Source organism: Lissotriton vulgaris, chromosome 4_1 (assembly GCF_964263255.1).
Source record: "Lissotriton vulgaris chromosome 4_1, aLisVul1.2, whole genome shotgun sequence".
Taxonomy (NCBI): domain Eukaryota; kingdom Metazoa; phylum Chordata; class Amphibia; order Caudata; family Salamandridae; genus Lissotriton; species Lissotriton vulgaris.
Genome location: NC_141691.1, coordinates 1,985,006,119 through 1,985,078,207, shown reverse-complemented (window position 1 = coordinate 1,985,078,207; position 72,089 = coordinate 1,985,006,119). Strand labels below are relative to the sequence as shown.

Sequence of the window (72,089 nt, the reverse complement as noted above, 5' to 3'; positions counted from 1 at the left end):
CTCATCCACCTCGCAACTGAGAACGAAGATGTGGAGGATGATGAGGATGAGGATCCCTCTGGGGATGAGGCAGATAAGGGACAGGTAGAAGTCGTTAGACTAAGCAGGTCCAACTTAAGCAAACATGATAGTGGTACTGGGGGACCCCCGGCGCTACTGTCAGGTCCGCTTAACATTGGGAATGGACGAGCCCGATCTCTGTCAAGAGACTCTGGCAGATCCCTTCAAACCAATGGCTCTCACAACTCTTCTCAAAGAGGGATGACGTCCCCTCAGAGGAGAGTGTACGAAGCTGAGGAAAGGGCAGCTAATCTGAGGATCGAAAGGGAAGAACTTGCCCTGGCCAAAGAAAGGCTTGCCTTTGCTAGAGAGCAACAGTTAAGTGGGGTAGTCCCCACTGGTGGCAGCAATGTACCTAGCAATAGGGAAAGGAGTTTTGATACGAAACACCTTGGTAAGATAGTGCCCCCCTTTAGACAAGGGGACGACATCCACAAATGGATTACTGCTTTGGAGAGGGCCTGCACTGTGCAGGGTGTTCCCCAGAGTCAGTGGGCAGCTATCTTGTGGCTCTCCTTTGAAGGAAAAGGAAGAGACAAGCTCCTCACCACAAGGGTGGAGGACGCTAACAATTACCAAGTCTTGAAGAATACACTCGTTGAAGGGTTCGGCCTAACCACTGAGCAGTACAGGGTGCTGTTCAGGGATACCCAGAAAACGCAGTCTCAAGATTGGTCTGACTTTGTCGATTGTGCCACTAAGGCTTTTGAGGGCTGGTTGCTGGGCAGTAAGGTTACTGATTACAAAGGATTGTATAATTTGATGATGAGAGAACAAATTTTAAACAATTGTCAGAACCAGTTGTTGCATCAGCATCTTGTCGACTCGGATCTGACCTCTCCCCAAGAATTGGGAAAGAAAGCAGACAGATGGGTTCGTACGAGAGTTAAACAGAACCAGGGCCAGAATCAAGGTGGTCAGAAGAAAGCAGACCAGAAGGGTAAAGATTCTAAGGGGGAACAAAATGACCAGAAGTCTTCGACAGGTCCCCAACAACCCAAAGAGGGTGGGGGTCAGGCTCCCCAAAAGAAGAAAGAAGGCCAATCCAAAAGATGGTGCCAGTACTGCAAAAGTAAATCTCACTGGTTTAGTGAGTGCACCAAGAAAGGAGGAGGGCAGACTCCTGCCACTGCAGCCCCTAAGGCACCTGTGCCCCCTAGTACAGTCAGCAGTGGTAGTGCGCCTCCCAAGGGTTTAGTAGGGTTAACCCTGGGTTCTGAGGGGCGTGACAACTTAGTTGGCACACTCACTCAGGCTGTCCTTGTCAGTACAGGAGACGCGGACGTGTCCCCTGACATAAGTCCCAATACTTTGGGCAAATACAGACAGACGCCTTTCATAAATGGAAAGATGGCTCAGGCCTATAGGGACACTTGTGCCAGCGTCACCATGGTGACGCCTAACTTTGTGGACCCTGGACAGATCATGCCAGGTACAGAATTCCTGGTGACCAATGCAAGCAATGTCACTACCAATCACAGTATGGCAATTGTAGCTTTCTCCTGGGGAGGGGTAACTGGCCAAAAGAAGGTTGTAGTTAGTTCAGACCTCCCAGTGGATTGTTTGTTGGGCAATGATTTGGAGTCATCACAATGGTCAGAAGTGGAGCACCGGACTCACATGGAAATGTTAGGTTTGCCAGCACATGTGTTCGCTGTGACTAGGTCACAGGTCAGGAAATGCCCCACTGAACAGGTGCTGGATCCTGGAACAACGGACCAGACACCTCCCAAGAAAAAGAGCAGTAGGGTTAAGGCTGCGCCTTCCCCCTTGCCCCAGGTCGAGGATCAAGTCTCGGAGGAGGCTGACCTACAGGAATTGAGGGAAACTGAGCCTAGGGAGTTCGAACTTGATCAAGTTGAATTCTTGGGTTCAGGGGGACCCTCAAGGGAAGACCTGGGGAAGGACCAGTTAGACTGCCCTTCTCTTGAACCCCTCAGACAGCAGGCTGCTGCTGAGGCTGCTGGGAACGCCACAGGTACCCACAAGGTATACTGGGAAGATGGACTCCTGTACACTGAGTCAAGAGACCCCAAGCCTGGCATGACCAGGAGGCTGGTTGTACCCTTGTCTCAGCGTGGTTTCCTACTTACCTTGGCCCACCAGATTCCCTTAGCAGGTCACTTGGGCCAGACGAAAACGTGGGACAGGCTTGTCTCACACTTTCACTGGCCTCACATGAACGAAGATACCAAGGAGTTTTGCCGCTCCTGTGTCACTTGCCAAGCCAGTGGTAAGTCAGGTGGCACGACAAAGGCCCCCCTTATACCAATGCCTGTGGTGGGGGTGCCCTTTGAACGGGTGGGGATCGACATCGTCGGTCCCATGGGACCACCAACAGCATCAGGGCACAGGTTTATACTGGTGGTAGTGGATCATGCCACCAGGTATCCTGAAGCTATTCCCCTTAGGACCACTACAGCACCTGTTGTGGCAAGAGCCCTAGTTGGAGTGTTCTCCAGAGTAGGCTTCCCTAAGGAGGTCGTCTCCGACGGAGGTGCAAACTTTATGTCGAGCTACTTAACTGCTATGTGGAAGGAATGTGGTGTCAACTACAAGTTCACTACACCCTATCATCCACAATGCAATGGGCTTGTTGAGAGATTCAACAGGACCCTAAAAGGGATGATTCATGGACTACCAGAAAAGCTTCGGCGTAGATGGGACGTCCTGATCCCCTGCCTTTTGTTCGCGTACAGAGAGGTCCCACAGAAGGGGGTTGGCTACAGCCCTTTTGAACTTTTGTACGGGCATCCTGTAAGAGGACCCCTGTGTTTGGTGAAGGAAGGATGGGAGAGACCTCTCAAAAAGCCTGCAGCCAACATAGTGGACTATGTGCTTGGCCTCCGCTCGCGGATGGCTGAATACATGGAAAAGGCATCTGAAAACCTTAAGGCCAGCCAAGAACTCCAAAAAGCTTGGCATGACCAAAAGGCTGTCTTGACTGTTTACCAGCCCGGACAGAAGGTGTGGGTGTTGGAGCCAGTGGCCCCAGCAGCACTCAAGGACAAATGGTCCGGGCCCTACACCATCCTGGAGAAAAAGGGAGAGGTCACCTACCTGGTCGACCTGGGAACTCCCCGGAGCCCCCACAGGGTGCTTCATGTCAACAGGCTAAAAGCATATGTCGACAGGAAGGACATGAGTTTGCTCATGGCCCTAGATGAGGGACAGGAAGAGGAGAGTGACCCTCTCCCCGACCTGCTCACTCAGAATCCTGACGATGGGTCGGTCGATGGTGTTGTCTTTTGTGGCAGCCTCTCCGAACATCAGCAGAGCGACTGTAAACAGGTTCTTCAGTCGTTCCGACATATGTTTTCTCTAACACCCAGTCAGACCGATTGGTGCACCCATGAGGTTGACACTGGTGACAGCTTGCCCGTCAAGAGTAAAATCTACAGGCAGCCTAATCACGTTAGAGACTGCATCAAGAGTGAAGTGCAGAAAATGTTGGAGCTGGGAGTCATTGAACCCTCGGATAGCCCTTGGGCTAGTCCCGTAGTTCTAGTGCCGAAACCTCACACCCAGGGTGGTAAGAGAGAGATGAGGTTTTGCGTAGACTACAGGGGTCTCAATGCAGTCACTAAGACTGACGCCCACCCAATACCCAGGGCAGACGAGCTTATCGATAGATTGGCTTCAGCCAACTACTTAAGTACGTTTGACCTGACAGCTGGGTATTGGCAAATCAGGTTAGCTGAGGACGCCAAGCCTAAAACCGCATTTTCAACCCCTGGTGGGCATTATCAGTTCGTGGTGATGCCCTTTGGTCTGAAAAATGCACCTGCCACCTTCCAACGGTTGGTGAATCAAGTCCTTACTGGGCTGGATGACTTCTGTGCGGCGTATCTTGACGATATTGCTGTCTTTAGCTCCACCTGGGAGGATCACCTGGTCCACCTGCGGAAAGTGTTAGAGGCGCTGCAAGCAGCAGGCCTCACTATCAAGGCCACCAAGTGCCAGATAGGGCAGACACAGGTTGTATACCTGGGCCACCTTGTAGGTGGAGGCCAGGTTCAGCCACTGGAGAGCAAGATACAGTCAATCAGGGACTGGGCTCCTCCAACCACCCAGACTCAGGTTCGAGCTTTCTTGGGCCTGACTGGTTACTATAGGAAGTTTGTCAGGAACTATGGTTCGATTGTGACACCATTAAATGAACTGACAAGTAAGAAAATGCCAAAAAAGGTTCAGTGGACAGCGAGCTGTCAAAAAGCATTCGATGACCTAAAGCAGGCCATGTGCACGGCGCCTATCCTCAAGAGTCCGGACTACTCCAAACCATTCATTGTCCAAACAGATGCTTCTGAGTTGGGTGTGGGAGCTGTTCTTTCTCAACTGAATTTTGATGGTCAAGACCAGCCCATTGCTTTTATAAGCAGAAGGCTGACCCCTAGAGAGAAGAATTGGTCAGCTATTGAGAGGGAGGCCTTTGCTGTGGTTTGGGCCCTGAAGAAGCTGAGGCCATACTTGTTTGGCACTCACTTCAAGATTCAGACCGACCATAAGCCCCTCTTGTGGCTAAATCAGATGAAGGGTGAAAACCCCAAACTGCTTAGGTGGTCCATTTCCCTACAGGGGATGGACTTTACAGTGGAACATAGACCTGGTACTGATCATGGCAATGCCGATGGGCTCTCCAGATATTTCCACTTAGAACAAGAAGACTCACCTGGTCAAGGTTAGCTTATTGTTCCGACGTTTGGGGGGGGGTCATGTAGGAGAGTAGGGTCTGCAATCCTATGATCACCCAGATTTTTTGCTTTTGTTTCACTGGTTTACGACTTTCTCTGGCTGTGGGCCTGCTAATCAGACCCACAGCCTGGCTGTTCTCTTTCTAAATTACGACATGTACCCTAGGTGCATTTACCAATTGGTACTGGGCCACCTTATCAGACCCTGTAACTCAGGGCATAGGTGTACCCAGGGCCGCCAGGGGCTGCAGCATGTATTATGCCACCCCTGGCTGGCCTCCTAAATTTGACACAACTGGCTGCACGACAGCTGGGGCGAAGTCGTGTAATCACCCTTCGCTTTAGGTATAGTAGCTCTATATCTAACCATACAATGGACACCCGAGTTCCTATCAGTCACTCCTATGGCAGGCCTTAACAATCCTGAAGGCAGAGTGCGTGGGCTCGTGTGAGCTAGGTTCAGGCCCGAGCCGAGCCCGGTTGCAGCTTGCGGAATCAAGACCCAATGGCTGTTCCATGATAACGCGTACCACATCGGTAACTTCGGTGTCGCGTTATCAAGGCATGTCGAGTAAGGTGTCATACGAATCGGGGTGCTGCCCTCTCACCAATTCTGGCGACGAGGTTAGCATTCCACCCTTCTAGAGGGACACGACATGTACGTAACTGTGAACCCCGGTTAAAGTTAACTAAAGCCTCAGCTCCACAAAATGGATGCTGCCACCACAGACACAAGTCTGACCTCCTGCTGCTGGGAGTCCTTCCAGCGAGGAGCGCTCGGACAAAGGGTTTCCTGTCGAGGGCGGTGTTCGCACCGTCCCAGACAGGGTTTGTGTATTCTGGGTAGGTAGGGCTTTTGCGGGAAGGTGACTGCGGAGTGGCACCCCGGTGCTCACTACGCATCTGCCGGTTAGAACCAGTTCCAGGGGCGACAGCCCTGGCCTGGGGAAAGTCCGGCAGGGGAGAGGGGTGTAACTACCCCCCTTCCTGGTCCCACCCTTAGGGCAGGACCTAGTTATGTACCCACCCCTTTCTTTAGGATAAAGGCCGGAGCGGGGACCCTTCCAAATTAGATCATCTTTGAATCAAGAATACTTTCTACGAAAGGACTTCAAGACTCTTCTCAAGATTTCTCCCTTGTGACTAAGGAGTAGTCACCCTGCATCAGCGGGCACCATCTAAGAACTCTGCGGTTTGCTGTAAGTCCTTCCTCAAGGAATCCGACGGCCCAGCTCGACGAGAACCGGCTTCCCTGGCACCTCTGACCTCTACCCACGTCATCAGCTCAGCTGTGATCTGTGGGTGCGACGAGACCTCGAGGGACCGGCCATCATCAGAACCTGCACGCTCTTAACCAGCACGACCATCGAGGTAACTCTCTGGTGAGTGCTCTGGGGTCCGAGAAGCCCCGACCCTGAGCCGCTCCAGCACCAAAGTGCAGTCTCCCAGCATCTCCACGATCTGCGTGGGGCCCTTCTGCTCGCTGCTCAGCACGTTGTCTGGTCACTAGCCGCTGGCTTGTGCCCTTCCTTGACGACGACCGACGAACAACTCTGCTGGTCTGGTTGCTCCAGACTGGCCCTTGCTTCCATCTTTCGAGAAGCACCCCGGACCCTCCTGGTCCACTCAAGACGCCATCTTAGGCCCACCACGTGGCCCTGAGATTTGCCAAGGCTTGTTGCCCCATCCTGGGCCCAGCGACGCCGACAGCATCATCCTTCGTGGGACAGCTCGCACCTCCACCGTGGTCGCCGACAACGCCTCCTGGTCCGTGAGACTGCAGAGCCTAGCGTCGCCCACTCACCTAGTCGAGGTGACGGCCAACCGGTGCCCTCCTGGTACCCTCTGACTACTGGCTAGTAGTACGAACTTGGTCCCCTCTGCTTTCAGGTATCATCGATCTCTGATCCAGGCTTGGATCCCTACGAACTATTCATCACTGGTCGCCGGCCAGCAACTCCTTTTCTTCCGGCTCCTGGCTCGTCAGTGAAGACCCCGACGCCTGTAAGACTTGTGCAGCCGCAGCCCTCGTGGCTAGGTAACTCGGCATTTCGGTGCCTGCATAGCCTCTTTACTCTAGGGTCCCGAGTCCCTCGCTTCCGACTTGCCTTATCGGGTCCGCCCGAGACCTTTAACTTTCCGTGTCCTCGGACACTTGTGTTAATTGTGCACTTGAAGTATTTGCTAAAGAGATTTGGTTTGTGCTTAGTACCCTGTCCTCATAAAGAGTACAGGGCTGTTGTGATTCTTAATAAATATACTGTTTATTTTCATAACACTTGTGTGGTGTGCTTTCACTGGGTGTTCAAGGGGTACATGTGTGGTAAACAGCTGGCTTAACGCGCCCTCTCGAGTCTTTAGCCTTAGACTGCTCGTATCCACGCTACTAGGATAGCTGGTCTATAGGTTGACTTACAACCAAACACCATAAGGGTTGTTGGAACGATACATAGCGGTCGCTAGAATAGCGAACGTTACATATCGGGCCAACTTCTCACAATAGGGACAGACCATATGGCACTGAAATATGCACAGCTGTTTTCTAATACAGCTCTAATAGTGGCAAGAAGAGAAACTGTGGTACTTAGGGGAAGTAGGGCACCTCTCCCTAATTGAACAATTGTTCTTGAATATTGTTGGACTTGGCCGTCTCTGCATGGCCACCCCTAAATGTTTTGCCTTCACACTTCTATTTACTTAATTTTGTGTTCATTGACATTAGGACTCTACACTTTAACACTGCTGACTTTGCTAACATGTGCTGTCGCCCTAAAACATGATACCATTGGCTTACACCTGATTGGCATATTAAATTAACTTATATGCAGGGCCACTAGATTCTGCGATTTTTGCATAGTTATAGATTTGCTGCATTTGCCCCAAAATCAATCATCTGCTGCATTATCTGCAGATTCCCCCCCCCCCCAACCCCAAGTTGTTTCTTGCTCAAACAGTTCACAGGTAGTAAAAGAGCAGTGACATGTGTTGCCACTCTGTAGAAATGCCTTTGCAAATGTTGGCTGATCAACTTTGTTTAGCTTATTGCTATATTTGAGTGTTAAACTGGTATTAATGAACTACAACAAATGCTCAGACAGTGTTAACTAGTTTAAAAATGACTAAATAATGAAGTGATATTATCACAATATGTGCCGCATAATGCCACTTAATTTGCCTTTTTTGCTGCCTAACTTACTGAACCCTGCTGTGCAATATGACTTTCCCCTGATGCCTAATTCCAGTGGCCCTGGTTATTTGTGCATAGTATATCGTACCACATGCACCCAGGGTGCATAAATTAAATGCAGGACTCATTGTGGCACCCAATTAAGTAGCATTTTAAAACACTTTAAAATTAATTGCCAATCAGACCTGGCAAACTAAACCTTTTGCTAGGTCTGACCCGTCTTTTTTTAAAGCACCCCTAAGATAGGCCCTAAACAGCTCACAGGGCATGGTGCATTGTTTTTAAAAGGTGGAACATGTGCTTTTAAGTTTTACATGTCTTGGTAGTGAAAAACTCGTACATTAGGTTTTTACAACTGGGCGGCCTATCTTTTCCATTTCATGTCATTAGGTACCATGTTACATTTAATATGCGCTAACATTTGATTTGGAATAGATAGGAAAGTCAAGTTTGGACACAAATTAATTGTAATTCATCCTCCTCTTTAGTGGCGAGGTCAAATTTTAAGTCACAATTCTGAAAATGGCAATCCTAGAAAGTTGGCATTTTCTTGTCCTAACCATTTGATGTCTGGTGCCTGTGTTCTGGGTCATATGACTGTGAATAGCTTGGCAGTTGCAGTAGCGGCTGACGTAAGATGAATGTGGTGGGGCAGGGTGGGCAGCGTAGAGAGGGTGACCACGGGGGAAGAGGCACGAGGGAGGCGGCAGCGCGAGGGGCTAAAATAATTTTGAAAAAATAAAACTTACCTGCCGGTCTTCCGCTCGACATGCTACTACACTGGCTTCTCCTTTTGGCACAGGCTTAAGCTCCTAGCTTCAACCTCGGCCAATCCAGACGCCATGAGAGCAGCCTAGGGATTGGCTGGTTTTGCGCTCCATCGGGAGCCTAGAGCTTTGCCTGCTGATCTCTCCACCCAGCAATACAGTTGGGTTGGAGAGATGTCAGTGCGTATGAGGGTTTGGCTGGCCTGAGAGGGCTGGCTAAACTCTCATGCGCACTGACAGCAGGGCCCACCACTCCTCCTCGTCTGCTGCAATGCTGTGGCCCCACCCCCCAAGACTCAGCCGCAGGACGAAAAATAAAATTATCTGCATTAAGATCATTTTATTTTTCGTTTGACTCTGCGGGCAGTGGAGCGACGCTCCTCCGACATAGCGGAAGAGCCGCCCCATGGCCGTTGGGCTTTGTGTATTCCTTCCAGAGAGTGAGACAAAGGGGGACAAGGTGTTGGCAGGATATGTGGGGTGGAGCTGCTTCCTGTCCCATTTACAGTTCAGAGGGCAGCCTCCAGTAGTCACACAAATGCACCGGTAGCCAGTGTTTTGTCACCAAAGACTACTTGGAGTCTTGACAAGGGAAAGGAAGAACTTTACAGAATCAGATGTGGGCTTAGCCAGGATGTTCCCCCACTTCAGATGCTGGCACCAGGTATAAATATTGGACCCTCTTGGGCCACTCTTGACTACATTCCTGGACCTGTGGACTATAGAGGAAGGACTGTTGTGTTCCCCAGAGGACTGTCCTGCTGCTTAAGGCCTGCCTTGTTCCTCAAAATCCTGCCCTACTGCTAACAAAGGACTGACCTGCTGCTTGAGGCCTTCCTTTTTCTTCGGAGGACTGCCCTGCTGCTTGAGCCTTGCCCTGCTCCTTGAAAAGGAAAACTGGGCCTGCTCCCTTCTTCACAGACTATCTGAGTGACTCCAATGGTCAGTTGGCTGACCTCCAGTTCTGAGCTACAGGGAAACAAAAGGCTGCAGAGGCTTACCTGCAACTGCCCAACTGACCTGTTTCAACTGGACCTGCCTGAGCCCTGCTGGTCTCCCCAGATACTGAGCTATTGATTTGTAACAAAATGTACTCTTCTGGAAGAAATGGAGAAATCCTGAGGTTTTAGCCCTTCGTGACTACAAACGGGCCCGTATGCGCTGAGTTCTGCCACCCATGACAACTACCAATACGAACCTCCGGTGAGCTCAACTCTTCGTGTTACAACGACCGCCAGCGATGCGAGATCTCCACTTTGCTTTACAGCAATGACTGCCCATGGTAACTGCCAACGCAAAGCTTAGCAATGCCCTCCTGCAACACCCGACTGGATCATTATCATTTTCTTCTTAGCCAATGTCTTTTTTTTGCCCAGAGGCTTCCCGAACAATAACATTTTGTAAAATGTAATAAGCAGGACAAAACAAAACAAAAATTGCAAAAAGACTAGCGGTCAACAACAGACCTATTGCCTTTACTAATGCTTGTTTAAATTGGCAAAAAGAAAGCTGGATACATTGAAGAAATTACATAATCCTTCGAATAGATATTAAAGGTCTCCTTCGTCATTATGCAGTTTTTGTGTATTACTGGAGGGTGATTAATAAGTTGGCAGATGGAGGTTTGGCAGTCAGGGTGAGGGAGTATTTTACTACATTGCCTTGACTGAACCTCTGCTTTCCAAATTATGAAATAACTGGTAGTCATTTCTTAAAGCATTGCCAGGAACCGCCGTCACAGCGATTCCTGTCAATGCTTTTTGCAGCCGGATGCACGGCTCCATCAAGCATGACAGAGCCGTGTGGCAAACAGTTTTTTTTATTTCCATTCGTATAAATTGGATGGGTGGAATTAGCGGCCAATCTCTGACGGCCTTTACTCCGTCGAGCCGTGGAGAGGCTTAAACACGGCAGAAGTGGAGTCGTCTTCGCCATGATTAAACCAATGTTTTACCCACATTTAAGTGACTAAAATATCAAAAGGTAATGTACGCGCACAACTATGTTCAAAACGAAGTGTTCAATGAAAGTTCTTGTGTGATTAAACGTTTTTTGATGTGCTCCCGGGGGATCACTCTCGGTCAAGAGCGTGAGAGAACAAACACAACGAACATGCACACTCACAATAGGGTGAGTCCCCCTGGGCACAATCCAAACCTGCACAGGGTTTGGATTGTGCCGCGGGGATTCACCCTTGTGGGTGTACTATTCATTTTGTTCACCCACATTAAAGTCAGGCAGGCGGACCACAGTTTTGGCGGTATGGATACACCGTCGCCATTGTGCTTGAGTATCCTTACTGCCAAGACGTAAATCGGGCCTTAAGTGTGGAAAAATCAGAATGTAATCTAACCACTGGGCTTTGGTTAGAAGGAGGGTGACTCTGATTATTCAAAGGACAGCGGAAGAGTGTGAATGTGGGGAAAGAATCGACATCATGGGATAAGGTTCAGCCACAGATGTCAAGTCACATGCACTCAGTCATATGGTATGTAAAACCTACTGGGCATGGACAATACTGTCAAATACCCTCTCGATTGGCCACATGTCATGAGGGCCAGTTACATAGCTTCAGCCAACAGGACTTACGATGCTGAGGCTTGTAATTTCTCTTTTCGCATTCTAGGTATGTACATACAAGTCCCAACATCCTCAACGCAGTGATGGAAAGTCAAGACAGGCTCAATGTCACTCTCATAGCCTAGGGCCAGTTGACAGCTATTCTTGAGGTACAGTTATATGCATCTTGGTTTTCAGGTGCAATGGCGTGAGGTGCTAATGTAGTCTGTATCTGAAGGCCTGTGTGATGCTTGCTCTCTGTGTAAAGGGATCTTGCATCACAACTTTCTGCATTGTGGCTCGTCTTAGCCTCAATGAGAGGCTTACAGCCCAGCTACCTGTTGCAGGATGTGTCTGTGTGGAAGAGAAGATTGCAAGTGTTATGACTGGGTCTCTTGGTGTGTTGAACCTGTTCCTTGTGTGTGAGAGAAGCTTGCACTCCAGCTGACTGTGCTCCTCACTGTGTGTTAGGGACACTGCACTGCACCTTAGCTGTGTGTAAGGAACGCTCACACTGCAGCTACATATGTTGTACCAGTTCTATGGAAGAGATTCTTGCTCTGCAGATGTCTGTGCAGACTCTGTACTTTGTGTGTAAAGGGATCTTGCATTGCCAGTGCCTGAGTTGTTGCTGTTCCCTGTGTGATGGGAAACGTGCACTGCAGCTGTCGGATTTGTACCTCTTCTCTGTGGGTAAGGTGTACTTATGCTACAGCAGACTTTGTTGTACCTATTCTCAATGTGTAAGAGAAGCTTGCAATGCATGTTCCTATGCTGTGCCTGTTACCTGTGTGTAGTGGAAGTTTCCCTGCAGCTGCCTGTTCTCTCTGTATAGGAGACTCTGCAGCGGCATATAAGGTGCCTGATCTTTTTGTGTACAAGCTGCTTGCATTGCAGTTGTATGGATTGTTGCTGTTCTTGGTGTGGTAGTGACGGCATCTACCTATGCTGTGCCTGTTACCTGTGTTTTATGGTAAAGCTGCTGCTGTAGCTCACTGTGTTGTACTCTATGTGAAAGGGAAGCTTGCACTGCAGTCGTGCAGTTGACTGTGCTGGTCCTGGTCGCTTTCTTTCAAGGGGCACGGCAGCTTTCTATGTTGTGCCTATTACCTATGTAAGGGAAGCTTGCACTGCCGCTGCCTGTGTTGTGCTTGTTCCCTGAGTGTAAGTTAGGCTTCCATTCAACCTGCCTTTTCTGTTGTGTTCCTTCTGTGTGTGTGTGAAGTCTGCACCGCTGCTGTTCATTTGGTACCTGTTCTGTGGGCCTTTGTTCAGCGGAGGCAGGCACACAATTCTTATAGAAAAAGAAAAGCTGTTGACGTTGTCAATGCTTGTTCCTAGGGTACTGTCAAGGCGTGTTTTTGTTTACTGTCTTTTCCCTCTTAATACATGGGCACTTGGATGACCTTATGTATCATTGCCACATGCTCAATCAGCTTTCAGTGTCTGAAGTTCAGAACCAGAGAAGAATGGAAGGGGCGCGTTTAATAACAGATTAGGCCTCACCCTGCAAAGAACGGGCGGTGTCACTAGAAGCTCTGGTGCCTGGAGGGGAAGCTTCCCCGTGCAATCCAATGTTCCACGTTGTTAGCGACGTCCACTGTATCCAAGCGAAAGGAATCCAAACACCGCAGGGGTATATAAGGCCCAGGGCCGGCCAGGCAGCACTTCTGGAAGCTAACAGGATCCTCTCAGCATGAAGGTGCTTCTCGTCTCCCTGCTGGCTGCAGCCCTCTGCGCGGGGATAGGTATGAGGTGTGTGTGAGAAGGGGTGAGAGGTCTGGTATGAGATGGTGGTGTGGGGTGTATGTGACTGGAAGGGGGAGAGGTGATATGAGGTGTGTGAGAGGAAGGGTGAGAGGTGGTGTGAGGTGTGTGAGAGGAAGGGTGAGAGGTGGTGTGAGGTGTAGGAAAGGTGAGAGGTGGTATGAGATGGTGGTATGGGGTGTGTGACTGGAAGGGTGAGAGGTGATATGAGGTGTGTGTGAGAGGAAGGGTGAGAGGTGATATGAGATGTGTGTGAGAGGAAGGGTGAGAGGTGGTATGAGGTGTGTAAGAGGAAGGGTGAGAGAGGTGTGAAGGTTTTTTCGTCTCCCTGCTGGCTGCAGCCCTTTGCGCGGGGATAGGTATGAGGTGTGTGTGAGAAGGGGTGAGAGGTCTGGTATGAGATGGTGGTATGGGGTGTGTGTGACTGGAAGGGTGAGAGGTGTGGTAGGAGATGTGTATGGGGTGTTTGCAAGAGATGGGGTGAGAGGTGTGAAGGTGGTTCCCGGCTCCCTGCTGACTGCAGCCCTCCGCACGGGGATAGGTATGAGGTGTGTGTGAGAAGGGGTGAGAGGTGTGGAATGAGATGGTGGTGTGGGGTGTATGTGAGAGGAAGTGTGAGAGAGGTGTGGTAGGAGATGGTGTATGTGAGAGGTGGTATGAGGTGTGTGAGAGGAAGGGGGAGAGTTGGTATGAGGTGTATGTGAAAGGAAGAGTGAGAGGTGGTATGAGGTGTATGTGAGAGGAAGGGTGAGAGGTGGTATGAGGTGTGTGAGAGGTGTGTTAGAAGAATGGTCATATAGGGTGTTTGTGAGAGAGAGAGGTGTGGTGGTATTGGGTGTATGCAAAAGGATGGGTGAGTGGTGTGGTACGAGATGGTGGTATTGGTTCGAGAAGTAAAGTTGCGTGTCTGTTTAGATACATTTTTTTCTTTCTAGTGCATTCCTTGCAGTGCTACACATGCGAGGGTCAGAATAGCAACAGCAACTGCATGACGACCGTCACCACCTGCCCGTCAGGTGCCAACGCCTGTCAAACGACTGTTTGGAAGTATGTAGGTAAGTACCGGCTCCTACTGAGATGTGTAACCAGACAGATTCCCTTTGAATGACAGCATGTTAAGTGCACCACCACAGCCTTGGTTCTACACCATGCAGGTGCTATTTCAAATACGGAAATAACAGCGTCTTTCCGGTTTCGAAGCGATCCAATTTTGGAAGACATTGGGATTTGGTGCTTTTTAGGTCGAGTCTGGGCAGTGCATGCGCTGCTCTGCGAGGCATGCTGTATAAGATTAAGGACTTGAAGCCCCGCCCACTCTCCTCCCTTATTTGTCATTGGCTTGTTTCATTGTCCTTCGTAAATGCTGGCTTCTGATTCGTTGATAGGCTTGTTAGTCCCTCCTTAGTACCGCTTTGTCTTTATTTGTTACCTCCTATGAGGACTAGCCCTTTTACTTCGGTTGTTACACAGTACGTCTTATTTAATCTGTAAGCATTACTTCCTTGAATGAGTTTCTACTACTGCAGGCACCACATGCTTTCCTGCTACATTCAGTGTGCCATGCGTGCTTTAACTTTCCAAGCAATAGGTCTCACATTTACAAGTGTTTGAGCTTTTGGCATTGTAATGCATGTGTTAATTACACAACAGAGAAATGAAAGTTATTGTCATTTACAATACCAATAGTTTAAACACTCGCAAATGCAAGACCTATTGCATTCCAAATGCTTGAGTTTTCAAAAGCATTCGCGTGAGGCTCCCTCTGCTGCAGACAGCTGTCCAGCATGCTTTTAAAAGTCACTTAACAAAATCCTTCTGCCTTTGAAGCTGGCTTGGAATAACAAAGTCTGAGTAAACAGCTCTATCACCTCTGTCACTGACAGGTCACCACGAGGGCCTCTTTCAGCACAAAGGGTATGTGGCCTCATGGCCAGAGCTGCCAATTCTGAAGCTGGGTAACCAGGTTTGAGTCTTGGTGTCGGCCCCACATCCTGTGATTCTGGGTAAAACACGTAATCAACCCGTGCCTAAAGACATGAATCTGACCTTCTGTAATGTAACCTAGTGCTTGTGTAAAGCACTCTAATGCCGGCCGGTTAAGCTCTATATTACAAAACGTGGCAGCAGAGAAGTTAAGGGATCTAGGGTTGTCTTATGCAAATGCACCCCTTAAAGCATAAATATTACTTTAGCCACCCCCACAGGCTGCTTGCAGTCATTGTGCACTAACAGGATGCTAAGTCAAGACATTTTACAAATTGTATGTGACACTTTTCTTAGAGTGCCCCTAACATATGTTTTAAGTTTATTTTATCCATAGCTTCTTTAAAAGCCTTTAGCAGCTAAAAACATTCAAATCACTTCTTAACACAGAAATAAAAGCATTTATTTATTCATAAAATACATAAAAATGTGAAACAAGAGGTAACATCGCAGGAGAGATTCTGTGTGATATAAAAGAGTTAGTGCTTGCTTTCTACCTGCGTAAAGAGTTGGCATAGATATCTGTTTTGTGTTACTCGGACAGCAGGGGCCACAAAAACATACATGTTAAAGAGCTTGTCATCCTGACAGACAGAAGTCCCATTTACAATTCGGCAGAGCGTTGTTTTGCCATCGTCCTGAAGTACCTTGCACATGTAAGCCAACATTGCGTAGTTTTATTTGAAAAACAAAAAACAATAAGCAATTACAATGCAATAGGTCTTGCATTACTGAAAGTTTGAGCGATTGCCTTTGCATTGTTATTTTCAATGTCAGTAGCTCAAACTTTCAGTAATGTGAGACCTATTGCATTGCAAATGCTTGTTTAATAATTTGCTCAGGATAACAGCGTTTGGTTTAGGTGGAGGATGAGATTGGAAAGTGTGTATTCTTTTAATGTTTTACGCCATGTCACTGGACCTGTAACTTTCTACTTCTCAAGTGTTAAAGATAATTCTTTTTCATTACATTTTCAAGGAAGAAAGAATAACTTCAAGCGGGCGATCAGTTTTACTCTTTCCCATTCTGCCTCCCACCCCTGACTTATCTCCTCTCCTGGTATCACCTCCCCTCTGGTGTCCCAACCTCTGCTTTTTGTTTCCACCCTCCCAGAGCCTGGCTCAATGTTCCCAAACCCCTAAGTAGTACTACCATAATGCACGTCTATAAAGGTTCAGTGCTGGAACTGGAAAAAAATTCTACTGAAACCTAAAAATTGGGGGTCAAGGTGTAATAGAATAAACGGGGAGTAATCACATGGGGTGGAGTTTAAAAATCAGAGTCTGACAGTCAACTTATGCATTTATTTAAAAAAATCTGCTGCAAGGAAATTGCAACAAGGACATATGTTAAAGTATTTCCATTCTAGGGGCCAGATCTACGAAGCTTTTACCGGTTTGCAACTGGTAGAATGTTTTTTGTCATGTACCAACCCAATTTTGCATGTCGTAACCTATTAACGACTTGCAAAATAAGAATTTGCGTGTCGCTATTAGTAAGGAGCGTGTTAAGGGCATCCCTTCTTAATGGTGAGTCAAATGGCATGAAGGAATGTTTTGCGACCAGGAATGTGGTGGCAAAACATTTGCAGTTACCACCAACTTCAAGTTGGTGGTAACCCATTCGCAAATGGAAAGGGGTCCACAAGGGACCAAAAGTAGCACAAATGGTAATGTGCTTGCTGCAACGAACATCTTGTAATAAGAAAATAATAGATCTGTTTTTTTATGTAGTTAGGTAAGCGGGCTACTGCTATGACAAAGAGATCATTTTGTTACTTCCAGTTCATAAGTTGCAAGTCTCTAATATAGCAAAGTGCTCTATTTACCAGCATCAAGGAATTGCATGCAAACTGCAAGTCGTGGGTTTAGATCCTTATTGCTTTTTTCTCAATCTGTTTTTATTGAAAGATGTTTTCCTTTGGGAAGTAATAAAGTCTTATTAGTACAGTTACCACAATCTCTGCGTTAGGGTTAAATCCTGACTTTGTTTCTCTTGCCCATTCACTCTTAACGTATAATATCTACAGGTATAGATTATATGTGATTCCTACTCCTTATAAGTTGTAACCTTTCTCAGCTTATGGAATGCTTCCTGTGCACTGATGAACACACATATGATTTATTGTGCATGATGTAAAGCACTCTGACAAATCAAATTTCAAATCAAATTTATTTATTATGTTTTGGCTCTCAAAAGAGGGCCACATAAACATGAACATACAAAACAATACAATCATCAAAAATACAAGAGTTATAAAAACATGCTATTCGAACTGTGATAGGGAGCACTCTGACACTCTACACTAGGATGAGATAAAATAATTTTATTTAAAAAATAGTAGGTGCCGTTTACGTCCATATTTGTGTAATTACTCATATATACTGATAAATCTTACATTCTTACAGTGGAAGCACATTTCTTAGATAGGGAGTTGAACAGGTTTCTCCTAAGCACTTGAAAAGTGATAACCTGCTGTGCACCTCTGTCTTCTTTGGGTTTTGGTATAATCTACGATTAAGTCACCACTTAGAATATCTGGGATTCTTCCCGTAGTGTAAGTCACTGATTTCCTCATACATTCTACGCTCACAAACTTTTTATGGAACCACAAATATAAGCACTTACAATCTAAAACTATATGAACTACGTAGCCGAGATATGTTTTTGCAAAAAATATTTTCTTTAATTTAAAATTTCAAGAAACAAAATATTACACATTCATATAATATAAAACACAGTGATCTATATCTCATTTGGTGTGGACTTCATATGTATATCAACACGTTGTTATTTGTTTCTATGCACATTATTTTCAAATCCTCAAAAGAGATATCAGTTCATCTTACATTTATAATTACATTCAGGTACAATAAAATCAAATAAACCAAGTCGACGCGTTTCGGTGGATCTTTGCTGTGCGCACCACCTTCTTCAGGACAGTTTAAAAACAATTCTGTAAAAACAATAAACCACAATCATTGATTTGACCTCGGCATACGTTTACAAGATATAAAAGCTTTAAGAGCTGCAGTGCATTGTCAATTTAGTCGTCATGAAGATATTACTCATCAAGACAATAATTACATTCTTTAAATACCTCGTATAGAGCTATTATACTTAATAGTAAGTCCTCTATGGGTCACTCATTATGCTCTTCTACCCATTCCCTGTGCTGATTTTGTGTTCCAAACTAAAGACAACCATTCTCTCCCTTGTTTACTGCTCTTTTAATCTGACCAGTCTACTGATCGCCCAATTATGCTATTCTCCACACTCATACGACCACAATCCAGTGCCCTGATGTGTTGGCGTACCTTTGGTCTTTTAACCATACAGCCTCGTTGATTATTCACGAAGCGGATTCCGGACTCTTATTATTCGAAGTCCTATATTAAAGGAGACATGATGTTTATTTACTACTACTCCTTCTGTGTCGGACTTAAGTATTCGTGCCTTATACTTACTGGTTATCCTTGTGTAGGATCTTCGTTATTATGCCAATTACTTTATTTTAATTTTTCAGGGTTTTTCCACGATTTGAATATTCCTTTTTGCTATCAAGAAAACATCCTGGCACCTAGTCATAAGAAACAGTTCATATGTATTTTTTCTATATAAAGACGCCACAGGTTCTTATCAAATCTTAGTATGCATCCTACTAGTTTTGCTTACCAGTATAAGGATATTTAAATATAATCCAGTGTAGTATTCCTTTTGGTCAAGGGTTTGCTTTTCTTTCTCCCTTTTCCTTTCTACTTCGCATGGGGAATTTTCATGAATTATCCCACTCGTAGTGTACTGCCAAAAGACAAGATTTTAAAGAACCTTTCAGAACTATCCAATATGTAGTACTTTCTTATAGGGGCAACGATGTTAACTTTTCGGGTAGTAATAATTACATTTGTAGTCCCTCATTATAATTTCCTTACAGTGATTTAGTCTAAGCTTTTCTTTTAATGTCCCCCGCTGTTTTATAGCAGTTTCTTTAATATTTACTCTCTTTTATTCACAAACGGGTATTTGTACCTCTTTTACTCTAGTTCCTCATGCCTGATTATATAGAGATCTTTCACCTGCGTAAAATTATCGCCCCTCTTTAATTTCTTAAAGGTAGCGTTAGTTCAATTTATAGTCGGTTCCCGTAGTTTAACCGGAGTTTTTATGATTTCCCGGGACCCATGACCTTGTTCATAGGAGTAGAGCATGTTTTTTGCTGATATTTTAATACACGCTCACTCGTTATGCCTATATGATCACAATTTAATTACGCTCACATTTATCTCAAAGGTGCACTTTTAACCCTCGAAAACAATTATTTGCCCGTATATTAACTAGGAGGGCCTTGCCCTTTCCTCGCCATTACCGATTACCCATTTTAAGTGGTTCATTCGGTCACGTGATTACGCAGCTTTACCGCCATCCTAATACTGCATACAACAAGTGACCGAAGGTAGTGGAGGAGTTAAAATCAACATATATATGAATATAACCTAGACTTCACTCTAAAATGGTAACGATTAATAGGAGTTTAAAATTACCCCTGTACCTAAAAAGATCGAATGACACCATATACATGTAGGAAAACAAGGAGTGTAGTGCAATATAACTAGTGTTGGCGGTAATAATATCATTTTCCACATAAGCTGGCATTAAAGCGAGGGTGTTTGTCTTAGTAAAATACGAAGTAAAGATCGCCCCACTCCAATATGTCCGCCAAAAATGGATTACGTGATTTAGACACGTGACCAAATGAACCACTTAAAATGGGGACTGTAAACCTATCGGGTTACCCGACACTAACTGCGTAAGGAGTAAGAACAGGCACCAGGTGAGAAGGGAACACGGGCTTAATTTATCGGTAATGGCGAGGAAAGGGCAAGGCCCTCCTAGTTAATATACGGGCAAATAATTGTTTTCGAGGGTTAAAAGTGCACCTTTGAGATAAATGTGAGAGTAATTAAATTGTGATTATATAGACGTAAAGAGTGAGCGTGTATTAAAATATCAGCAAAAAACATGCTCTACTCCTATGAACAAGGTCATGGGTCCCGGGAAATCATAAAAACTCCAGTTAAACTACGGGAACCGACTTTACATTGAACTAATGCTACCTTTAAGAAATTAAAGAGGGGCGATAATTTTACGGAGGTGAAAGATCTCTATATAATCAGGCATGAGGAACTAGAGAAAAAGAGGTACAAATACCCGTTTGTAAATAAAAGAGAGTAAAAATTACAGAAACTGCTATAAAACAGCGGGGGACATTAAAAGAAAAGCTTAGACTAAATCACTGTAAGGAAATTATAATGAGGGACTACAAATGTAATTATTACTACCCGAAAAGTTAACATCGTTGCCCCTATAAGAAAGTACTACATATTGGATAGTTCTGAAAGGTTCTTTAAAATCTTGTCTTTTGGCAGTACACTACAAGTGGGATAATTCATGAAAATTCCCCATGCGAAGTAGAAAGGAAAAGGGAGAAAAAAAAGCAAACCCTTGACCAAAAGGAATACTACACTGGATTATATTTAATTATCCTTATACTGGTAAGCAAAACTAGTAGGATGCATACTAAGATTTGATAAGAACCTGTGGCGTCTTTATATAGAAAAAACACATATGAACTGTTTCTTAAGACTAGGTGCCAGGATGTTTTCTTGATAGCAAAAAGGAATATTCAAATCGTGGAAAAACCCTGAAAAATTAAAATAAAGTAACTGGCATAATAACGAAGATCCCACACAAGGATAACCAGTAAGTATAAGGCACAAATACTAAAGTCCGACACAGAAGGAGTAGTAGTAAATAAACATCATGTCTCCTTTAATATAGGACTTCGAATAATAAGAGTCCGGAATCCGCTTCGTGAATAATCAACGAGGCTGTATGGTTAAAAGACCAAAGGTACGCCAACACATCAGGGCACTGGATTGTGGTCGTATGAGTGTGGAGAATAGCATAATTGCGCGATCAGTAGACTGGTCAGATTAAAAGAGCAGTAAACAAGGGAGAGAATGGTTGTCTTTAGTTTGGAACACAAAATCAGCACAGGGAATGGGTAGAAGAGCACAATGAGTGACCCATAGAAGACTTACTAATAAGTATAATAGCTCTATACGAGGTATTTAAAAAATGTAATTATTGTCTTAATGAGTAATATCTTCATGACGACTAAATTGACAATGCACTGCAGCTCTTAAAGCTTTTATATCTTGTAAACGTATGCCGAGGTCAAATCAATGATTGTGGTTTATTGTTTTTACAGAATTGTTTTTAAACTGTCCTGAAGAAGGTGGTGCGCACAGCAAAGATCCACCGAAACTTGTCGACGTGGTTTATTTGATTTTATTGTACTTGAATGTAATTATAAATGTAAGATGAACTGATATCTCTTTTGAGGATTTGAAAATAACGTGCATAGAAACAAATAACAACGTGTTGATATACATATGAAGTCCACACCAAATGAGATATAGATCACTGTGTTTTATATAATATGAATGTGTAATATTTTGTTTCTTGAAATTTTAAATTAAAAAAAATATTTTTTGCAAAAACATATCTTGGCTACGTAGTTCATATAGTTTTAGATTGTAAGTGCTTATATTTGTGGTTCCATAAAAAGTTTGTGAGCGTAGAATGTATGAGGAAATCAGTGACTTACACTACGGGAAGAACCCAGATATTCTAAGTGGTGACTTAATCGTAGATTATAACTAAACCCAAGGGAAACACCTGCAATTTTTGTTCATTACTTACCCTATTCCCTTGGTAGAGAAGGGTTACTCTCCTTTGACTTATACCACCTCTGTCTTCTTCCATTGCTTTGACCTCTAGATTTTAGGCTCCAGATAGCTCCCATCCAGTATCACACTCAGGGCCGTAGCAGGCATCGGGCATTTACCCGGGAGATTGGAAGGGTGGGAGCCAGTTTTGGAGTGCTGGGGGCACGTTTTGTTAAGCAGCAGTGCTTCACACTTTCTGCCCCCTCCCCCCCACCCAGCAGGGCTGCTTTGGGTTCCCAGTCTGACCCTGATTACATTCAGACAAAATGAGGGCTGATAGCCCTTTAAATTAGGCTTTTCTTTTGGGGCCCGCCGGATGTGTAAATAAGAAAGCCCCCTTGCTGTCTGCATGTTTCTGCTCCGAACGGCATGCAGACAGTGTGCAGGTGCTGCTGAATTATGTCCTGGTGTCGGAAAATGACACCAGCACAAATTCAGCATGGTTCGCGTCATCAGGTGGACTCCAGATTCAGTCAGAAATAGCTACTGAAACCAGGATTCAACACAATCCCTCTACTTTTCTGCAGTGGGTAGGTTGTGTCTCACTGTGGGACTGTAAATGACTGGCCCTGATCATCCTCCCATTCAGTTAGTAACTTCTCCTGCTTTGAGTATCATTGCGTGAGAGCAGCGTGTATATTCTGGGAATGGTATGGGCCTTGCAGGACTGATGAGCTTCTCGACTCGAACTGAGTTGGTGACCACCTCCAAGATTTGTTGGGTCATGACCAATGGAGTAGCCAGAAAATTACAATAGCCCCCACTTTGAACTAAAACACTGATGCCACCAAGTAAGCGAAGCAAGTGAGCTAAACTCTCCCTAGAACAGCTTCCTTGTCTTTTCCATCCATGCATCGATTCATTCATTGTTTTATACTTCTGTCCACCTTTCATTTATCTTTACATTCTGCCATTCATTCCTTCTTTCATCCTTCATTCAATCTTTCCGCATCATCATCCATCCATCCATCTATTCACCCATCCACTCTGCGATCCCTCCATCTAGCCACTCTGCTATTCATTCTGCCATCCATTAATCCAGCTATCTATCCATTCCGCTAGCATCTACTCAAATCTGCCATTCATCCATCAGTCCTTCAACTCTGACATCCATTCATCCACTCTGCAATTTATCAATCCACTCTTCCATTCATCCATCCGTCCATCTATCCACTCTGCCAACTCTCCATCCATTCACCTACTCTGACATCCATATATCCACTCTGCCATCCATCCATCCATTCTGCCAGCCACACATCCATCCATCCAACCTTCTTCTGTCCACTTTGCTATCCATCCTTCCATCAACTCTTCCATCCATCCCATTCTACACTCCATCCACCCATCCACTCTGCCATTCAGCCACCCATTCATCCACTCTGCCTTCCATCAATCTACTTTGCCACTTTGCCATCCATTCATCCACTCTGCAATCCATCCATTTACTCTCCCATCCACTCATCCATTTAACCACCCATCTACTCTGCCACCCATTCATTTTGTACTCCATCCATCCACTCTACCATTCATCCCTACACTGTGCCATTCATCCATCTACTCTGCGATCCATCCACTCATTCACCATGCCATCCAGCCACACACCCACTCACTCTGATATTCATTCATCAATCCATCCACTCTGCCATGCATCAATCTACCATTCTGCCATCCATTCGTCAATTCTGCCTATATCAATCCACTCATTCACCCTGCCATCCAGCCACCCATCCATTCACTCTGCCATTCATTCATCAATCCATCCAATCTGCCATCCATCCAGCCATCCACTCTGCCATTCACCAATCTACCATTCTGTCATCCATCCATCCATTAATTTGTCAACTCTGCCTATATCCATCCACTCTGCCATCCAGACATCCATCCATCCACCCACCCATCCATCACCTGTTCACCGACCTATACATTCACTCATTCATCCATTAGTTTACTCTGCCATCCTTTCACCTGTCCATGCACTCATCCATCCACCCATCCCTTTACTTTGCCATCCTTCAACCTCTTCCTCCACCTATCATTCACACACTCGTTCAGCCACATTCTCATTCATCCACCTACTCATTCATCCATACTTTCTTCTTTTCACCCTTACTTCCAATATTCAATCTTTCTTTCCCTGTTGTATTTACCCCACTGTAGTTTTTCCGAGCTCCTTCTGCTCTTCTATTGGCGCTGTATTCCAGCGTTAAAGATGAGCATTTGTTTCAGACCAAAGAGGTCTCTAAAGAACCCCACCCACACTGCAGCTGCTAAAGCGGGGGCTCCATGAACCCCAGTGTTGCATCTGTGTGTAGTGAGCCCTTTCTGACTCCTATAGGCCAAATTCATCTTTCAAACTCTAAAAAGACTTTATTTCCCCTTTGTCGAAGAGACTGCCCATCTTTTTACATCTAGCCTCCTGCCAAATCTGGAATTTTTCCTTATCTAATTGTGACCCAAGGTTAGGGTTTCCAAAGAAAAGCATATGAGGAGAGGGGATACTGGTCAGACCCAATCTTGTGCCAGACTCCAAGAAGGGCCCGCACTGTTGCATACCTGGACATATTGCTTGGTCTCTCGTTGGAAGGCAACAAGGGACTTCCCAAGGGCGTCTTCCCACCAATGTATGGTCCAGGAAGCACCAATGCCTTTCATGTTTCTGTCTTGAACCATGTGAGTAGCTAGTGGAGATGTGCCACCTGCTAATATAGTACCAAGTTAGTGTGCTCAAGGCTCCTCTATCCCTCTCCCAGACTTCTCACCTTCAGTACTTCCTCGAAAAAACGTGTGTTTTTGTGCTCCAGTTGATTTATATACTTGTGTTCAATCCATTTGGGTATTGTTTGGAATTGGAAGAGCATTCGGGGAAGTAGCTTTCCTCCCTAATCGGGAAAGGGACTAATTGCACCAGTGTTGTAAGTCGTTTCTGATCGATTAGGCTATCTGGAGGAACTGAGCAAAACATATGCTAGATATGGATGGGGTTCCCCGAATTCCCCAGTATCTTATGGATGAAGTGCTAGACTTAAAGGTAGAGGGATGAGTGAGTCATCCTATTCAATCACCGATATGTTCAGACTTGGGGCCTCTTACTTACGCTTGTTCAGCTTAAAGTGAGGCACCGCACATAATCGGTCTAGAAGAGGCTGGGGCTAGTTCACTGGGTCCCCTAGCACTTTGGCGATATAATCTGCAAATAGTGTTACTTTGAACTAATCTATCCGCAATTTCACTCCTTGATGGGTGTATTTATGCAGATCATTGAGCAAAGGGACCCACATATAACATGAACATTAAAGGTGGTCTGGTTCCAAGTCTGGTAGGAGTCTTTTCTGTTTCCCTGCTACTTACGCTTTCCCTGGCCGAAGGGAAGGCGTAGCTGACTATGGTCATGCTTATGAAACTCCAACTTAGTCCTCTCTCATGTTAGCCAAATTAACTTATCAAATGCCTTTTCATCATCTAAGGATAGTAGCAACACCTCCTTATTTTTAGGTTTTGCCTGCACAGTACTTGCGATTTCCTTGTGAAATCTTTAGTTTTTTTATATAAACTAAAAAGGGGCTTACATCCCACTCCCTCACTTTCCTGGCTTTTCATTGGTTCCTGTGCATGTCACTTACTTTTCCTCCATTTATATTGGCAGTAGCATATTTTCCTGTATTTACCCATGCTTGTTCCTCGTCTGCTTCTCTTATCCAGTTCTTGTAGCCGAAATACTGTTAACATCTGCTTTGGTGGAACTATTTTTTCATAAAGATTTCCCTCTTTTTACTTTTTAGGTCTCGCTTGAGCCAGCGCATGCGCTGTCTGGTGAGACATTTAGTAGCTGCTTCAAAAAGCGCTACCTTGCTGGCCACCAACTTGCTAGAACGTGCACAAGCGCGTGCGACGTGCACAGCACTTTTTCTGGTAGCGCGTGCGCACAACTTGCGTCACCACTCGTGTTTTTTTTTATTTCTCCACGGCCAATGCTTATTTTTTATTCCACCTAGTACTCTCACAGGCAAGCACACTCCTTCCTGTACTCTCTCGAAAGGAAGTTGGTCTTGAACTTTTGTTCGGTCTAATTAAGGTTAGTTATGGTATTTACCTTCCACCACTCTCACCGAGTCGATAGGAAGGTAAGACGAAACACACCCCTGACTGATGTCACAATGTGCAGGCATTCCGTGAAATACACTGAAGTCCTGAGGTTTCGTTCTAGCTTCTCCCTGAAAGAACTACACAGGAAGAATTCCCGGGCAGCCTCCCCACAGTGTCACCCATTCAGCAGGAATTGAATGATAACTTTTGTATTGGGGGCTGCAAGACTCGCTTCAGCGTGTTTTTTCACGTGGGATCCCCCGCCCGCCTTGGCCGTGGGAAGCCGAGCCCCCGCCTCCTGTTGTAGAGCAGCAGTGCCGTCTCTGGTGTGTCCCTGCCTCCCCATCTCACACGCCGCTCCCACAGTGGGCGGTACAAAAGGGGTTGGTGATGGACGGAGCATCTGAACCAATCAAACACTCACACCCAATCAAAAGATCTGAGTTTAATCCATCACCGTTCTTTAGCCTACTCTGCCACCCCAGTTCAGACATGGCTATATGCAAATCAGTCTGACCCTGTGCCTCATGGGAACAGTCCAGTTTTTGTACCCCCTTTTGTACCGCTTTTGGCCGCCATAAGTGTGGCAGGGTATGCTCAGACGTGAGCCCCTTGCTCACTTTGCCACTGGATTAAAGCAAGCCGGGCTGTGTGAGTGTTTGATTGGTTCAGATGCTCCGTCCATTACCACCCCCTTTTGTACCGCTCCCACAGTGGGAGCGCACCATGGATGGGGGAGGGACAGCAGCCGCCTCCCCCTGCACCAACGGCCTTGCGTCTTCCTGTGTGCCAGGGCCTGGTGGCCAGGGAGCCAGCTGCAGGGATCGGACAGGTCAGTACCTGTGGGACACCGCCATCCCCTGATCTTACTCCCTGCTCGAGCGGTGCCCCTCCTTGGCTATGCTGGTTCCTAGCCCCACTCCCCTGCGTTCTGCAGGTGTAACGTGACTCCAAGTCACCCCTGATGCTGCTTTGTCGTAGGCACTCTGGTAGCAGTGTACTTCCTGCCGTTTAATTGTGTACTTTTATGGCAGGCAGGATCCAGGATCAACTCTGATTGTTTTCCCACCCCTTCCCCTGAGCTGCCTCTCAGTTTCCTGGGGATTCTATGCTGCAGGTGGTGAGGTGTTTCGAGTGATTTGCATGCCTTAAGCCACGTTGGTTTGGATGAAATGAAAATAGTTGAAATGCTAATGAGCTCTTCCTACGGGCGACGCGTACGTGGAGCAGTAAGGGGAAGGAGCAGGAGTTGGCTGTGTTGCGTTCACACTGATGAATTGTCGAGTGCCAATTCACCGCACTTGTGTTACCACTGAAAGGTTTTTCCGTTGAAATCCGCATTTCTGCAGAACCTCGCTTCCTATTTATAGCTCTCCCACTGTCGGCAGGTCTTTTTGAGGTCGTGGGTTAGGGGGGTCATTGGTGTATTTGTAGCACTCGATTACATGTGACTTCCTTGTTGGTCTCTGTCTAATCTGTGGTGTAACTATGATTATTGTTCCCATTTACTGGATCTGGAGCAGAGCTCTTTGGTTCCCTTTAGCTTCTGCCCCGTTATGGGCTGTACCGATATATGGGAGAAGGCAGATGACAACTGGTTTCAGCCATCGGCAGAGGCCTTCAATAGATTTCGTGATTACTGTTATCTGTGAATTTTGTGATTACTGTTATCTCTTACCTACTCTCTAATCTACAGAAGCTTCTATGATCCTGATTTCTTCTTTCTAGTATATGTCAAAACTCGCTGGTGCCTGATATCCTTCTTGAAATCCATTTGTGTTCCCCCTGCTAATAGTCTATGTATTATTGCTCACTGGTCCTTGTTCTCTTCTATCTAAGGGTCGAACCTGCGTGAGCAGCATGTGCTTGAAAGACACTATTGCTTACAATAAGGTGCTTGAAGCCCGCCCATTGCTTACTAGTGGTTGGCTTAAGTGGCACACTTCTTTGTAGTCTCCTAATTAGCCAGCTTGTGCTTTGGGGTCATTTCCTGTTCTGTGGAGCATGCACCAAACTCAGATTTATTGACCTTAATTAGTGGCCCTCAGCTGGTCGCGCTTTAATTCAGGCACTCATTTAATTTTCCGTTTTACTTTAATCTCTCCAACCCTGCCTTCATTACACCTTTCCCATAACTTGTAGGCTTGTTACATGGAAAAAAAAGTTATACAAAATTAGCACTGGGCTAGTCGTGCATTATAAAGCTTGACGATACGTCGCCCAAGAGAGTTCCCTCGACGTATATATTCAACTTCATTTCACACTGAGTGCTCACAGTTAGTGCAACATATATATCCAACTTCATTCGACATATTGTCAAAAGTGACATATTGTCCCTAAAGCTCACAACAGTGACATGCCCATAAGAATTCTAATTCACAATCAACTGTGCTGTAGAATGTCTATTTCCAATTGGCTTTATCAAACGCTCTTTAAGAGAAAAAAATCCCACACCAAATCTGCCTTTGGTAAATATAAAACAGGGCCTTTTTTATATGGATTGTGAAGTTCAAATTTGAAAGTCTCTTCCTTTCTCTCGGTCAGACTGGGCTATAAGGCAATCATGTAGAACCCGAAGAGCTTGTCTGACAGATCGACGACTGACTGTTTTTTTTGTTTTTTAGTTGTCTGTGAGCTGATTTATGGTCTGATGACCAGTTTTATTTTACTATTGATTTCCTTGATATTACAACAAACATTGCCATCAGGAAGCACAAATCCATACAGTCTCCCAAATCTTGCTAAACACCTAAACTGCTTCTCTTTACAACTTTAAAGGAAAATTACTTTAATCACTCACCACGTTCTCACCATTTTTGCCAGCCGTTCTGCCTCTATCACTACCTTGTAACAACAAAGGGAGTTTGGCCCATGCGGACGGAAGTGGGGTAAGGGCCCAATTACTGTATAAAAAAGGAAGGAACCCACACTCCAGTAATTTCACACCATTCAACTTAAGGTGAAAAAAAGGAGATAAACAAAGTTTAATATGTTTATCCGGGCGATTAGTTGCGCCGTTTTATTTTTTCAATTTTGTCAAAAAGTAAAGAGTCACTTTGGTCTAAAGAAATCACAGTGTCTTGAACATACTAGCCACCAGCGTACAACAAGAAACTTAAATCAAACAGTGCATCAAAACACAATAATTTAGCACAACATACAACGTGAATTCTGAAAGCATACTATGAGTGAAACTTACAGTGTGTAAAAAAACACAACAAAATGTGGCAAAATAACACAAAAGAGAGGGGGAAAAAAAGATATATATAATCATATATTTTAACATGACATGATCAGACAATTGTTAAATGTAACCAATAGGGAGTCTATTGATGAATCTCCAAAAAAGGAACAAAACCACCTCTCGGTGGCCGTATTAGCAGGCTTGTAATTCCTGACAGTTTAATCTGTTTGTCAGAACTGAGGACTTAATCCTGTCCGCCTACGCGTTTCGAGTTTGTGATGTGTCTTCTCAAACTCTCCTCAGGGCAAATTGAATTCTTTTCCCCGTTTATTAAACCTCCGGGGATTAGAGGTGGTACAATTCATCCAACCCACATATGTCGATCTCAAGGGGGTTGGTGGGTTCTGTGCGTGCAGGGAAAATCAATGGTTTGCTTCGATTTTCAAATCGCTTTCCACATAGTTAATTTGTTTTCTTTTCTTTTCGTTCTTCACTTCCTCATTCCTTCACTCTCAGTGAAGGAATGAGGAAGTGAAGAACGCTGCCAAGCGGCCAGACTCACGGCACCAGTCGCTGTTGAAAGACAACCGGTACAACCTTTTGAACTAAGGCATCCTTATTTCTCGAAAAGAAAAGAAAACAAATTAACTATGTGGAAAGCGATTTGAAAATCGAAGCAAACCATTGATTTTCCCTGCACGCACAGAACCCACCAACCCCCTTGAGATCGACATATGTGGGTTGGATGAATTGTACCACCTCTAATCCCCGGAGGTTTAATAAACGGGGAAAAGAATTCAATTTGCCCTGAGGAGAGTTTGAGAAGACACATCACAAACTCGAAACGCGTAGGCGGACAGGATTAAGTCCTCAGTTCTGACAAACAGATTAAACTGTCAGGAATTACAAGCCTGCTAATACGGCCACCGAGAGGTGGTTTTGTTCCTTTTTTGGAGATTCATCAATAGACTCCCTATTGGTTACATTTAACAATTGTCTGATCATGTCATGTTAAAATATATGATTATATATATCTTTTTTTCCCCCTCTCTTTTGTGTTATTTTGCCACATTTTGTTGTGTTTTTTTACACACTGTAAGTTTCACTCATAGTATGCTTTCAGAATTCACGTTGTATGTTGTGCTAAATTATTGTGTTTTGATGCACTGTTTGATTTAAGTTTCTTGTTGTACGCTGGTGGCTAGTACGTTCAAGACACTGTGATTTCTTTAGACCAAAGTGACTCTTTACTTTTTGACAAAATTGAAAAAATAAAACGGCGCAACTAATCGCCCGGATAAACATATTAAACTTTGTTTATCTCCTTTTTTTCACCTTAAGTTGAATGGTGTGAAATTACTGGAGTGTGGGTTCCTTCCTTTTTTCTATCACTACCTTGGCATAGCCAATAGGTCTCGCCTTTGGTACCTTATAAGTGTTTAGCCAAACATCAGTTGTTGTTGCACCAAGGATATTGTGTTGCATAACTAAATACTTATAAGGTCCCAAAAGCGAGACCTATTGTCTATGCCAATGCTTGTTTGTCTTGCAGCAGATTTATATAGCAATTTATCACCCGGAGAGATTAAGTGATTTGCCCAGAATCACAGGATATTGTGGCACTGAGGCTCGAACTGGGATCCCCAGCTCTCTAGTCAGCAGCTCTGGCTGATATGTCATATCCTCTCCACTAGCGTATTACATGTCAGGGAGCTCTTTGCTTCGTCCTGGACAATGATGGATAAAAACAGCTTTTTATTCAACACATATGTGAAACCGATGCATTACCAATGCCTGTTCTTGTTTGCAGAGTCCATAATGTAAGCTACAAAGCTCCAAGGAAAACCTTTTAAGTCTGTCTTACCTTCCATGAAGCAAAGGTCATAAGTTATTACAAATAATCCTCAGGAAATATAAGGCCACAAGGGTGCAGAGGCTATCTCAAGATGTACAAGAGTGTGAGAAGGTGGCAGAATGGTGGCTTAGCACAGTACAAGCCAGGAAATAATGTTGCCAAACAATCTTGTAAAATTGAGGGCAACTAATGTTTGTGGAGAGTGTATTTAACTGTACAAAACTTATATTGAGCCCCAGTTCTCACTGCTGTACCGCTCTAGCAAGCAGTGTTGGGTTGTGTGGAAGATGTGCCTTTAATGTAACATAACAGAAGTCATTATATAACACCCAGTTTCTTATGGTAGCCTGATGCTCCATTCCTAGCTAAACCCTTCAACTCCACCCTGTCAACAATCACCCTTCTCTGTCTTATAGTCTGTCTAAAACTACAAGTTTTAAAGCACTTTACTTATCATTACCCCCACCGCAACTTACTAATACTCCCAATCACATCAGCCATCATATGGATAGCTATCGCAAACAATCTCTCAAAGATCTTTGCACTAATTTTACCTTCCACCCATCACTGTGCTTCTCAGATGCATTCTTATTTACGCTACGCACCAACTATATGTTTTCTTCACTGGGAATCAAATACCCTAGAACCACTCCTAATACATTTACCTCTTCCATTTGACAATATCCACCAAAGTGACTGCTCTGCAAACTGGATCAACTCGACATTCCTACTACTGGACCTTGTTCTCCACCCCTGCTGCAATACCAGACGAAGCTGCATCCTGAGAAATGTCCAGCCAGTCACCAGTATTATCAACCACATCTTGCACATCTAAGAAAAAGAAAAGCAAAACACCCCTACCCTGACTGTACAATATATCAGGCCATTATCTAGACTAGCTTTAGTATCAATAAAAGAATCTTAAAATAACCAACCTAAAAACCCACCTTCAAGGATTCTCCTACAAAATATAGATAATAAGAATCCAGTAATGCCTTCCTATCGGCCAGGCCAACTGGACAAAGTTACAGAATGGCCGACGGAGATCATAGAACCAGGCATAACAACAGCAAGTGTCAATAGGTACCTCCTAGCCCCACAGCAATATCTATCATAGGAAGGATACACCCAATCACTTACCTCACCCCCTTTCTGTTCAAAACAGCAATCATGTAATGAATGCTGATCAGTGCCAAATCATTTAATTTATTGAAACATATTTCATTCACAAGACCTTTGGTGTACCAGGCCAACACATAAAATTACACAGCAGATAGTACAAAGGTTTGTCATGTAGAATACAAAAGTAGTCATAGTGGTAGTGCAATTCACTAAGCAAAAGCAGAAATCACATCTACATCCTACAAGCGTACCTCAAGCCAAACGTTATTTGTTGCAAAAACACAGCTCGGCGATATTGTTGCACCCATTATGCATGAAGCAATCCCTCGTGGACACCTAACCCTCTTCAGAAACCAACCAAATATAAGGGTCCTGGAAGAATTGCATTGGTTCTTAAAAATACACTATCCAGACCCAACACTAAAGGCTATCTTGGAATGAGAACATCTGCTCCTTGAGTGGGGTTGATAAACCAGCATTACACCAAACATCATACCTATTCACTGCCTTCAAAGCTTGTGACTGCAACAAATTGGTCACTGGACTCACCTGTTTACTATTACTATCAATACTATTTTTGCTGCAAGAAGTCTAATTTCAATCCCAGGAAACAACTGCACTATATGGAGTGACCTCCAACTCATCTAGTCCATGCTCAACCTCCCTTTGACATAACATGCATCTACAGATCCTGCACAGCCATGGCTGAGACTGTGGATACATTTCGACCTAAATTCATTACAACAAGAACTCTCCATTTCCTTTCCCAGTACCCCAAAATGTAATTTAAACAACACACCTACTAGTTAACTGATGGGTACAACCTAACAGAAGTAAGGTAGGTGGTTCAACTAAGTTACAAAATGTAAAAATGCAGAAACCAAGGGCCCGATGTAGGTAGGGCTTTACCGATCGGTATCGGCCGAAAATACCGATTTTTGGCCCTTACCGATCGGTAAACAGCCATCGAGATGTAGGGAACCAAAAACAGAACGAATCGGATAGAAAACCGATTCGGAATGTGTACCGAATGTGAAAGAATCCGATACGTACATACCGAAAATCGGATATGTAACGAATCGGAAAAACACCGATTCGGTTACAAAGACCGAATCGGTCCATGTACCGAATCGTTAGTGACACCGAATCGGAAAATCACCGATTCGGTCCCACTACCGATTCGTTACTGACACCGAATCGGAAAATCACCGAATCGGTCCTACTACCGATTCGTTAGTGACACCGAATCGGAAATTCACCGAATCGGTCCTACTACCGATTCGTTAGTGACACCGATTCGGAAAATCACCGATTCGGTCCATGTACCGAATCGGAAAAAATACCGATTCGGACATGATCCGAATCGGAAAACATGCCGATTCGTATGAATCTCCGATCGGGAAATTCCCCGATTCCGACAGTTGGGGAGATGTAGGGAGGCACAGAAACACCGAAATCGGCTCAAAATCGGTAGAATTCACTCGGTATTTACCATGGATTGCAATCAGGTGGTAACCAACTCCAACCCATATAAACAGTCCCAAAATGCATTGCAACTTGCAGGATGGCAGCTTTCTATGTCATTGCGAGGCGGCTACGGCTACAGCAGGAAGGACAGAGGGAATGGCTAAGAAATGAACAGGTCTACAGACAGAGGATAACCCTGTTCATGCTCACTGAGGCTGAGATCCTACAGAGATACAGGCTGGACTCTGACACCATACTTGAGCTCATCAGGGACCTTAAGCCATACTTGGACCACCACACCCCAAGGGCACACGCCATCCCTGCGCACGTCCAGGTGCTATGCAGCCTACACCTGGTAGCGTCTGGCAGCTATCAAAGTGGAGTAGCAGCAGCAGGAGGGGTGAGCCAGAGCAGCCTGTCAAGGTTCTTCCACATATTCCTTGACGCCATGATAGACAGGATGGACCAATACATCTCATTCCCTGCAACCCACGCAGAACTGCTACAAACCAAAGCGGACTTCTACCAGATGGCACACTTTCCCCAAGTCATCGGTTGCATAGATGGCACGCATATTCCGATTTGCCCACCAGCGGACACCGAATACATATACCGCAATCGGAAATCGACACACACCATCAACGTGCAGGTGATCTGCAATGCCAAGTGCACCATCACAGACCTGGTAGCAAAATTTCCAGGGAGTACCCATGACTCCTATATATTCCAACAGAGCGGCATATATGCACGGCTGATGGCTGGCGATTTTGGAGAAGGATACCTCCTAGGTGAGCCACATCATCAGACCCCCATAACACATAGTAGGTAGGTGTAATACATGTATGCATGTGTCTAATGTGACCCCTTTCTCTTCCAGGCGACAGTGCATATGCCCTCCGCTCATTCATACTCACCCCCTACCTCAACCCCTCCACACCCAGCCAAAGGAGGTATAACCGGGCCCACATACGCACCAGGAATGTTGTTGAACGGACCTTTGGCATCTGGAAAAGTAGATTCAGATGCCTGCACAAGAGTGGAGGTGCAAGGCAGTATACCCCCATCACCTGCTGCAAGATCATAGCTGTATGTGCAATGTTACACAACCTTGCGGTCAAGAAGGGCACTGAGGTGGAGTTGTCTGACTACGAGGACTATGACGACGACGAAGCTGTGCCACTGACACAGCCAGCTGGGGTGTGTACGCCATGTGATGGCAGATACAGACGTGAGGAGATCACTGAGAACTATTTCTGACTGAGTACAGATGCAAAGACAGCTAAATGTTGCTTGGAAAATAAAATTTTTAATAGTGATGCACCACAGTTACATCACTGAAGTGCATCAAAAAATGGAGTCTGTCAAAACAAATAAAGTCCAGGGTTCTGGTTTGATCATCCCCCCTTGCCAGCCTATTTTTTGGCCCGCTTTCCAGACCCACTGGGGTGTCCCTCGGCCCCCTCCGAATGGCCTGCAGCATCAGCGGACCGCCTGGTGCTCCTCCTTGGCTCTGATGCAGCGCTGGCCGGGCTGCTGCGGCTGCTGCTGTCTCCAGCATCACCCAGGTCCAGGGCAGGATTGGAGGCGGCGTTTGATATTAACATGGCCTCCATGGCCGTGGTGATCCTGGCCATCCCCCTGGTCAGCTCAGCCGTATGCTGACTCAGCACCGACTCCTGATTTGAGCTTCGATGGCACAGCTGTGCGGTCGCCGCTGCAAGGCGGGCCATGGCCCGGTTGAGCACCCGGGCATCCCTCCTGCGCGCAACCTCATGCTCCTCCTGCCTGGCAGAGGAGTGGGTGATGGCAGTGGTCAGCCTGCCCAACCCTGCTGCCACCTCCTTGTTGCTGTCCACAACAGCCTGGAACCCCTTCACCAACTCCCCCATCTGCAGGTTGTGCTGCAGGAGCTGGCGTTGGCAGGCCATGGTGGATCTGGCCTGTTGGCGCTGGATTTTGACCATCTGGCCCTCCAGGCCCAGGAACACACTGCCCTCCCGTGCTGGTGCAGCAGTGGTGGTGGTGGTGGTGGTGGTGGCACGGCGTCTGGCACTGCTGCCTCCGGCCTGCTGAGTGGGCTGGGGTGCCACTGGTGGTGGTGTGGTGCTGGCCGGTCCCGGAGCCCCTGCTCCCAGGACAGGTAGGACGGGTGGCAAGGCCACGGTTGTGGCAGGAGCTGTTGTCGGCGGAATGGTCTGCCTTGTTGGGGAGTTGTATGGTGAAAATTGCAAGGGGGGTGAGCTGGGCAGTACTGGGGAGTGCACTGCCTGGAAATCAATCACCAGGACTCCCTCCATTCCAAGCCCTGGGGTGTCTCCTTCCTCATCCTCATCCTCCTCCTCCTGGCCAGGCTGGCTGGTGCTCGGCCCTGCCACTGCAGTATGTGATGTCGAAGCTCCCTCTGCTGCCACAGTGGTGCCGCCTGATGGTGCCCCTAGGTACAAAGAAGCATTTGTAAACTGAGTGCCGATGTATTACAGTCAGTACAATTATGGCATTCCACATGTCCTTGCATCTCCTTACACCGTGTCACACTGTTTCCTGTCTTGTGATTCTGCACTGACATATTTGGCTAACTTCTGCTGACTACATGTACCATGATGCTTGTCTCTTGTATGTTGGTGACAGTACAGTGCTGGTGTTTGCCTATGCATTGTGTCTAATGGGGAGGTGTCTGGTAGGGTGTGTCATGATGCGCATGCTTCTTACCTGTAGCTGTGGCCATCGCAGTGCTGTCCAGGGTCCCGATCCCTACGATGCTCTCCCTCTCGATGGTGCTGGAGACAATTTCCTCCAGCTCGGTGAGGGGTGGCGCCGGGTTCTTGCCTCCTCCGGTGTGTCCAGCCTGCCTTTGGAGGTCGGCCAGCTTCCTCTTCGTGAGGCTGCGGAGGTCATAAAACCTTTTCTTAAGTTCCTCAATGGACCTGGGGGTGACTCCAGCAGCATTGACCTTCTGGGCGATGTCTGCCCACAATCTCCTCTTGGTGCTGTCTGGCACGTTGAGGGACAGCTTGCCAAAGAGCTGGCGGTGCACCCTCACCACCTCCTCAACCAGCACCTGTAGTTCTGTGGTGGTGAATTTGGGCTTCCTCTTTTGGGAGGACTTCTGGCTTCCTGCCTGATCTGCCATATTCTCCTGCTCCTGCTCAGTCTGCAACCTCCTTCTCCCACTGCTGCTAACTGTGTGTTGGGCTCAGGCAGGCTTTCCAGAAACTTCTAGAAACTTCTTAATTGGCTGCACCTGCCAGGGTTGCCACTCCCTGTTTGGGTGGGGGAGGGGGAGCCACCTCATTGGCTGAATCGCCTATTGCCGAGTCGGCTTTTACCGATTCGGTAAAATCCGAATCGGTAAAATCCGATTCGGTATTATCCGATTCGGTAAAAGCCGAATCGGTTCATGCAATGCATTCCTATGGGCTTTTTCGCCATGGGTCTATGATTGCCGATTCGGTTTTTACCGAATCGGCTTTTACCGAATCGGTATTCGCCGAATCGGAAATATCCGATTCGGTGGTAGCCGATTCGGTGTTTTCCGATTCGTTGTTGGCCGATTCGGTAATTTCCGATTCGGACCGAGCTGAATCGGAACGTACCGAATCTCATTACCGATGCCGACCGAATCGGTTTTCATTCGGTATTTTTTTCCTACATCTCGTTTTCCGATTTCAGAATACCGATTCGGCCCGCCTCGGTATTTTGAAATCGGAAAATCCCGTTTACCTACATCGGGCCCCAGATCCCTTGAAAGAACGTGGAGTAAAAATCATGACCTCAGCAATAACCTTAAATCTACAAAAGCAGTACAGATTGTACTGAATCACCATCTAAGGGCCTGATTCCGATGTCGTTCAGAAGGCCTCCAAATTGGATTTGGCTTTCCCAGATCCGATTCTTAGCCCTGGTTTCTGACTGAATCGTACACAGGTCCAAACGCCCAAGTACAATGCGAAGATCGCATAATCGTCAACCGAATCGTTTCCGGGCGCATCGACTTGGTCAGCAAGACAAAACGGCTATCGGAATTGTACTTTGGGTGCCGTTGCAGACCCCCTTCACCTGAGGTCCTCCGAATCAGTCACGGGGGCGGTGCCATTGGGTCCCCTGATCTAAGCATGCACAGTGTGGCGGACGTCATGGGGTGCCTGACACAAGATGTATGTTTTCCCCACCCACCACTTTCTTGCTATGGGAGCCTGTATACATGTCTGTAACCAGACTCCTATAGAGTTCAATGGTAGTCCTTACCTGGGACACGCCACACGCCGCTGCTGGGGCCCACACGCTGCTTGTTCCCCCCGCCGCCGTTGTCTTCCATCTACACGGCCACCGGGGAACTACAGCTCCCAGCAGGCCGAGCGGGTCACTTCCTGGTCCTGAGCGCCCGGAGGCGCTGAAATAGAGGAGGCTCCCACTGAGGAGCGGGGGTCTTTTGCGGTCAGCCTTACCTGGGACACGCCACACGCCGCTGCTGGGGCCCACACGCTGCTTGTTCCACCCGCCGCCGTTGTCTTCCATCTACATGGCCGCCGGGGAACTACAGCTCCCAGCAGGCCGAGCGGGTCACTTCCTGGTCCTGAGCGCCCGGAGGCGCTGAAATAGAGGAGGCTCCCACTGAGGAGCGAGGGGGTCTTTTGCGGTCAGCCTTACCTGGGACACGCCACCCGCCGCTGCTGGGACCCACACGCTGCTTGTTCCCCCCGCCGCCGTTGTCTTCCATCTACACGGCCGCCGGGGAACTACAGCTCCCAGCAGGCCGAGCGGGTCACTTCCTGGTCCTGAGCGCCCGGAGACGCTGAAATAGAGGAGGCTCTCCCCGCGTCGTGGGACGCGCACGGGACAGCGCCGGACTAAGCCCGGGCAAAGGGCGGGCCTTCTGTGGCCCTCGGAGGCCAGAGGAGGACGGGACGGGCCACCCCCTTTCGATCTTCGCCTTTTGCTGAAGGTAAAAGAGAGGTTCTATGAACTAATTAATCCATCAAAGTGACTGTCATCATACTTCCTTCGGTATCCCTAACTGGCCTATCCTTTTACCTCCCCGTTGTCAAACTATTGGTGTACGTGCGCTTTTGCTTAGCCCCCTGTCCTACATTTATTCCCATTAAGATATCCATAATATGACTGACAAAGGGCTTCGCACGAATAACAACCCCCAGGGGGGGGGCAACAGAAAGGGACATTGGACAATTACTTAATTAGGACCACATCGGCCATCGAGTCCGGTATAGAAAGAGTAGAAAAGAGTCTCTGTATAGAATCCGCATCCAGCAACCACTCAGTTATGGAGCCACAAGACCAAACACAAACAAAAAAAATGTCTTTACTGGATGAACTAAATCTGCTCTGTAAAACTGTGTATACCAATGTTGATAACGGAAATGACTTAACTAATGCTTCTGCAGGTGCTTTGCAAAATACTAGCCCCCAATCTATTACCACTTTTCAACTAAACTCAAGCCATTCTGGTACTCCTTCTCTTTCAACACCTACAGTCACTACACAACGGCCAGTAAATGTTCAGGTATCCTATCCAAACAGAAAGCGCAAAGGGCCTAAACAGAGGGGAAGATTAGCTAAAATACAAAGATTGCATCAAAGTCCCCTTTTAGGCATTAACAACACCCCTAAAACATCTGAGGTATGTTCAAACCTGGAGCCGACTACAATCATTACTCCATCTGAACTACTGGCCCAGATTGAACTCCTGGTCAGGTCTTTAATTTCCCCATTGGAAAAAAGAATCGTGGCTATAGGGGAAAAGCTCTGCTCCATAGAGGAAACCACCAGGGCGAATCTAACAATTATTAAAAGAATTGAAGGAAATAATCAAGTTGAGACCCTAGTCACTACCGATATCCCAATTCTCCCAGTACAAAGTAATATCATACAAACTCATGTACTTGCCCCCAAAACATCTAAAACATTAGTCATATCAAACCCCCCGATAACCCAGACTCTTGCACCCAGAGACGGGCATTTTAAACTACTCACGCCAAAAAAGGGGAAGTTCCAAATCTATAGTAACATGCAAAGAAGGGCTAAACATATAGATCTACCGCCGGAGTCAGCACCCTTTGTGTCCATCCTCTCGGGCGTGCCGGAGCTCACTAATAGCAAAATTGAAAGACCAGCAGACCTGGCAAACAAGGTGTCTTTCTGGTTGACAAAGAATAGACCCTTACCACCCAATATCGATGGAACGATCTTAAATGTTAGAAGGGTAGGGTGGTTGGGATTTATCCCCAAGGACATACCGGGAGACCTGGTTTTGGTCAACTTTAGGGACCCTCGAGTCATCCAACATCTCCGAAGTTGGCATTCATATATGGGAGATGGCCCAATCAGAACATGGGAACTGCATGACTTCTACCCCAGGACTACATACCTGCCCCCTTGTAACAAAGATGTTAGGGTTTGTTTACGATGAATTGTAAAAATGACTTTATTAGTAGAATGATTTGTTGTTAACCTTGTACAGACAGTGTCCTTGTAATGAATATAATTGATCTCTGCTTTTATTGTGTTTTTACCCTGTATGCTTTTATGAATTTTTCTACTAAATTCGAATAAAGCTTGTTGACATGACATGGTAGTCCGAGCGATCCGAGTCCGTATGCATATGAACGCATCGTACTGGCTCCTTCAGACTCCTGTAGCAGGTTTCGCTCGGCAAGCCCTCCGACCTGTATGGAGGGCTTTCCTAGCGAGATCGGAATCAGTACCTAAAAGTCCAAAAGATCCCACTACATCTAATGCATTGTTGATGCTACATCCACCAACCATCGAAAGATTCAGTAACTCAGTCTTTACCTTAACAAGCATGAAACACTCTCGGATACTTCGCAGTGCCTGAGCGAAATACTTCCTTGAAAAAGCTGCTAACTTTGAATCTTACTTTCTCTATTACGCAGGTAAGAAAGTCTCTTATTGCCTTCCTAGACACAAAGGGCTTCCTTGAACTTGCCATCCAAATTCTGTCTTTCAGTCTACCAACAGAAAAAGAAACACATAATCTAACAAAAGCCCAAGGCATGGGAGGCTTCCTAGCAGACCCTTTCCCTCCAACCTTTTTTAGAACCATTCACCTAGAATCCTCTGCTGTCATACCAGTGAGGGAGCTCATGACATGCTGTAGGTATGCAGACATTGATCCTATCAATTTAAAACTGGGACAACCTTTGAAAACCTTCACACCTTGGGCCGATGACTGTGGAGCAATGGATTCCAAAGAATCACCACAAACTTAACTGTTCAAATAGGAATACTCAGCTGTGGATGCTAGCAAAATTATAATATTGTCATGTCACTTTGTGAAATCCAGACCCAATTCACCCTGACACCACTACTATGACTGTTTTCAGGTCTCGCCTACGCAGCTCGCATGCGCTGCATAGGCAAAAATAAGAATGTATTTGGGGAGACCCAATAAACCCTTGTAGGCTTGGGCAAAGTACGTGTTATAGTAAAAGGTGTCTACAAGGGATTTTGTTTTTATATACTTAGTCTATTCTCTTTAGAATACCTTTTAAGGTTTTCTAAAGAGTCAAACCTAACTGTATCTCTAGGATAACTGAAATATTTCAATGTTGTTCAAAATCATACATTCAATGAACTAGCGAAAGGAGGAGAAAGAATTTAAAAAGCACACAACAAATAAATTATATGTCAAAAAAAATCAACGCCTTGAGACCCATCTGGGTGTTTAGTTTGCGCTTTACAAATACCTGATACATGCAGATACAAGAACCCTGCCATATGACCAAACACTAACAGTGCTGCTTCACCCAATGAGAGACGGTCATTGTTTTTACACTTTGTAACACCGGGGCATTGGTTGCACCAACATTAGTACTTTTTCAACACCCAAATGCAGCATTAAGCAACCGAAAGCCGACCAGTCCCATTTTGTAAAGGGATTTTCACTGAGCTGCAGCACATCTCTCTGCAATTTTAGTAACTTTTGAACCCTCTGAACTAGAATTCTTTTTTTTTAAATTGCAGTGGCAGATGATGGATTATGTGACAAATGCGGCAAATCTATATTTATGCGAAAATCGCCGCAGCCACACAATCGCATAATTCCAGTTGCCCTGACTATGGTGCTATGATGGTAGCATGCATGAAGCAAGCTGCAAGTTGCATGTTTTATGGACTGTGGTGCTATGACAGTAGCATGCATGAAGAAAGTTGCATGTTTTATGGACTGTGTTCCTCGGTTGGTTCTGCGCATGCCAGGGGGCGCTGGGATCCCGCAGGAGATCCGCATGGATCACGCAGGGTGAGAGGGTAGTGTCTCTGGCGTTAGGGTGACACACTATCAATGGGTTGACCAGTTTTCACCGGGGTGGGTGTGCGGAAATGAGACAGCATTAGTGAATGCGGCCCTCAAGTGCATGGGCCTAGTGCCGGAGACACGGTGCCTTGGCTCAGCTTGGCACTGATGGTGAGTGACATGCTGCCATCTGTGCAGCCTTTCCTGTGTGTGGCTGCATGACAGCGAGGTGTTCGTGTTTTAACCCCTTGCTATTCCGCCGCAGTGCTAAGGGGGAGGCGGGGCCGCACGGTGCTTCCGTACTCGTGACGGAACCGCTCCATCACGGCCCGCGGGTGAGCTGTGCTTGTGACGGAACGGTTCAGTCACGGCCCCGCCCGCTCTTTAGAACGTCAGCGCAGGCGCAGAATTCGCGCCGTGCAGGCGTGGCGAGCGGGCCGTGTCGGAACCGTTCTGTCACCAGCACAGCCCACCCGAGGCTCGTGACGGAACGGTTCCGTCACGAGCATGGGAGGGGTTAAGTGGGTCGTGTTGTAAGGGTGGCTGCAATGTGGGGTTGTTTGCAAGTATGGAAGGATCCAGTGAGGTAGAGGGAGAGCTAGGAACCACCCTGTCTGACAGACTAGATAGGCAGATGCTGTGTCACTGACGCCTTATTACAATGACCGCTCCTATTTCACAGAATAATAGGCCAAGGGGTAGAAGCTAGGATAGTCTTGTCATGAGGACCAAGCCTTAAGGAAGGAGGGGAGAAAGGGGGTAACCATGGGGCGTCAAACATTTTTTGTTGTGGCATGAAATCGCAGAAGAAAATTTGCCCAACAAAAGTAATAGTGAAGTAGCACCTCCTCAAACATAGCTTTGACAACCAATGACAGACCTCTCTCACATCAAGGCAAATAACTACATCTCTTGAACAACTTAAACAAACCCTTCACCCTGTTTGTGACTTTTCAGTGCCATGCAACAGAACAAGCTTTCCAGGGTTTGAAGATGGAGCATCCTAACTTAAACAAGCATTGGCATAGCCAATAGGTCGCGCCTTTGGGACGTTATGAGTGTTTAGCCATGCAACAGTTGATGTTGCACCAAGGATATTGTGCTGCATAATTAAATATTTATAAGGTCCCAAAGGCGAGACCTTTTGGCTATGCCAATACTTGTTATACCCAGTTTGGGAAATTATATAGTACCATATGATACAATAAGATAATGATGCTTAAAATATAACATATATAATAACACAATACAGCATAATTCAATAAAACAATTCCATTGATGTTTGGGCAGTGATGTGATGCAGAGCAGACAGAGCATTGGTCTGTGTCTGAAACTGGAATATTTGGTACTAAATTCCCTGTGTGAATACTTAATCCCATGAGAACTTGCATGAATGTATCGCTAAGCTCCAGGCATTTCTTTGAAATGTGGGGTGGTTCAGATCCCCTAATCTACATCTGGCTAAAGTTAGCAACCACAATTGTGGAAATTAACAGTGCACATCTAGCCATGGATCCCCTGATGCTACTGTTGGAGAAGAGGATCTGGATATGAAATCTTAGTGAGAGGTGTCTGAATCCCTCCCATGAGCGGGTCTTAGCAGTACCAAGAAAGAAAGGCAGCGTTCCAGCCATGGACACTTGGCTGAGTAAAGTACCTGTAGCAATTGTTGTAGGACACCATCTCAATGTATGCACCAGGCAAGAGTATGTCCACAAAGACCTGTAAACAATTGATTGACCATCAGGATATTGATAACACAGATTTTACCTGTCCTCAGGGACTCTGCGCACTTAACCCATGAGCACATCAAGACTCTGAAGCGTGTACTGCACTTTTGGGCATGTAGTCATATAACACATTTGGATTTCATAATTTCACCCTGTGGGTCAGTTTCTTAATAATTCGGTTTATGCTATAGATGTTCTGGGGTGGGTGGGTTGTGGACGTCAACAGGTTGCATTGCTATGTATCGATTCAAGAAGACCATACGCTTGTTAATGTTTCTAATGAAATATCAGGAAACATATATTTGATTTGAGAAAAATCAACAACAAGCGCATATGATAGAATGCACGGTAGCCTTGAATCCATAATCCTAATGGAGTGCGACAAATCAGTTTATTGGAGTTTGCTGTGCAACAGCCTCAAACCTGTAAACAGAGACATTTGTACACTACATTTGAGTTGTTTCAAATGCTGTTCATAGGCCCTGGTCCTGAGTGGGTTGGAGTAGTGGGCGCGGTTTAACATAGTTGATGAAATCCGATGTATCAGGCTTTAGGGGAGTAACATTACGTGTTTACTGCAACCAAGCCTGCATGTCACAGCAAATATTGCATTGTACTCCCATGTTACATTCTGTCATGTACAGGTTTGACCAGCTGCTATTGAATGAAAGGGTAGTCACCAGGTACTGTAAATACCCAACTCGGAATTTTGACCTCTGCTCGAGCAGGGGTTTGCAAAAGGACCCGAAAACCCCGACCAACTGAGAAAAAAACAGTGTCTTATCCTTTCATGTTTTCACTTTTTTCTTGAAGGCAAACAGGCCTAAATCCATACTAGCTATACGTGTTACAATCCACAAATCCATTTGTGCATCTAAATTCAACTTCATTGTGCAACTAAATGCATTCGCGAGGACAATCTTTTGCCCCTGCGGTTCAAGGCATGACTGTCACCCAGATTGTCAACTAATTCAGAAGGGGGCCTATTATGGTCTTGAATTACATTGACCAGGAGAAGTGTTGCTCCTCGCAACAAGCTTTGCTTGGTTGCTCCAGAGCTGGCAGCTCACTTCTCACCTGTTGCTGTTGCAAATACGGATGTGCATTTTACATGAGGCGTTACCGATCTGATCCCACAGCAGACCCCACTGAACTTAAGAACTACCGCCCCATTTCGCTCCTTCCATTCCCTGCCAAAGTCATTGAGAAAGCCGTCAACAGTCAACTCGCCACCTTCCTCGAATCCAACAAATCCCTCGACCCTTCACAGTCCGGCTTCCGAGCCAAACACAGCACCGAGACCGCCCTCATCGCAGCAACAGACGACATTCAAACACTACTGGACAACGGAGAAACAGCTGCCCTCATCCTACTTGACCTCTCCGCAGTTTTCGACACAGTCTGTCATAGCACCCTTATACAACGCCTCAACAACGTCGGAATACAAGGAAAAGCATTGGACTGGATCATCTCGTTCCTCGCCGGAAGAACCCAGAGAGTCCGCCTCCCCCCTTTAGATCAGAGGCCACCGAAGTCATCTGCGGCGTACCACAAGGATCATCACTCAGTCCCACCCTCTTCAACGTATACATGAGTCCCCTCGCATCCATCGCGCGCCAACACAATCTCACCATCATATCCTACGCAGACGACACCCAGCTGATCCTCTCCCTCACCAAAGACCCAAACACCGCCAAAACCTAGCTACACGAAGGGATGAAAGAAGTAGCCGAGTGGATGAAGAACAGCCGTTTAAAACTGAACTCGGACAAAACTGAAGTCCTCATCTTAGGATCATCCCCCTCCGCCTGGGACGACTCATGGTGGCCACCGGCCCTGGGAAACGCACCCATACCTACGGACCATGCACGTAACTTGGCTTCATCCTGGACTCCTCCCTCTCGATGACCAGACAAGTCAACACCGTCTCATCATCATGCTTCAACATCCTACGTATGCTCAAACAAATCTTCCGTTGGATCCCCACCGAAACAAGAAATACGGTCACCCACGCACTTGTCACAAGCCGATTGGACTACGGAAACACCCTTTACGCCGGAACCTCAGCCAAACTACAGAAAAAAACTCCAACGCATCCAAAACACCTCAGCCGGACTCATACTAGACATCCCCCGCCAAGCTCACATTTCCGGTCACCTGAAAGACCTCCACTGGCTCCCCGTCAACAAGAGAATAACATTCCGTCTCCTCACCCATGCACACAAAGCCCTCTACGACCTAGGACCCGAATGCCTCAACACGCGCCTGTCCTTTTACACCCCCACCCGCCAACTACGATCATCCAATCAAGCCCTCGCCGCAATTTCACACATTTATAGATCCACCATGGGGGGAAGATCCTTCTCCTACCTAGCGTCCAAAACCTGGAATTCTCTCCCCACCCACCTCCGCCTTACACAGAACCACCTCTCCTTCAGAAAACAACTAAAAACTTGGATATTCGATAAGTAAAGTACCCCCCTCCCTCAAGCGCCTTGAGACCCTCTGGGTGAGTAGTGCGCTATACAAATGCTAAACTTGAACTTGAACTTGAAACTCTGTGGGGCAGATCTACAAGAAAGTGCTGTAGCCGCAAGACCTTTGGCTGCGCCACGCTGCTGCACTTTCAGAGCACAGGAATGCGACATCTCTACAATGATATGTTGCATTCCTGTGCTCTCCCCTGAGCTGGCGCAGAAACAGCAGCCATGCGTCGGCGAAGCCACCCTTGCACCATGGTGCAAGGATGCCTGCGCCATGGGGAGATTGCTTTTATGAAGGAAGGGGCCACTTCCTGCACAAAAGCAATCACTGCTTGCATTTTCCTCTTTCAATGTGTGCTGTAGAATGCAGCACTCATTGAAAGAGGAAAAAAGCGAGGAGAAATGAAAACATTTCTCCTCGTTTCGCTTGGCAGCAACCTGACGCATTTCCAGGTTTACGATTTCTCGTAAACCTGGAAATGCATCAGTGGGCATGGGTGTTGCGTGGGAGCACCCACAGCAACACCCATGTCCCACCCCTAACACGCAAAGTGCTGCGTTGTCAGGGGCGATATTTACAAGCACAGGTTAAGTCACGCAGGGTGACTTTACCTGTGCTTGTAAATATCCTTTAGCAGGCTGCGCCACTGGTGCGTCACGCAATGTGATGCACCGGCGGCGCATGGGGCCTGTAAATCTGCCCTGAATAGCGGTCCTTGATGCGTTTCAGGTGGAAGGTAACTATGATGTTGCGAAGCTCCGCGTCTACAATTACTGCTCCTGAACATCCTGTTTCTCTTTGGTTGCAGTTGGGACGTCAATTACCAAGACATGTAGCTCATCCTGTACTGCAAGTAATGCTACTGTAGCTGGGGTCGGTACTACCACCAGCTGCTGCAGCGACAGCTTGTGCAACATCAGCGGAGCGACCAGCGTGAAGACGAGCTACCTGCTTCTGGCCGCCTGCATGGGCTTCCTTGGCCTTCTATTGAGAGACAAGCTGTAGGCCAAGGTAAGAAAGGTGAGATCTGCGGGTATGTCGGAATAGAGACAATATACATGTGGAGTTAGGAATAGTAAATGTATACTTGCCTAGATATTCTTGCTGTCACAATATTGTGGCAGTGGATGTTCTGGTTGCAATATTGCGTCTTTTCAGCAGTTTTGGAAAATAAACTTCACTCTTAAGCAACTCACGGAGTCGGTGCCGTCCTTTATCTTGAGGAAATGTGCTTGGTAAATAATATATATATATATATATATATATATATATATATATATATATATATATATATATATATATATATATATATATATATATATATATATATATATATATATCCAGCCATTCATCCATCCATCCATGCATTAAGTTCATCTTCCGCTGTACCTCGGTTCCGGGTGCAGAACTCCAGCGGTGCTTTACAGTGCAAGTCCCAAAACACACTGACAGCTGCTTTTTGGGGCTTGCACTACTTTGCTTACTGTTTTCCTGTGAGTGCACTCGTATTTGGTGGTTAAGATCTAACACATATATTTATTTATTTAAGAATAGTGCATTTACGCTTATTTACTTATACTCACTTACACAATATTCTTGTCTGAGATATTTCACAGTTAGATGTATTGTCAAGATGCTTATATGTGGTGTTAAGAATAGTAAACTTATACTTGCCAGTATATACCTACCTTCAGGATAATGTGTCACTCCGTATTCTTATTACAATATTTTAAAGGATGGTATGTTTAGCATCAAAGTATATAGGTGAAGTTAAGAATGCAAATCAATGAACCAATTATCACTTGTATGTAGTTACCATGGCGATATTTGATATTCTGGGTGCCATATTTTTGCCGGATGATATTACATGCAAGATATTCTGGTAGAATAGAGTGAAATATGAGTGCTATCCACTTGGCCTTGTTCACAACGGGTTATTTCTCATTGTTGACTTCAGACTTGGTTCTGCCAATGGCTCACTATCACACGTGCTGGGTATGGGCTGGCAGTTGTAGGGCATGCGTAGTTGCTCTGTAATCCTAATCAGGGATGTTGAGCCAACATTGCAGGTGGGCCTCATGGAATGATCTACTGGGCCCTTGGGGCGAGTTGTGGTGCTGATGCTGTGCAAAGAGGAGAGAGCATGTAAGACGAGTTCAGCTTTCTATAAAAGGGCGAATTACTATCTCTACAAGAAACACCTCATCATAGAGTAACACCTGGATGCTGTACCACCCCTTCAGGTGTTTCTAGCTTACGTCTTTCTCACCCAGGCCTCTCTCCCACCTGCAGCCCCGCCGCTCCCCTTACAGGCCAACCTCCCCTTTAAACCTCAACCTTCACCAGTGTCCTGTACACAGTAAACCCCATAATGTATCCACTACCTGCCCTACTCTTCCTTTCATTTGCACTACTCTCTATGAACCACCTATGGTGTGCAGCGCTCTAATGCTTTGTGTCTGGTCCACACAGTGTGACCCCCATTCATCCATGAAAGTAGGAAATGGGTCTGGTACACTTGTCACTGGAGGTTGTGGGGTCCACCATGATGCAGGCGTGTTTAAGAATTTGCACTCAGTGGTTCATGTAACAGAAGACTAGAGTGTATATGACAAACTATTCAAGTTTAGCTCTCTAAATTGTCCTATTCTTTTCTCCCTAGAGTGGACGGAGAGCACGATACAAGCGAGCCCCATTTCCCGGAGCATTTCTAACTGATTTGCGAGTATGACTGACATGGACAGCACCCGAAAAGGACATTATATAGCTGTGATTTGTGTATAATTAAATAAAACATTCACAAATCTCAGGGAGTGCCTAATACTTTATTGCCTCAATTAATGTATTACCATTACATTTACATCGTGGAACATTACAATGCAGGACCGCACTTGGAGGGTCGCATTTCCTTTACATTGTGGCCCTTTAGTTTGCAGGTAAGTATATTCTGTGTGGTTTTAAATGACCTAATCTTAATTGTGTGTGTTTGTGTACATCCAAGGGCGTAGCTTGGTCAATGGGATTAGGGTGGGGAATGGGGAGGGTGAGCTTCAGATTTTCCAACAGTGAAATCTTGTGAGAAAACATTACATGGAAGCAAGACATGAGGGGGGCTTAAGGGGCAGTGGAAAGAGAGAGGAGTGCGGATTGTTAGGCGCACCTAATACACAACATTTTACAAACTAATCAACATTTTTAAGGCATTTGAAACAGAGTCGTGCAAGAGAGTGTGTCACTGTGGGCATGTACAAATCCAAGGTGAAATCCGATTGACACTTCATCATTTTTTTTTTAAACAAATGTTTATTGGGTTTTGTGTCACACAACATACATCGTAAGTTACATTTCTTGTGCTATCCAGGCCACTGATAGTGGCCCTCTTCTTTGTCTTCTTAGGTGGCGAACCTAGGTATAAACAGGATCAAGTGCAGGAAACCCCAGTAAAGGTTATTCCTGGTTTGTCTTACCAGATACTCAGTAAATGCTGTTATTAAGAAAGAAACCTCCCCCTCCCCAAATCCCACCATCGGTGCGCAGAATAGGTTATAAACATAATGGTTAGTATGCACATGAGTTAACAGGCAAGGGTGTGCTATGTACCTGTCGTGTTATAGGGGTGGTCTCCAATCATGGGGCCCGATTCACAGAATGAATTTAAGACTCAATCCTAAACTTACTACAATTTTGGTATTCACAGAATGCACTTCCTACTTTTGGCATTCACAGAATGAACTTACTCATTTCGGTATTCACAGAAGTTAGTAGTCCTAACTTTAGGACTCCTAAATGCCTTCTGTGAATACCGAAAGTCTTAAAATTAGGATTTTTCTCAGTTTAGTAGTAGTAAACTTAGGACTCCAAACTTTAGGACTTCTAAATACCTTCTGTGAATACCGAAAGTCTTAAAATTAGGATTTTTCTCAATTTAGTAGTAGTAAAGTTAGGACTCCTAACTTTAGGACTCCTAAATGCCTTCTTTGAATACCGAAAGTCTTAAAATTAGGATTTTTCTCAATTTAGTAGTAATAAAGTTATATATATATATATATATATATATATATATATATATATATATATTATATATATATATATATATATATATATATATATATATATATATATATATATATATATATATATATATATATATATATATATATATATATTCACTGAAAAAACCATAGGTTTCACACCAGTTATAGTTAGGTAGAAATTTTACTCGCATTAAACCATTGAAATTCCCACGTTATAGTTAGTTGGACTCACTATAACTTGCGCGTGCAATGCACTGCTGATGACGTCACATATTACATCACTCATGACATGGTCAGTGACATCACTCATGACATCACTGATGACATCTCAAATGGTTTTATGCGAGTAAAATTTCCATCTAACTATAACTGGTGTGAAACCTATGGTTTTTTCATATATATATATATATATATAAAGCTTGCTCCGTTTGTTCCCCATTGAGGTCTCCGCCTTTCATTCCCTTGGAGGGCACTTTCTGGACATTTACCGCGCTTGTCAGGGGCACGTTGGGAGACCCCCGCATGTACAAGAGGTGAAGACTGCTTCTGGCACCTGCTTCGGCATTCTTTCACAGTCAAGGTATTGACTTTGTCTTCACCCACCACGAAGCCCAGGTCGGAGAGAAGTGGTGATGAGGACATGGTTCCTCGCTTTGGGCCAGCGGCACCGCTGCCAACCCCCACAGAAATGACACTTGGGCTAAAAGGTTATGCGGTAAAGGGGACGGAAGGAGACGCTTGATTTCAACGCGTGGGGACAAGAAACAGCAGCGCACACCGTCCTGCTGACCGGCATTCCACATCACAGCGTCGCCTTGAGACCCGGAGTTGGATTACTGCATTCTGGGTCTCGTAGTTTGTGCACCTACTGTGCGCTCTACAAGAGGCGGGGCCAACTTTGGGAGGAGTAGCCATATGACCAGCTGCAGGACAATTCACAGGTGTGGAGTCTTACCCCTTTCCTTGCTTCCACTGGGCGCTGACGAAGGCACACGAAGCCGAAATGCATTCGCCTGAAGTGATGGATTGAAATAAAGCTTGCTCCGTTTGTTCCCCATTGAGGTCTCCGCCTTTCATTCCCTTGGAGGGCACTTTCTGGACATTTACCGCGCTTGTCAGGGGCGCGTTGGGAGACCCCCGCATGTACAAGAGGTGAAGACTGCTTCTGGCACCTGCTTCGGCATTCTTTCACAGTCAAGGTATTGACTTTGTCTTCACCCACCACGAAGCCCAGGTCGCAGAGAAGTGGTGATGAGGTTATGGTTCCTCGCTTTGGGCCAGCGGCACTGCTGCCAACCCCCACAGAAATGACACTTGGGCTAAAAGGTTATGCGGTAAAGGGGACGGAAGGAGACGCTTGATTTCAACGCGTGGGGACAAGAAACAGCAGCGCACACCGTCCTGCTGACCGGCATTCCACATCACAGCGTCGCCTTGAGACCCGGAGTTGGATTACTGCATTCTGGGTCTCGTAGTTTGTGCACCTACTGTGCGCTCTACAAGAGGCGGGGCCAACTTTGGGAGGAGTAGCCATATGACCAGCTGCAGGACAATTCACAGGTGTGGAGTCTTACCCCTTTCCTTGCTTCCACTGGGCGCTGACGAAGGCACACGAAGCCGAAATGCATTCGCCTGAAGTGATGGATTGAAATAAAGCTTGCTCCGTTTGTTCCCCATTGAGGTCTCCGCCTTTCATTCCCTTGGAGGGCACTTTCTGGACATTTACCGCGCTTGTCAGGGGCGCGTTGGGAGACCCCCGCATGTACAAGAGGTGAAGACTGCTTCTGGCACCTGCTTCGGCATTCTTTCACAGTCAAGGTATTGACTTTGTCTTCACCCACCACGAAGCCCAGGTCGAAGAGAAGTGGTGATGAGGACATGGTTCCTCGCTTTGGGCCAGCGGCACTGCTGCCAACCCCCACAGAAATGACACTTGGGCTAAAAGGTTATGCGGTAAAGGGGACGGAAGGAGACGCTTGATTTCAACGCTTGGGGACAAGAAACAGCAGCGCACACCGTCCTGCTGACCGGCATTCCACATCACAGCGTCGCCTTGAGACCCGGAGTTGGATTACTGCATTCTGGGTCTCGTAGTTTGTGCACCTACTGTGCGCTCTAGAAGAGGCGGGGCCAACTTTGGGAGGAGTAGCCATATGACCAGCTGCAGGACAATTCACAGGTGTGGAGTCTTACCCCTTTCCTTGCTTCCACTGGGCGCTGACGAAGGCACACAAAGCCGAAATGCATTCGCCTGAAGTGATGGATTGAAATAAAGCTTGCTCCGTTTGTTCCCCATTGAGGTCTCCGCCTTTAATTCCCTTGGAGGGCACTTTCTGGACATTTACCGCGCTTGTCAGGGGCGCGTTGGGAGACCCCCGCATGTACAAGAGGTGAAGACTGCTTCTGGCACCTGCTTCAGCATTCTTTCACAGTCAAGGTATTGACTTTGTCTTCACCCACCACGAAGCCCAGGTCGGAGAGAAGTGGTGATGAGGACATGGTTCCTCGCTTTGGGCCAGCGGCACCGCTGCCAACCCCCACAGAAATGACACTTGGGCTAAAAGGTTATGCGGTAAAGGGGACGGAAGGAGACGCTTGATTTCAACGCGTGGGGACAAGAAACAGCAGCGCACACCGTCCTGCTGACCGGCATTCCACATCACAGCGTCGCCTTGAGACCCGGAGTTGGATTACTGCATTCTGGGTCTCGTAGATTGTGCACCTAATGTGCGCTCTACAAGAGGCGGGGCCAACTTTGGGAGGAGTAGCCATATGACCAGCAGCAGGACAATTCACAGGTGTGGAGTCTTACCCCTTTCCTTGCTTCCACTGGGCGCTGACGAAGGCACACGAAGCCGAAATGCATTCGCCTGAAGTGATGGATTGAAATAAAGCTTGCTCCGTTTGTTCCCCATTGAGGTCTCCGCCTTTCATTCCCTTGGAGGGCACTTTCTGGACATTTACCGCGCTTGTCAGGGGCGCGTTGGGAGACCCCCGCATGTACAAGAGGTGAAGACTGCTTCTGGCACCTGCTTCGGCATTCTTTCACAGTCAAGGTATTGACTTTGTCTTCACCCACCACGAAGCCCAGGTCGAAGAGAAGTGGTGATGAGGACATGGTTCCTCGCTTTGGGCCAGCGGCACTGCTGCCAACCCCCACAGAAATGACACTTGGGCTAAAAGGTTATGCGGTAAAGGGGACGGAAGGAGACGCTTGATTTCAACGCGTGGGGACAAGAAACAGCAGCGCACACCGTCCTGCTGACCGGCATTCCACATCACAGCGTCGCCTTGAGACCCGGAGTTGGATTACTGCATTCTGGGTCTCGTAGTTTGTGCACCTAATGTGCGCTCTACAAGAGGCGGGGCCAACTTTGGGAGGAGTAGCCATATGACCAGCAGCAGGACAATTCACAGGTGTGGAGTCTTACCCCTTTCCTTGCTTCCACTGGGCGCTGACGAAGGCACACGAAGCCGAAATGCATTCGCCTGAAGTGATGGATTGAAATAAAGCTTGCTCCGTTTGTTCCCCATTGAGGTCTCCGCCTTTCATTCCCTTGGAGGGCACTTTCTGTATATATATATATATATATATAAATACGGCCGACCCGGCCGGGGAGAGCACCGCTGCACATCAGAGCGGTTCCACTGCTGGTTCTGGAATCGGCGGAACGGACCTGTCTGCACAAAATTTGAACAGGGAAGTGCCTTGCAAGTGCTTTCGCGAATGTGGATATATTTTATTGAGAGAACTGCATGCAGCCCACTTGGGTGATATAATGAACTTCCAGTCCCAGCGTACATCGCTTTGAAATGTTCACCTGAGATGGAACTTTGGGAATACGCAGGTGATTCAGATGGTAATAGCAATAAAAGAGGGACTAATGAAACTGGTTGTTGTTTGCTTGCAGTCTCACAATATGCAGATATGCCTATGAAGAAGGGTGGTGAACCCGAAACGCGTCAGGCTCTGCGGGCGCCGACTGCATTTGCTTCTTCCCTTACCTGGAGAGTGCTAACAGGGAGTGCACTCCGCTTTTGGGCAACCTGTGAAACTTATATAAATACGGCCGACCCGGCCGGGGAGAGCACCGCTGCACATCAGAGCGGTTCCACTGCTGGTTCTGGAATCGGCGGAACGGACCTGTCTGCACAAAATTTGAACAGGGAAGTGCCTTGCAAGTGCTTTCGCGAATGTGGATATATTTTATTGAGAGAACTGCATGCAGCCCACTTGGGTGATATAATGAACTTCCAGTCCCAGCGTACATCGCTTTGAAATGTTCACCTGAGATGGAACTTTGGGAATACGCAGGTGATTCAGATGGTAATAGCAATAAAAGAGGGACTAATGAAACTGGTTGTTGTTTGCTTGCAGTCTCACAATATGCAGATATGCCTATGAAGAAGGGTGGTGAACCCGAAACGCGTCAGGCTCTGCGGGCGCCGACTGCATTTGCTTCTTCCCTTACCTGGAGAGTGCTAACAGGGAGTGCACTCCGCTTTTGGGCAACCTGTGAAACTTATATAAATACGGCCGACCCGGCCGGGGAGAGCACCGCTGCACATCAGAGCGGTTCCACTGCTGGTTCTGGAATCGGCGGAACGGACCTGTCTGCACAAAATTTGGACAGGGAAGTGCCTTGCAAGTGCTTTCGCGAATGTGGATATATTTTATTGAGAGAACTGCATGCAGCCCACTTGGGTGATATAATGAACTTCCAGTCCCAGCGTACATCGCTTTGAAATGTTCACCTGAGATGGAACTTTGGGAATACGCAGGTGATTCAGATGGTAATAGCAATAAAAGAGGGACTAATGAAACTGGTTGTTGTTTGCTTGCAGTCTCACAATATGCAGATATGCCTATGAAGAAGGGTGGTGAACCCGAAACGCGCCAGGCTCTGCGGGCGCCGACTGCATTTGCTTCTTCCCTTACCTGGAGAGTGCTAACAGGGAGTGCACTCCGCTTTTGGGCAACCTGTGAAACTTATATAAATACGGCCGACCCGGCCGGGGAGAGCACCGCTGCACATCAGAGCGGTTCCACTGCTGGTTCTGGAATCGGCGGAACGGACCTGTCTGCACAAAATTTGAACAGGGAAGTGCCTTGCAAGTGCTTTCGCGAATGTGGATATATTTTATTGAGAGAACTGCATGCAGCCCACTTGGGTGATATAATGAACTTCCAGTCCCAGCGTACATCGCTTTGAAATGTTCACCTGAGATGGAACTTTGGGAATACGCAGGTGATTCAGATGGTAATAGCAATAAAAGAGGGACTAATGAAACTGGTTGTTGTTTGCTTGCAGTCTCACAATATGCAGATATGCCTATGAAGAAGGGTGGTGAACCCGAAACGCGTCAGGCTCTGCGGGCGCCGACTGCATTTGCTTCTTCCCTTACCTGGAGAGTGCTAACAGGGAGTGCACTCCGCTTTTGGGCAACCTGTGAAACTTATATAAATACGGCCGACCCGGCCGGGGAGAGCACCGCTGCACATCAGAGCGGTTCCACTGCTGGTTCTGGAATCGGCGGAACGGACCTGTCTGCACAAAATTTGAACAGGGAAGTGCCTTGCAAGTGCTTTCGCGAATGTGGATATATTTTATTGAGAGAACTGCATGCAGCCCACTTGGGTGATATAATGAACTTCCAGTCCCAGCGTACATCGCTTTGAAATGTTCACCTGAGATGGAACTTTGGGAATACGCAGGTGATTCAGATGGTAATAGCAATAAAAGAGGGACTAATGAAACTGGTTGTTGTTTGCTTGCAGTCTCACAATATGCAGATATGCCTATGAAGAAGGGTGGTGAACCCGAAACGCGTCAGGCTCTGCGGGCGCCGACTGCATTTGCTTCTTCCCTTACCTGGAGAGTGCTAACAGGGAGTGCACTCCGCTTTTGGGCAACCTGTGAAACGTATATAAATACGGCCGACCCGGCCGGGGAGAGCACCGCTGCACATCAGAGCGGTTCCACTGCTGGTTCTGGAATCGGCGGAACGGACCTGTCTGCACAAAATTTGAACAGGGAAGTGCCTTGCAAGTGCTTTCGCGAATGTGGATATATTTTATTGAGAGAACTGCATGCAGCCCACTTGGGTGATATAATGAACTTCCAGTCCCAGCGTACATCGCTTTGAAATGTTCACCTGAGATGGAACTTTGGGAATACGCAGGTGATTCAGATGGTAATAGCAATAAAAGAGGGACTAATGAAACTGGTTGTTGTTTGCTTGCAGTCTCACAATATGCAGATATGCCTATGAAGAAGGGTGGTGAACCCGAAACGCGTCAGGCTCTGCGGGCGCCGACTGCATTTGCTTCTTCCCTTACCTGGAGAGTGCTAACAGGGAGTGCACTCCGCTTTTGGGCAACCTGTGAAACTTATATAAATACGGCCGACCCGGCCGGGGAGAGCACCGCTGCACATCAGAGCGGTTCCACTGCTGGTTCTGGAATCGGCGGAACGGACCTGTCTGCACAAAATTTGAACAGGGAAGTGCCTTGCAAGTGCTTTCGCGAATGTGGATATATTTTATTGAGAGAACTGCATGCAGCCCACTTGGGTGATATAATGAACTTCCAGTCCCAGCGTACATCGCTTTGAAATGTTCACCTGAGATGGAACTTTGGGAATACGCAGGTGATTCAGATGGTAATAGCAATAAAAGAGGGACTAATGAAACTGGTTGTTGTTTGCTTGCAGTCTCACAATATGCAGATATGCCTATGAAGAAGGGTGGTGAACCCGAAACGCGTCAGGCTCTGCGGGCGCCGACTGCATTTGCTTCTTCCCTTACCTGGAGAGTGCTAACAGGGAGTGCACTCCGCTTTTGGGCAACCTGTGAAACTTATATAAATACGGCCGACCCGGCCGGGGAGAGCACCGCTGCACATCAGAGCGGTTCCACTGCTGGTTCTGGAATCGGCGGAACGGACCTGTCTGCACAAAATTTGAACAGGGAAGTGCCTTGCAAGTGCTTTCGCGAATGTGGATATATTTTATTGAGAGAACTGCATGCAGCCCACTTGGGTGATATAATGAACTTCCAGTCCCAGCGTACATCGCTTTGAAATGTTCACCTGAGATGGAACTTTGGGAATACGCAGGTGATTCAGATGGTAATAGCAATAAAAGAGGGACTAATGAAACTGGTTGTTGTTTGCTTGCAGTCTCACAATATGCAGATATGCCTATGAAGAAGGGTGGTGAACCCGAAACGCGTCAGGCTCTGCGGGCGCCGACTGCATTTGCTTCTTCCCTTACCTGGAGAGTGCTAACAGGGAGTGCACTCCGCTTTTGGGCAACCTGTGAAACTTATATAAATACGGCCGACCCGGCCGGGGAGAGCACCGCTGCACATCAGAGCGGTTCCACTGCTGGTTCTGGAATCGGCGGAACGGACCTGTCTGCACAAAATTTGAACAGGGAAGTGCCTTGCAAGTGCTTTCGCGAATGTGGATATATTTTATTGAGAGAACTGCATGCAGCCCACTTGGGTGATATAATGAACTTCTAGTCCCAGCGTACATCGCTTTGAAATGTTCACCTGAGATGGAACTTTGGGAATACGCAGGTGATTCAGATGGTAATAGCAATAAAAGAGGGACTAATGAAACTGGTTGTTGTTTGCTTGCAGTCTCACAATATGCAGATATGCCTATGAAGAAGGGTGGTGAACCCGAAACGCGTCAGGCTCTGCGGGCGCCGACTGCATTTGCTTCTTCCCTTACCTGGAGAGTGCTAACAGGGAGTGCACTCCGCTTTTGGGCAACCTGTGAAACTTATATAAATACGGCCGACCCGGCCGGGGAGAGCACCGCTGCACATCAGAGCGGTTCCACTGCTGGTTCTGGAATCGGCGGAACGGACCTGTCTGCACAAAATTTGAACAGGGAAGTGCCTTGCAAGTGCTTTCGCGAATGTGGATATATTTTATTGAGAGAACTGCATGCAGCCCACTTGGGTGATATAATGAACTTCCAGTCCCAGCGTACATCGCTTTGAAATGTTCACCTGAGATGGAACTTTGGGAATACGCAGGTGATTCAGATGGTAATAGCAATAAAAGAGGGACTAATGAAACTGGTTGTTGTTTGCTTGCAGTCTCACAATATGCAGATATGCCTATGAAGAAGGGTGGTGAACCCGAAACGCGTCAGGCTCTGCGGGCGCCGACTGCATTTGCTTCTTCCCTTACCTGGAGAGTGCTAACAGGGAGTGCACTCCGCTTTTGGGCAACCTGTGAAACTTATATAAATACGGCCGACCCGGCCGGGGAGAGCACCGCTGCACATCAGAGCGGTTCCACTGCTGGTTCTGGAATCGGCGGAACGGACCTGTCTGCACAAAATTTGAACAGGGAAGTGCCTTGCAAGTGCTTTCGCGAATGTGGATATATTTTATTGAGAGAACTGCATGCAGCCCACTTGGGTGATATAATGAACTTCCAGTCCCAGCGTACATCGCTTTGAAATGTTCACCTGAGATGGAACTTTGGGAATACGCAGGTGATTCAGATGGTAATAGCAATAAAAGAGGGACTAATGAAACTGGTTGTTGTTTGCTTGCAGTCTCACAATATGCAGATATGCCTATGAAGAAGGGTGGTGAACCCGAAACGCGTCAGGCTCTGTGGGCGCCGACTGCATTTGCTTCTTCCCTTACCTGGAGAGTGCTAACAGGGAGTGCACTCCGCTTTTGGGCAACCTGTGAAACTTATATAAATACGGCCGACCCGGCCGGGGAGAGCACCGCTGCACATCAGAGCGGTTCCACTGCTGGTTCTGGAATCGGCGGAACGGACCTGTCTGCACAAAATTTGAACAGGGAAGTGCCTTGCAAGTGCTTTCGCGAATGTGGATATATTTTATTGAGAGAACTGCATGCAGCCCACTTGGGTGATATAATGAACTTCCAGTCCCAGCGTACATCGCTTTGAAATGTTCACCTGAGATGGAACTTTGGGAATACGCAGGTGATTCAGATGGTAATAGCAATAAAAGAGGGACTAATGAAACTGGTTGTTGTTTGCTTGCAGTCTCACAATATGCAGATATGCCTATGAAGAAGGGTGGTGAACCCGAAACGCGTCAGGCTCTGCGGGCGCCGACTGCATTTGCTTCTTCCCTTACCTGGAGAGTGCTAACAGGGAGTGCACTCCGCTTTTGGGCAACCTGTGAAACTTATATAAATACGGCCGACCCGGCCGGGGAGAGCACCGCTGCACATCAGAGCGGTTCCACTGCTGGTTCTGGAATCGGCGGAACGGACCTGTCTGCACAAAATTTGAACAGGGAAGTGCCTTGCAAGTGCTTTCGCGAATGTGGATATATTTTATTGAGAGAACTGCATGCAGCCCACTTGGGTGATATAATGAACTTCCAGTCCCAGCGTACATCGCTTTGAAATGTTCACCTGAGATGGAACTTTGGGAATACGCAGGTGATTCAGATGGTAATAGCAATAAAAGAGGGACTAATGAAACTGGTTGTTGTTTGCTTGCAGTCTCACAATATGCAGATATGCCTATGAAGAAGGGTGGTGAACCCGAAACGCGTCAGGCTCTGCGGGCGCCGACTGCATTTGCTTCTTCCCTTACCTGGAGAGTGCTAACAGGGAGTGCACTCCGCTTTTGGGCAACCTCTGAAACTTATATATATACATATGTGTAGAAAAGAAGATTGCCCCCAGAGAGAAACCACACACAGCAGGGTTACTGCACACCACTCAGCAGGTGTCAGTGAGGTCGGCAGAGCGCATACGATCCAAGCACCAAATGCGTTTCAAGCTCCTACGAGCCCTTGATCACTGGCAATATGGAGGCAGACAACAGGAAAAGGAACAGCTGATTTTATGCAATGTGGAGTCCCGCCCTTGTGGGTATGTACAATAAGGCATACTGGTCCAAGTAGTCCAATATTATATGCCATACTCGAACTCCTGAGTTCTTTGACCAAGTGGATACTGTTTCTGCCGCACAAACATGATAAATATCCAATTACGGTGGAGAGCATGTAGGCACTGTCAGCCGCTGCCAATGTAACTGCGAGCGAGGCCCCCGCTGCCCCAGTGTGTGCTCGTGTTTTCAAGCACACAGGATCCGCTCAGCAAGTGCCTACATGCGCTCCACCGTAATTGGATATTTATCATGTTTGGCGCTTGGATCGTATGCGCTCTGCCGACCTCACTGCCACCTGCTGAGTGGTGTGCAGTAACCCTGCTGTGTGTGGCTTCTCTCTGGGGGCAATCTTCTTTTCTACATATATACATATATATATATATATATACTATGTATATAATATATGTGTGGCTAAATATAATATTTCCTAATGTTAGGTAAGGTAATATTATTTTAGCTTACATAAACAAAAATGCTAAAAATTTACTGAAAAAAACCAAAGTGTAAAGTAACGAATATTTAAAAAAATAAAACACAGCAGTTATACTTTCCTAATTTATCTAAAACTTGCCCATGCAAGAGCATCCTGTACAGCTAGTGGATTGAGTGTTAATATGGTTTAGGAGTGGTCCACTACTTTTGACAGCTTTAGTAACAAACAGGTTTTCTAATGTTCTCTGGTAGTCCCATCAGAAACGGACTAAGAATTTGGGATTTGCCTCATGCGTTACACTTACCTACGTAAGTTTTTGTTTCTGTGCAGCACATAAAAGTGAAAATGACATGGTTACTTTTGGCAACCAATATGTTAATAACGTGCAAAATACTGTGCTCTCATGTGCAGTGCATTATATCCACTTGAAGAATGTAATTCAAGAAAAGAAAGTGTAAATTGTTTCTTGTCAAAAAATAGTTCACACAAAAGAAGTGCTGATAATTTAATGAAATAATCTATCTGATGACGAGAAGAAAAGATGGATTGTTGCGGATTGTCCTATGGATCAAGAGGCATTTGGAAGTCACCTGATCATAAGTATGTTCTGCCAGATGGCATTTTGAGTCCTATGGTTAGGTTTTTCATGGAGCTACACATGGTGTACGTGATGCCAGTTTGCAAATTTTTTCAAAGCTGCAGCTGAAGATTTTTGTCAGTGTTGTGTTACTTGTCAGCTGTTAAATGCTGGCAAAAAGGCTAGTGACTTTAAGTCATATTGGTCTGTTGCATGGCCCTTTACCAGAATGCAGCTCAACTTCATTGAAGTACCCAAGTGTAATAATTAAAGTTGCATTCTAGTTGTTGTTGTCTGTCTGTTCTCAAGATGGGTCTAGGATTTCCCGACTAGGAGAGCTAAGCTCTTACTCAGAGAGTTGATCCCAAGATTCAGTTTGCCCATTTCTTTAAAATCGGATCAAAAAACTCATTTCAAGAATGATTTCATGAGAATTTTGTGCTCCACTTTGAAAATAGATCAGCATTTCCATTGTAGTTACCGACCAGAAACATCCAGAGTGGTTGAGAGAATAAATGCTACTCTCAAATCAAAGCTATCAAAGATTTTCATTTTGACATTGTAAACAATTGGGTCATTGGCTGAGGGGGTGGTTCACAATCCTTACCAGGGTGAACCACAAAAGTCACTAAATTAACTAGTGCTAGCCCTCTGGTAGCTTGTCACAAAGCAGTCAGGCTTAACATAGAGGCAACGTGTAAAGTAATTACGCAGCACACAAACGATAATCGCACAAAAACATATCACATGAAAAATCTTAAACCAATTTAGAAAAATAGAGTGCATTTTAATGAATAAAATGATGCAAGATACAAGAATGACAATACTCTAATCAGGAGAACTTGAGGTATGCCATTTTAAAGTATTAGGTGGATATAGTGCCTAAAAGAACAAAACTTCACTTGTGGTTGTGCTAGACCAAGGGGAAGTTACAAATTCAACCTGATTGCGACGGAGCACTGGCTGGATAGAGGTTAGACCCGCTGAAAAAGGTACCTTGTGAAAGTCCTGCACAAAGTATTCCAATCGGGTGGAGGAGGCCATGAGGCAGTAGTGAGAGCATCATAGATCGCTACTGAAGCACCAAGATCCCGTCGAATGTTGCAAATGGTCATTGCTGGAGTTTCACATTGGTGGTCACTGAAATCTGTGGTTGCGGCAGCATGAAGTGTATATCTCGCGTTGCTGGAAGTCTCTGTAGCACGAAGAGTGTGGTTCATCGGAGCTTCGTGTTGGCAGTCGTCACGGACAGGAGAGTCTCGACCTGAACTGGCCCATTTGCTGTTATGAAGAACCCAAAACTTCAGGTTTTCACTGATGCCAACTAAGGGTCTAGGACCTGTGGAGACACCTCTTGGGAATGAGGAACTCAATCCAGTAGAGACCAGCAGGGCTCAGACAGGTTCAGGTGCAAGGCCAGGTAGGTCCAGTACAGCAGGTCAGATCAGGGAGCTCTCTGGAGCTTGTTGTATCCCTGTAACTCAGACTGGAGGTCAGCCAACTGACCCTTGGAGAAAATATTAGGTAGCTGGAGATGAAAGGAACAGGTCCAGTCTTTCTTCTGAGGAATCAGGGCAGGTCTCAAGCAGAAAGGCAGCCCACTGGGGGCCAAGACGGCCCTCAAGCAACAGGGCAGTCCTCTGGCGAACAAGGCAGGTCTCATACAGCAGGGCAATCCTCCGGGGAACAAGGCAGTTCTTCTTCTGTAATGTCCAAAGTGTACTGAAGAGTGGCACTGGAGGTTCAATATTTATTCCTGGTGCCAGTATTTGAAATGGGGGGATTCCCTATACGACCCAAACATCTGGTTCTGAAAAGTTCTTCCCTTCAATTATCAAGGCTGGAAGAAGTCTGGGGTGACAAAAGACTAGTGTCAGGTTCTTTTGTGTGTGCTACAGGCAAGTACATAGATAGGTAAGTGGAACAATGGAAAGGTCCGTCCTCAGCCATCCTGCCCACACCTACTACTCTTTTGTGTCACTGTCTAGAGGGAATACACAACCCCAACAGCAGAGCCATTCACAGTCATGCGACCCAGGATGCCGGCAACATGTGTACATGGTTAGGAGAACAAAATATCAACTTTCTAACAGTGTATTTTTAAAATTGTGGCTTAAAATCCAACATTAAAGAGGATAGTAAATTGTAATTCATGTAAGTCTAAACACCATATTTCTAGCTCCTCTCGATCCAAAGTTATCACTTGTCAAATGTAATAAGGTAGCCCAGTGTTAGTCAATGGGAGAGATAGGCTTTACAACTGTGAAAACAAATGTAGGAGTTTTTCACTGTCAGGACATGTAAAATATAAGTACACATGTCCTAATTTTTAAATACAATGCACCCATCCCTGTGAGTCTTTAAGACCAACCTTAGGGGTAGCTTATATGCATTAAAAAGAAAAATAAAGTTTAGGCTTGGTAAAAAGCGTCTTTTGCCAGGTCAAAATTACAATTTAAAACTGCCCCACAGGCTGTAGTGGCAGGCTTGAGATATGTTTCAAAAACCTATTTTAGTGGGTGGGACAATGATTGCCACAGGACTAATAGTAGCATTTCATTTACAGGCCCTGGACACATGCAGTCCCATATACTGTGGACTTACAAGTCAATTAAATCTGCCAATTAGGTCTTGGGCAATTTTACTTTATTTTAGGGAGAGAGCACATGGCCTTCAGCACAGGTGAGCTCTGGTGAAGTGCACAAAGTCCTAATGCCACAAAACAGGTTCAGCAACAGCGGTCAATAATCTGGGGGAGACCCTGTAAAAAGGGCCAGGTCCAACATTACCACCCTCCAGCCAAAAGCTAGGGTAGACCAATCAGTACCTTGAAGGACTTCCCTACTTAGGCGATAGAACATGGACAATAGCCCACTTTTGCAGAGGCACTTGTCAGTTCTATGCTCATCCAAGCCTACCTTAACTGTATTCCCCTAGCATTATCCTCTGGGGCCACTACACTAGCCCATGGGGAACCCGGAACCCTTCTACTCATCCTTGGATCACATCTGTGAAGCTCCTGAGCTTAATTTCCTCACAGATACATCCCAATGGGCAGATAGTATCACAATGGCCAACAAGGTGATATGTCCCATTCCATGCCATGGGTCAGACGTCTGTCCCCAATCCAGGTAAATCTCTACCCATAGAGAGAACAAACAGCAGAGACTATTGACAGCTGTTAGTGTCAATAGCCAGGCCCCAGGCCATCCACTGCCAGGTAGAGGCTCCATGCAGGATCTTTTAGCAGACCTCATGTCCATTCTTGGGGTTGGCAAGGTGTTCCCTACTGGCTCCTGATGGTTCTCTGACCTATGTGGCTTCTCAGAGTGTGGGGGGGGGGGGGGGGCAACAACCGCGGGTGTTAGGCATTATACTTCCACTATTTTTCCCACCTGTACAGGGGTGGTATTTTGAGAGTGACCTGTACCCTGAGGCCCAACAGGAGCCTGACTTGCAAAGACTTCTAGAGGGGGGAGGCAAACACCACCCCCATCAAGGATGACACACTCTGTGTGTGTCTTGCTGTAGTCTGCCTCGTGCAGGTCTCTGATCCTCTATCTATGACAGCACAGGGAGCACTGGCAGATCAGAAGTGGCCTAGCCTGGGTCAATCTTGAGGTGCTTTGGTTTTCAGAGCTGGCAACCCCTGATGCACTTTCCCCCAATGTGGAATGTTTCCACCTCTTGCCCTCCATTTGGGTCTCTGTACTCGCCTGTTAGAAATAGTACCCCCAGAAACCACAGCTTTCAGGGTGCCTTGGGCTGCCAGCTCCTGGACACTCATGCAGAATTAAATCAATTGGTATCTGGGGTGTAACTATGATCATTTAATGTCCCACTCCCCTACTCTATTCCAGGAACACCAGAGCCATTGGGTGGAAGAAGTGCTGCCCATGGGCCTGAGTTACACTACACATCTGTCCAGTGTATACTGCTCTGGGGCAACCAGCTTTTCCACCACCATGGTCTGACTGGAACAGATATCCCTTAGGGCAGTGACAGGCATCCCATTAACTTTTACTTGATGGAAGTGATGGTTCCCACCCTCTGGATTCACAGGTTTACCCTTGAAGTCCACCACTCAGCTAAGGGACACCAGGGCATTGTTCACCCTCTGCTCCTGAGGACCACTTACCCCTAAGGCCACACTGGCCACCCTTGTGGAGCTCCCACCTGTGCATGGTCTCTTGATAAAGACCACGTCCCCTTGCTTGTGCCTCATCTGGGAGCAATCAAAGCACTGGTGTTGAAAATGGGCACCCTGGACAGCCACCCACAAAACATCCCACCTATTCTTAGAAGGGGCATGGGAACCCTTCCCCACACACTAATTTGAGACCTGTCTGGGTCGTTGTGGAGCTCCCCCTCACTCTACTGGGGAACCCAGAAGCACCCTCTTCGGGGTCACACTCAGGTGCCTTCTTGTGGACCCTAGTGCTAAGCCATAGGTCCACATTCTTAGCTAGCTCCCTAAGATCAGCGAGCTTGCTATAAATGAGCTGTTGGCATAGCTCTGGAAAACTGTGACTGAACAAGTGTTCTCTTTATAACAGACTGTAAAGCTCCTTATTAGTTTTAACCTCACTACTCTTCACCCAGCCACCCAGTCCCTAACAAAAGCAGTCCATGAAATCCAACCAGGATTGTTGAGACAGTTTCTATCTGTCCCTGAACCTCACCTATTATTCTGAGGGGTGAGGCCATATTTTCTGGCAAAAGCTGCTTTCATTAGGGGATACCTTTTCCTGTCACCCTTCCCTAGGGCTGGCAGTGAATCCCTCCCTTCATTTGGAATGTGCCTCCAGAGACTATCCCCCAATCCTACTCAGGGACCCTGTGCATTTCTAGAGCAACCTCATAAGCCTTGAACTACTTGTCAATGTCATCCCCAACAACAAATTAGGCACAAGATTTTTGGGAATGTAGAGCCTCCTGTCTCCATTGGACACTGTGCAGATACTGCCACCATTACTACTGGACTCATGCCCTTAAGGCATGTGTGTGTACAACATATGTGCACAGATCAATTTCAGGGGTGCAACAGGGTGTCATTTTGACACCGTGCACCCTTGAAATTGCCCATAGGAATGAATGGGACAGCATTCCTTAATTGCGACTAGCAATTTGCGATTCGCAATCAAGGAATGTTTAGAAATCGCTCTTTTTATAGCGATTCCTACATGCATAGGCTTTAGCATTTCCTTAATTGCGATTCCTTAATAATCACAATTAAGAAATCGCGAAAGCCGACGTTGATGCATGTCCCAGTAGGTCCTTCTTTTATTTTAACAACATTTCCCAGTTTTTGGTTCTCAAGATCTGGTCACCCTTCTGTTATTCTCTCCACTGCACGGCGCAGATCTTGTCACAGGAGCATGACATCAGCTCCCACAGCCCTAGGTTTAGCATCCATCGCTTCCCGCGACTGGCCGGGGGCAGCAATAATCATGTATGTGTCCGATACAGTGACCTGCGCTTACCCTTCGACTTCCGCAGTCCGACCGGGCTTGTCGTCCGGTGTGTAAACTTGACCATTGTTTCTTGTTTGCCCATTAGGGGAATCTTGTCTTTGACCATGGTGCTGTTGCAGGGCTTAATAACAGATTTAGCTCCAATCTGCTGGGACCCGCTAACCCCCAGGTGGCCTCAAGGCATCACAACCTGTCACAACAGGACCCAGCATGGCAGGAGGCTCAATAAGGGGTTGCTGGATGCCTCCGATCTGCCATCACACAGTGCGGAGGTGGGGTAGGCAGGAGGAAGCTTTCCCCTGTTTTAGAGCCCGAGCACCCAGAGAGATGGGAGGTGCCTAGAGATGTAAGATCTGCTTCCAGTCATAACTGGCTCAGCATGCCGCACAAGGCTCCGGTGCTGAGACCTGAATTCCTTGTATTGTGTCCCTTTCATGTTATGCATTATGTGTTCAGGGTTGTGATCATGCAGTGATGATATACAGGTCTGGCTTTAGGGTGGTGCTATTGTTGCCTCAGCACTGGGCGCCTACTTGTGGGGGGCGCTGTGTTTTCAAGTACAATATGGTTTTAAAAGCACCTGCTGCAGCGTTCCTTGCCGCCAGCAATTTTCAGGCAACCTTACACAAAATGTCAAAATAACTCTGTTGATTGATGCACCTGCTGCAGAGAGATCAGAGTTTTGTCTTGTGGAAGTTTTAACTCATTATAGGGTAGAACAGAGAGTTAATATGCCTGCGGCGAAGCACGTGTACCATGCAGATCACAAAGTGCATACAATGTAAATAGGTCTGTGCCTTACTGCTTCCATCAGAGAGGCCCTTTTGTTACTTTCAGTTTATAAATTTAAATCCTAATATAGAACATTGAGCTATTAACTATCAAAGAGATGCATGCAAATTGCAAGGTAAAGATTAGAGCATTATCATTTTACCCCTCAGTTTTTCATTATTCTTATGTTGCAAAAAAGGTTCACTTGGGTAGAAATCAATTCTTATTAGTCAAGCCGACCCCCCATCATGGTGATACGTTTTAAATTCTGAGTTTGTGCTTCTCCAGACCAAGCACTCTTCAACTATACGGCCTACCAGTATGGATGGCATGCGACTCCTACACCTTGTAGTCCTCTGTCTGATGTAACATTTCCTATACACTGATTTACACACTTCTGATTCACTGTCTCTGTGTAAAGTGTTTGTGATGTAAAGTGCTCTGACACCTTACACTGGTATGGGTGGACTATAGAGCCAAATAAATGAATGAGAGAGTGTTTATGGAGACTTGATGGGCACTGTTAAAGGGTGGTAATGAGGGGATCCGTGAAGGAGGTCATTGGGGGACGCCAAGAAACATTGTCGCACCGGGCGCCACCAACGCTAAAACCAACCCTGATGATATATGTACATCACAGGCTTGTTCAACGCAATGTTTACTTTTGTCATGTAATGACTCGCGTTGAGCTCATGATTGAATTCCTTCTCCATGGCATCTGCAACCGTGTTCCCAGATATGGTTGGGATTTCATGGAGAGGTGTAGGAAGTTCTTTTTAAAATAAATGAGAAGACAATTCCAAAGTTGAATAGTGAAAGAACTTGTAGATTTATTTCCATAGAATGGAAACACGACTAATCCAGTCAACTTACAGCCAGATAATAATAATATTCTAGACTACAGAACACCATGTAATATTACATTCTTTTAAAGATGTATACACTAATAAACTAATAACAAGGAAACCACTCTCTACACCCCCCATCCTATAATACAACAAAAAAATACAAATAAAATACAAATTCAATAATATACAAAATCGTCAGAACGAAAGGGAGTACTGATGCGAGAACTAGACCTTAAAGGTGCAATATCACCAGATCCACAACCATTATCACAGACATTTTCTATAGAACTTTGAAGTAAGGGAACAACATTTTCATTATCACCGTTCCCATCACTCTCATAAGAATGAGAAGAAGAGTGATTGATGTTCTCTCTATGAACAAGTTCACCAAAATCAAACCAACTTGCATCAGTTTGATTTTTGAATTTTTTACAAAGTATCTCAGCTTGTTCATGTGAAATTTTAACAACAGAATTTCGATTCCACCATCCTCGATTTTGCAGCATTACTGCCATTTTTGATACCCTAACAATTTTTGCAGGTTCTGAAAATCTCGATTCTCCTTTGGTAACCTTAATTGGTTTCTTTATAAGAACCCAGTCACCAGGAGACAAGGAAGTCACTTTGACATGTTTTCTTAAATCAACATTTCTCTTGTATGTATCTTGTTTTTGTTTAACATGTTCCTTAACCTTGTTTAAATCAATGTTAGTGTCAATGTCTCCTAATTTACTTTTCAACCATGATGGACTAAACATAGAAATCGGGTCTCTGCCTCTTAGTAAAACATAGGGAGAAACATCAGTGGTTGAATGGGGTGTCGTGTTGTAACTCCAGACCTTATCACAAAGATACTTACAAACATCAAGGTTATTAGCCACAGCTGTTTGTACTCCCTCTTTCAATAATCTGTTAGCTCTTTCCACGAGACCATTGGAAGCAGGACTATTCAGAGGAACTAATACATGCTTTACAGATACTTCACTTAGAACATTTTCAAACTCAGAAACAAAAGGAGTTCCATTGTCGGTCACAATTTCAGCAGGGAGACCTTCAATCATAAATAAGCATTGTAAAAACGTAACAACAGACTTAGAATCAGTTCTCTTGAAAAATACAGCCACTTAGAAAAATAGCCAATTACGACAATCAAAAATCTGTTATCACCACCAAGTAGTTTGAAAGGACCTGAAAAATCCATTCCTAACTTCTGCCAAGGCCCTTTTGGCCAGTCTACGGGGCACACAGGAGAAGTGGATAAATGCTAACGCTTATCTGAACATAAACATTCAGGACACTTATCTACAAAATTCTTAACTTGACCATCGATACCTGGCCACCAATATATCTCCTTAATCTTCCTCACAGTACTAGAAGTTCCCAAGTGTCCCTCCTGAGCAAGAGAAATAATTTTTGACCTTATACCTTCAGGTGGTACCACTTTGCCCTCTCTGACTAAAACACCCTTCACAATGGATAATTCTGCTGCTACCTGCGAGTAGCATTTATCTTGCATAGATAAACTCCTGTCACAAGGCCAACCTTGAACTACATTTTTTTTAACTCTTTCAAGACAAAGATTGTCTTTCTCACAAGAAACCCATTCTTCCTCAGATAGTTTGCTACACTGTGTTAAACCACTGATAGTGAAAACCACATCAGAATCATAGGAAGGCGGAGCAGTGCGCGAGAGGAAGGCGGAGCAGTGTGCAAGAGGAAAAGCGAGAGGAAAGTGCACTGTCTCCACCAGCTACACCGGCTACACCGGCTTTCTGTTGAAACCTGCCCCCCCGCGCAGCGAGGTGTTGAAACGCGGGGGGAGCACGGGCGCGGGGGGCCGCGGGAGGCTGCCAGTAATCAGAGCCGGAGCTCTCGGTGCTCACAGCTGCACCGGGAGACAAGCGGGAGCCGCCCGGTGGCGGCGGGAACCACTGTGGGAACCACTGCGGGGCTTCTATCCTGCAAAGGCTCATTCCTGGCTCACTTCAGGCAGCTGGGACAGCGGAGCGGGAGCGGGTTCCGAAAATTAAAACAAAAAAAAGAGACAGAGACAAAGACAAAGACACTTTGCAAAACCTTACAGAGACACTCGAGTGGCTTGCCTGCTTGCCTGTAAGGGGTGGAGCAATTATTGGTGAGCCAGCATCTGATCAGCCAGCAGCAGCACTTCGGGACGAACAGTTTTGTCATTTTATCATCAATCCTCCATCAATCCGCAGCTACACCATCACGCTCAAAAGCCATAAAAAGCTGCAAAGGCAAAAGCAAAGGGAAGACAAAAGCGGCGGCTACACAAGGAGACGTGAGCTGTGAAGCAGTAGGCGGCAGTAGGCGGCAAAGCAAGCATCGCAATGGTGAGTGAAACCAGCAAGGGTGCCTAGGGGGTGGTCAAGTCACCGTTACAGCCGTCCCAGCCGTCCGCCCTGCCCGCCCCACAGCCAGCAGCTCATCCCACGGTCAATCACAGTGCATTGGGGTGGCAAGACACCCCACCCTCCCATAGGGGCCTGAGACTTCAGCAGGAAAGGGGCTGTCTTGACAGGCTTTTTGGCTCTATTTTGGAGTGAAAAAGACTTTAAGCTTGCTCACACCTATAGGCTGTATTCTTCCCTTTTAAGCCCTTTCTTCCAGACCTAGAAGAGGATAGCTGCTTTATATGATGATAGATCCCTTACTCTAATCCATCTATTGCCTATTGGCTTTGCCTTTCATTATTTTGCCTATAGTAGAGGGTGGATCCTGTGGTCCTGACTTTATATTATGGTTTGTATAGGTACTCTGACAGAGCTAAGGGTTATTTCATCCTTCTCAGGCCTACAAGGCCCAGAACTAGAGAGACTCCATTTTGCTTTCTATCCCTGCAGAGATGAGATGCTTCAAGCGGAAAGGTAATATTTTGGTTTTGAGCTGTTGTTCGCCCTAAGCGAACCGGAGAGAACCGGCCAGAGCTGAATCTAATCAAGAAGTGTCCCTGGGCTCAGGTCTCTAGACGAAACAAGCAGCTGATCACTGTGGGAGCGTCTAGAGCGAGGAGCCCGATGCATGGACCTGGTGGGAGGAGGCTGCTGGCTGGAGCTTTCCACTAGAGGAGAGGAATCCATATTAGCGAACTGCAGGAGAGGAGGAGTGGTCAGTTTGGTTCTTGCAGAGTGGAGAGTAGGATGTCTGCTGGAGCTGCAGAGTGCAGTGCAGTTCTATTGGTTTTCTGGAATGGAGAAAGAAGGCAGATGATTGCTGAAGCTGAAGAGAGCAGTACAGAATGCATTAAAGCAGATGGAGGAGTTGAGGCTGTCAGCTGGAGCAATTGAGCCAGAGGCGTGTAGCTGTGGTGACGGAGGGAGAGACAGAGAGAGAGCCCTGATCCCACCAGAGACAGAGAGAAATCTTCCTTCTAATAGGTGAGGTAGTCTAAACTAGTCCACTTTACACTTACACCTTAATTTTGTCTTTATTCCCTAGGCTATTGTATGTCTAATCCTTTTCTTTCAGCGGTGTATTAAAGTTCCTGTTAATCAAGAGACCCCGCAGATAACCTTGTCCTCATACTGTATGTCTAATCCTTTTCTTTCAGCGGTGTGTTAAAAGTTCCTGTTAGTTATAGAGACCCCGCAGATTTGTGTATGTGTATTTTATGATTATTGTAATAAAGATACCCCAGTTCTTAGAGAACTAGTGTGCATGTGTTATTCTTAAGATAGAGCTAACCTTTCTTCTAACCAGATGCTGTGTAGCAACTGATGGATCAAAAGGGAGTAGGAGCGCTTAAATCAGGGAATAACTCTTGCATACAGTGTGTATATCTCTTGTCCCTACACAGTGAAGGTAACCTTGTCTCCTAGTCAGGTATTACTGTTTGAACAGATGCTACCCCTGATCAGGTAAGTGATAACTGAATAATTAGGGAGAGAGAGGAGCCCTTGAACTGAAAGATAATTGATATACTAAGTAATTCGGCCATCCCATAATATTATTGTAGTAGCAAACCCTTAGTGAATAGTGAGAGAGACTTCCCAACATAGAGACAGAGAGCTGAAGGTATTC

The 72,089-nt window shown here is 46.2% G+C and overlaps 1 protein-coding gene across 2 annotated transcripts; it reads left to right on the top strand.

Moving 5' to 3' along the window:
- The first annotated feature begins 12,880 nt into the window (after window positions 1–12,880).
- On the top strand, window positions 12,881–48,811 carry LOC147724788 (lymphocyte antigen 6E-like). Of its 2 annotated transcripts, none has more exons than XM_086967073.1 (4): window positions 12,881–13,015; window positions 13,970–14,089; window positions 46,811–47,013; window positions 48,665–48,811. In XM_086967073.1, the coding sequence occupies exons 1-3, from the start codon at window positions 12,964–12,966 to the stop codon at window positions 47,005–47,007; spliced, it is 369 nt and encodes a 122-aa protein (XP_086823199.1). In that variant the 5' UTR covers window positions 12,881–12,963; the 3' UTR covers window positions 47,008–47,013; window positions 48,665–48,811. The 2 variants fall into 2 exon arrangements, with proteins under 2 accessions (XP_086823199.1, XP_086823197.1); XM_086967071.1 differs by having other exon boundaries at window positions 46,811–47,022.
- Window positions 48,812–72,089: the final 23,278 nt, after the last annotated feature.

Coding starts and splice junctions, on each gene's coding strand:
- LOC147724788 (XM_086967073.1), top strand. CDS start 12,964: ATGAAGGTGCTTCTCGTCTCCCTGCTGGCTGCAGCCCTCTGCGCGGGG. Junction 13,016..13,969: donor AGCCCTCTGCGCGGGGATAG/GTATGAGGTGTG, acceptor TTTTCTTTCTAG/TGCATTCCTTGCAGTGCTAC. Junction 14,090..46,810: donor GACTGTTTGGAAGTATGTAG/GTAAGTACCGGC, acceptor CTTTGGTTGCAG/TTGGGACGTCAATTACCAAG.